The sequence below is a fragment of the Fulvia fulva genome, chromosome 12 (assembly GCF_020509005.1).
Source record: "Fulvia fulva chromosome 12, complete sequence".
Classification (NCBI taxonomy): domain Eukaryota; kingdom Fungi; phylum Ascomycota; class Dothideomycetes; order Mycosphaerellales; family Mycosphaerellaceae; genus Fulvia; species Fulvia fulva.
The window spans coordinates 2,022,787-2,083,734 of NC_063023.1; the positions used below are offsets into that span (position 1 = coordinate 2,022,787).

Here is a 60,948-nt window from a genome sequence, read left to right on the forward strand (position 1 = left end):
TCTCCTGGTCTCTAGTCCAGCTAGCTTCTGTTCCAGGTCTTGTCTGATCTGTTCCCAGTTGGCTGCCTTCCAGGCCAGCTGAGGTTCTAGGTCTCCTTCCTGCTGTGTCTGTGTTTCAAACTCCACCTGAATTGGGAGGTGATCTGATGAGGACTCCAAGTCCTGGTTAACCCAGCATCTGGTGACCTTCTGCTGCAGGTCATGTGATGCAAAGCACAGGTCAATGGTGCTTGAGCTTGCTCTCTGTGGCCAGGTAGTTAGGCCCTTTGGGGTAACTAGGTGCATGTTGTTGCTTTGGGTAGTGGAGAGGAGTCTGTTAGCTAGGAAGTGATGGGCAGGTGCAAAGTCTGATCCCCATGTAGGATGGTGCAAGTTGAAGTCTCCCAGCACGATGTGTTGGGAGTCACTCTGCAGGATGTCTGGCAGCTGTTGTAGTGTGCCTAGCTGGGTGCTGCTTCTGGAGCTGGGGGGTGGGTTGTATACACTGTGGATGTGGATGCTGCCTTGGTTGGTGTTGAGTCTGACTGAGGTGATGTCTCCCCCTTCCTGTTGGATTTGTTCCCAGCTGTCTGTTGCCATCTCTTTGCTGATGTACATGCATGTTCTAGGGGTGCCTTGTTTGGCTAGGAGTGTGTGATACCTTGGGTCGTTAGCAGTAGATGGTCTGTTAGATTTGCTGTTGATCTAAGGTTCCTAGACTGCAATGACTAGGTGTTTCTTTGGGTCCAGTGCTTAGAGAAAGCTTCTCTAGACCTTGTGCTGGCTTTTGTTGACATTGTACTGGATAGTGGTAAGATTAGGTGTCTCAATCATGACTCATCTATGCTGGTCTCCTGCTGGTCTTCTCGTGCTTCCTGCTACTGGCTGCTATTTGGGATTGTGGTAAGGTTGAGCCTGCTTTGTGACGGGTCTCTTCCTACAACCACAATTGATTTTGGTCTACCCATAGCAGGGTGGCCTTGGGCCTGTGTGGTCTCTTCTGTTCTGCCTCTTTTTAGAGGGTTGTAGACAGTCCTTAGGGGTTCTTGGGTGATTGTCCCTGTCTGGAATCTGATAGGGGTGTTGATCCTGGCTTCTCTTGCCCTCCTCTTTGCCTCAATCCTAGCTGTGCAGTCTTGGGACCAGGAAGGGTGTTTCTTTCCACAGCATGCACATCTGGCTTCACTCTTTGGGGCTGTGCAATTCTGTACTTTGTGGCTACCAGCACAGTGGGAACAAGTGTCCTTTTGGCTTGGGCATCTAGTAGAGATATGACCATACTGTTGGCACTTGAAGCATTGCAGTAGTCTGTGGGTGCTTCTATGGATTTCTGTGTCCATTCTTTCGCATTCCCAGAAGATGCCCTTGTCAAGCACGGTGTTTGCCTGTTCTACAGTGCCTATCCAGAGCACTAGAGAAGACTCTCTCTTTGTGTCCTTTGTCTTTCTGTTGACCCATGCTGCTTTTGTGATCTGTAGCCCTGGGCATACAGCCTGGTTCTGGTCCTGCAGCCTCTTAAGGTCTCCTTCAATGTCAAACTTTGTGGTCATCCCATGGGCAATAACCATATTTTGTTGGTGTGAGACCTTAGCCGTCTTGCCTAGTTTGACTGTCCACTCCTTCTGTGTCTCTAGCCTCTTCCTGTCTTGCTCCTGTGCTGTGAACAGCTTAAGGACACCTCCCTTCTCTTTCCTGGCTCCAATGATGCCTTGTATCCCAATCTTCTGTATGATCTCCTTGCCTGACAGCAAGGAAGGAATCGTATTTAGCAAGCTAGCTACGAGATAAGGTGACAAGTCTTAACCGCGCTTTCCCACTCATCTAGCACCACCGTGTAGCCTCGTTTCGAGAGGTTAGCCCGGAGCAAAAGCTTCCCTCTACGCCCTCCCTCCCTGTTTGCTCCTTAAGCCAATATCCACCTCTATAGGCCTAAGCCCTTTAATGCTCTCTATTGACCGACATGCGCATCCGTCCTCTCGGGCTGTACAGACAGTGTTAGCCGTCGCTGCCAGTGTACACCACGCCCTAGGTTTTGACGCCCGTCGCGTTACCGCAGCCTATCTCTAGAAAGCGGCCGTCTATGCCTCGCAGGTTTGCTCGGGGCACACACCACGCCGGGCAGCGTACTCCTTGCGTTTCCACCTACTAACCAATATGAAGTTCCTTATCACCCTGCCCTCGATCCTCCCCGATCACAGAACTAATCCACTTGCATTGTACGTCTTTTCCCCGTCCTAATAGCCGTCTTTTCCTTGCTCAAGCTATCGTCTTTTCCTCGTCGCAATCTTCCATGTCAGACTAGGTGCGTTGTGTAGCGGGACAGGCAGTGCCTTAGGCAAAACCCTCGTTCCTATACCGGGTGTTCAATAGGCCCTTATAGGCATCGTCGCGTGTCCACCTACCCACCGCATTGCCCGCTAGCAAACACCAGATTGTTTCGTAGTCCGCTCGACGCCGTCGTATAGTCCGCTCAGTTGTTGTTCTGTAGTCCGCTCGTCTAATGTTCGTCGCTTAGCCCGCTCGGTTTACGGTCTCCGGAGGTGAAAATTCTACACTTATACCAGAGGTGTCCTGTCGAGCGTATAGGCCACGGTTCCGCGCCCTTCTTACACGTAGAAAGAAGAGGGACTCGCTCCCGACACGAGTACACGCTCGTCGGATAGTTTTCATACCCGTTTTGCTAGTAGTCCTCTGTTCGCCGCGGCTTCGCCTACGTTACGCGCCCGTCGCGCCTACGACGCTCTAGCGTAAGAATACTTGGCTCTCTCGTAGCTAGACGAGAGGTTCGTAGCCGACACCACGTATAGGTGATTCTCGTCGTCGACCAATAGGTATATATACTAGATAGATAATAACTAGCTATTTACCCTCATATAGTATTACCCGTAATGATATAATATAAAAAGGCTCGCGGCCTTATAGATTTTACCTCTTCCTCTCTCTTTCTTAATTAGAAATTTATACGTAAATATATAACCCCCTTAATCCCTTTAACGAAGAATAGACGATTAATACTAGGAGATAGATCGGCTATAGCGCGTTAGATCATATATATAGCCCTTATAGACGTAGTTATTGGCGGTTATTACGAGTAAATACTATACTACGTTACCGACCTCGAATACGATATCGTCTTTAGACTACCGTAGCTCTCCGTGTATAACCTAAGCATCTTCTAGGAAACTAGCGAGGTAGCGTTTAGATCTAACTACTACTTCGGTCACTATCTATATAATAAGATATCGATAATAGTATAATCTCTAAACTATAATAGTAGAACCTAGTAAACGAAATATAGACTAAAGCCCTTTACTAGCGAATTAGTAGGATTTATAGCCGGAGGGGCGGAGCTGAATGTGTCCGCTCTAGAGGTAGATAAAGAGGTAGATTACTAGGAAGTCTCGTAGCGCGTATAGGAGATGTACGCGTACCGGCCTCGGGCCGAGTACTTCTATATTATACCTACGGGGCGCGAGGATAACGATAATAACGGTAATAGCCTCAAACTAAGCGCGATAGTAGCTAATGATCTAGATCAGTTCTTAAATAAGTAGTTTAACTACAATCCTAAAGAGAAGCTCCCGCCTATATACTACGATATTATAGATACTTTCTTAGTAAAGGACTACGAGGGACTCCTACCTTACCGACTAGGTATTAACTACGAGATTTATATCAAACCCGGTAGACCTTAAGAACCGCTATATCGAAAGCTATACGGACTAGCCGAGAAGGAGAATAAAGTTGTTAAGAAATAGTTACTTAAATAGACTTTAGAAGGTAAGGTACGTAAGGCCGGTTAGAAAATAAGCTAGTTACCGGCACCAGTATTAGTAGTAAGAAAGCCTAGAGGAGGGCTACGAGTATATATTAACTACCGTAGGCTAAACGCTATTACTATTAAGAATCGCTATCCTATTCTATTAATATAGGAAACGCTTAACCGTATATACGGAAAGAAGTACTTTACAAAACTAGATATTATAGTAGTCTTTAATAAGTTATATATCGCGGAAGGGTACGAGTAGCTAATAGCTTTCGTAATACGCTACGGTATATACAAATGCCTCGTATTGCCGTTCGGCCTCTATAACGGACCCGTAACCTTTTAGTTATATATTAATAGGGTTCTATAGAAACATCTAGATAACTTTGTATTAGTATATCTAGTTGACGTCCTTATCTTTAGCGACACTCTAGAGGAACACGTCGAATACGTACGAAAGGTATTAATTAAGCTACGAGATACCGGGCTTACTATTAATATCGATAAGTCCGAGTTTCACTAGGAACGTATAAAATATCTAGGCCTTATTATTACACCCTAGGGCATCGAGATAGACCCGGAGAAATCGGAATGTATATAGACCTAGGAAGCACTAACTAATTATAAGGATATCTAAGCCTTCCTAGGATTCGCGAACTTCTACCGTAGGTTTATCGAGGCCTTCTCTCGTATTACATCCCTATTAACTAACCTAACGAAGTTAGATAGGCCTAGTAATCACAAGAACCGTAGAATTAACTAGACTAATAATTGCTAGAGGGCATTCGAGGCGTTAAAAGTAGCGTTTAGTAAGGCGGGTATACTAGTATACTATATATCGGGTAGGTAGACCGTCGTCGAGACTAACTCCTTAGACTTTATTAATATAGGTGTGCTCTTATAATATGACCAGTAGGGAGTATTATATCCTATAGCTTATTCAAAGAAGCTAAGCCCCTAGGAGTATAATTACGAGATCTATAATAAGAAACTCCTCGCGATTATTAAAGCATTCGAAGAGTAGCGCCCGGAGCTTACTTACGAAGTAGACAAGGACGGCGATCTAGTCAAAGTGTTTATAGACTATAAGAACCTCGAATATTTTATAACTACGAAGTAGCTAAATCGCCGATAAGCGCGAGAGGTAGAATTTCTATTGTTGAGAACATACAGGCCGCAGGACAAGCATGTAGGTGTGGGTGTGTCATGTGATTAGATCACGTGACTAGGGTTTGCCAGCCTATAGGCTGGCCAACATCCGGACACCTAGCATCTACCTACACCAACACCGGCGATACTGTATGTAGATACACGCTATCCCATTGGGTCCTTCTTCGTCTTTCGTGTGATCCGCCGTCTTCCACTGCTGCGCAACTCGTACCTGTTTAACAGGTTATGAGCCCGGGTTAGCAACTCGGTGTTTCACCCTCGACAAAGTCGTATTGGAGTTATTCCTCTTCAGAACAAAAGGAAGGCAGACTGGAGGCCGCACCCGCATTGCACAGGAAGCTACAGCCGCGCTGTAGGTGCATATAAGACGTGAAAGAGCCTAGTGAGGCACTGTCAGACTCCGAGTCAGGGAGCCTGTGCCAATACCTCAGACAAGTGGGCGAGCTTACTGAGAAGAGTCGCTCTCCGGACATCGCGTTCGCATCGACTAACTGTTCCATCTGAGAGAGCCGCAGTGTCTCAGAAACCCCCTCTGCTGAGAGAGTTACGCTACAGTGTCTCAGCACCAACACGATCCTTACCGACCGACTTTCCTCCTCTTCCCGGCGGATAGCCATCCTCTCCGCTATCAACCTCGCGTTCGGTTTATCCCATTTCGATCCGATCGCGTACGACCGAATACATCCTTTTACCTAAGGGCAGCCAACCTGTCCCTCAACTTACAAAAAAATGGAGAACGAGACTGGGTTCATAAGAAAGAGAGCAGCACCTCTTCTGACAAGAGAGAACCACGAAACATGGTTCAAGCTGATGAGAATACACCTGGTATCAAAGCAGGTTGACTGGGTCCTCGAAGACATCATCACGGACATTCCCGCTGCAACCCCATCTATAGCGACACCCTCTGCATCATCGGAGTCATCCCTTCCTTTGGATCAAGCGATAAGGAAGGCATCGTACAGACGGCACAATGCAACGGCCCTGTATGAGATGTACATCTGTCTGTCGACAGATGACCAAGAGATGACATACGAGATCCGGCATGCGAAGGAGTTGTGGGAATGGGCTGAAGCTAAATATAAGAGAAGACTTCTCGCTACTGGAAGAAGTTTGCTTCAGCAATACACCAATTTCGTGATGACAGAAGACCAGTCTATAGATGACGCCTGGCAGGAGCTTAGCTCAATTGCAAGGAGGGCTGTTTCAATCTCGCCTCAGTTCCAAGACATCAAGACTGAGGACAGAAAGATCCAGCAACTCTTAGCAGCTCTGCCAGACTCATTTGGCTCAATTCGCGATGCAATTGATGCCCAGGTGAATCTCTCACCACAAGACATTCTTGCAATTCTTGGGGAGAAGCAAGAATCAATGATTCATCAAGGGACAGCCATGTTCGCTAAGAAGGGTTTCCAGGGCAAGCTCACGTGCCATCTCTGCGGTGGTGACCATTTTATGAGCAAGTGCCCACACCTTTCTGCAGCTCAGCAGGCTGTTAGGAACAAGGACAAACTAGCTAGGGTTACCTACCCTGCTAAGAGACAACCGTCACCACCTCGTAGGAGGTCATCATCACCAAACCTTCGTGATGTCCTCAAGGTGATGACGGACCTTGCAAAGCAGATGAAGGAGAGCCGCAAGCCAAAGGCCTCCTCTAGTAAGCCTGCAAGGGCCCATGCGACCCAGGAAGACGCATCAGACCCTGAGATACCATCAGAAGATGATGATGTTGATGAGGTTGCCCATTCCACTGTGGAAGCCAAAGGCAAGTACCCCTCGTCCGAGTGGTTGCTTGACTCTTGTGCATCATCACATATGACTGACCAAGATTCACTATTCAGGACACTGAAGCCTCTTCAAAAGAGGAAGTGGATCAAGGTTGGGGGTGGCTATCTACAAGCTACACATATGGGAAGTGCAGTAATGGGTGGTCCTTCTGGAAAGCAAATTGTCTTAGAAAATGTCCTGTTTGTTCCTGGCCTTGGAGTTAGTCTTGTTTCGTGGAATCAGTTCAGCCAACAGTTTGCTGTCCAACCACCCAGTTTCACCCTAAAATCCTTGTCTGGTAAACCCGTTGTCCAGACCAAACTTCGAGGAGGAGTACCGTTTATCCACTCGATCTCGGAAATTCTTGAGCCACAGCATGCTGGCATACTCTCTCAAGAACGTGACGGTACCGCTATGGCTAACACTGAGTCCGAAGATCAGTGGGAGCTATGGCATAGAAGATGTGCACACCTTGGCAAGGGACTGCTAAGAAACCTGCATAGGGTCACTGACAAGAAAGATCCCATTCCTGTTCCTTCTGAACACCAGAATTGCAAGGTCTGCTCCCTTGCAAACATGAGGAAGTTCAAAGGACCTGCCACAGAGAGGAAAGGGGAGAGGCTGGCCCTCATCTCCATTGACATCTGTGGGCCTTTTCAGGGCGCAGTCTCTAGGCTAGGATACAAATATTGGCTTGAGATTGTAGACAACTTCTCTAGGAAGAAGTGGGTAATCCCTTTGAAGGCCAGGAGCGACGCTCCTGCAGCCCTACGGGATTGGAAGGTCCAGGCAGAACGGCAGTCAAGGTGCTTTCTGTCTGCGATCCGCAGTGATGGTGCAAAGGAAATTCTCGCCTTGCTAAAAGAGTGGGAGAAGGAGTTTGGCACTCAGATGGACACAACTGATGCCTACAACTCTCTTCAAAATGGACCTGTGGAAAGGTCAATTCAAGCCTCTGAGAACACAGTCCGGGCTATGCTTGAAGACTCTGGCATGCCAGTTGAGTTCTGGCCAGAAGCTTTGCAAGCACAGACTGTGATCAGAAACAGACTGCCTAATGGTCCGATCATTGATGGTATTGCTCTTTCACCAGAAGAAGCCTTTACTGGCCAAGTACCGTCAGTCGACCATTTCCGCGTCTGGGGATGCAAAGCTGTGGTCTATGTAGACCCAAGAGCCCAACCTCAAGGCTTGAGGAGAGACAAGTTGATGAACCGAGGAAAAGAAGCCGTGTTTGTGGGCTACTCAGAAAACACCACAAAACAATGGCTGTTCTGGGATCCCGACATGAAAGCAATAAAAGCGCATAGTCACGTCGACTGGTTTGAGAATGAGAAGGGGGGAGATATGGATCTTGGTATCACCTTCACTAACCAGCCGAGTCGAGCGCCACAGCGCAATCCTGTTGGGAGGAAGCCCTTTGGGGCGAAATTTTCCGATAGGGGATTATCAGAGACACCGTTACGAAGGCCAGGAGAAAATATTGAGGCGGTTTCAACACTGTCGAAGGCCGATAACGGTGGATCTGTACAGAACCTACCCAAGTCATCAACACCACAGCAACCGCTGTTTGTGCAACTTCCCCCTCCCCCAAAGGACATTGGGGAATACCAGAAGTTTGGAGATCAGGGTACTCCAATGAAAGAAAAAGAAGATGTCGTTCAGTTCGACCCATCCGAACACCTAGCGCCACCTCAGGTTGCAGGCAACAAGAGGTCAAGGGGGGACGGAGATGATAACTCTGAAGAGCATGAGGCTAAACACCATAAGGCTCTTATCGCCCAGATGTTCCATCTAGACCCTACAATGAGCTGGGTAGAGGAGATTCTGAACGACGTGGAAGAACATGCATTTGCTGCTGTTGGGCAGGCCATAGCCTATCAGCAGGAAGTGCCAATCCCAAAGTCCTATAAGGCAGCCGTAGGAGACCCCGAATGGGGACATATGTGGAGAGAGGCAATCGAGAACGAACTTATTGCCTTAGCAAGCAACAACACCTGGGAAGCAGTTGTACCGCCAAAGGGTGCGAATCTAATTACTTCTAGGTGGGTCTTTGATGTGAAAAGAATGATTAGTGGAGCCATTGAGAAGTTCAAGGCAAGACTAGTTGCAAGAGGGTTTTCACAGAAATATGGGGTTGACTTCGAAGAGACCTTTGCACCTACTGTTAGACATGATACTCTCCGAGTATTCATGGCAGTAGTATGTGAGAGAGATCTCGAGATGCACCTAGTGGATGTGAATAATGCTTTTACCCAAAGCAGCCTTCTTGAAGACATCTATATGATCCCACCCCCAGGAGTTGAAGCACCTCCAAACATGGTGTTCAAGGTCCTACGAAGCCTTTATGGGCTTAAGCAAGCAGCTAGAGACTGGAACAAGCTCTGTGTTGCGAAGCTAGAGAAGATTGGATTTACCCAGTCCCAGGTAGATCCATGCCTACTTATCCATACGGATAGAGACCTTATGGTCCTTACCCATGTGGATGACATACCCATTGCAGCTCCGAAGCTGTCAGATGTTCAGTGGTTTAAGGCTGAGCTTGGAAAAGTGTTTAAGATTAAAGATCTTGGTGAACCTACGAAGATCCTTGGAATGAGGATTACAAGAGACAGGTCCCAAGGCACTTTGAAGCTTGATCAAGGACACTATGTCCACGCTAACTTAGCCAAGATGAACATGGCTAGAGAGAAGGCTACGCCAACCCACTCACCTATGGAGAGCTACGAGCATTTAGTGCCTACGGCACCTATGGATGAGAGGTGCAACAAACAGGATTACCAGAGCCACAATGGTACCTGGATGTGGCCAATGACAATGACAAGGCCAGACTTAGCATTCCCCCTTGGAAGAATTAGCTCATTTGTTGCTGATCCCTCGCAGCAGCATATGAAGGCTTTGAAGAAGCTCTCCCGATACCTGCGGTCGTACCCAGACCTAGGTCTTATGTATAGAAAGGGAGGGGGCAATCTCCAGGGATACTCGGACTCTGACTACGCTATGGACAAAGTGGATAGAGTCTCAATTCTGGGATACGTGTGGTTCCTTTGTGGATCACCTGTGTCCTGGATGAGTAGGAAGCAGAAGTCTGTTGCAACATCAACAATGGAAGCTGAGTTCATGGCTATGAACGCAGCCGCAAAGCAGTCACAATTTCTTGCTGCTGTCCTCAGGGAAATGGGGTGCCCAGAACTGGTGGGAAAGAGCTCTTTCCAGCCGAGTGTAAGGGCAAGCAAGGGCACTGTTGACGAGCTAAGGCCAGTCAAGCTCATGGGTGACAACCAAGCCGCTTTGACACTTGTCAAAGATGCCCATGTGCATGAAAGGTCAAAGCATATTGATGTTGCATATAACTATGTCAGACATCTCTGGTGGCAGAAGAAGATTGCAGTGGACTACTGCCATACAAAGGACATGGCTGCTGATGGGTTAACAAAGCCCCTCAATGGCCAGCAGTTCCAAAACTTTGTAAGGCAGCTCCAGCTTGCGTAAAGGGATTGTAGGAGACCATGTGGCCTGAGTGGGAGTGTTGAGAACATACAGGCCGCAGGACAAGCATGTAGGTGTGGGTGTGTCATGTGATTAGATCACGTGACTAGGGTTTGCCAGCCTATAGGCTGGCCAACATCCGGACACCTAGCATCTACCTACACCAACACCGGCGATACTGTATGTAGATACACGCTATCCCATTGGGTCCTTCTTCGTCTTTCGTGTGATCCGCCGTCTTCCACTGCTGCGCAACTCGTACCTGTTTAACATCTATTATAATTCAACTTCTAGATTATATACTGCCTAGGTGTATAAGGAACGAAGCTAGATAGTCTAACGAGACGTAGCTAGGACCTTCCGTAGGGGGTAGACGATCCGAGAAATTAGTACTAGTATTAGACATTACTTCCGCTAGAGCGATTCCTTAAGATCGACTCTATATAAGCTACTATCGAAGATACGCTAGAAGAAGAAGAGACGACTCCCCTAAATCCTAAAGCAATCGAGTTTATTCTAGAATTAGAATAGGTACTATAAACATAGCTAGTACTAGCTTAGGAAGTATAGACTACGAATAAAGCCGAAGTCGAAGCTAAACTCGAGTACCGTATAACGACTACTTACGCCCTAGACTAAGAACTTAAGGCGGCAATTAAGATACTACGGAAAGATAGTACTATCTCTCTACTCTTATAGAAGGCGAAGATATACCCTACGCACTATAAGGTAGATAGTAACATGTTATATATACAAAACTAGTACGATAGTTAGAGCCTATAGGTACCCGATAACTAGGCCCTACGGACTCGGCTTATTAGAATAAATGATGATGCTCTAGTAGTAGGATATCTAGGACGAGCTCGAACCTATAAACTCGTAGCACGAGAATTCTATTGGCCTAGCTTAGTAAGATTAGTACGTAGATATACCGCGAATTACCGTATATACCGTACGACGAAATCTCTATACTCCTAGCTACCTAGATTATTATACCTACCTTTAGTACCGGACCGACCTTAGAGGTATATCGCGGTAGACTTCGTAGTCGGACTTCCTAATAGTACCCTCGATAGTATGACCTAGAATAACATTATGACCGTAATAGATAGGCTAACGAAGGAAGTCGAGCTAATTCTAATCGGAGCAATAACTATATAGAATACGGTAAGACTTTTCCTTAAGTATATATTCTCCCGACGCGGATTTCCTAACACTATTACTTTAGACCGCGGTAAGTAATAGGTTACTACCTTCTAGAAGAAACTTTATAAGATACTTCGTATAAGTCGTAAGCTAAGTTCTTTATACTACCTAGAAACTAATAGATAGTCGGAACGTACTAACTAAGTAATAGAATAGTATCTCTATATATTTACTAACGAGGTATAAGATAACTAGGCAGAATAGCTTTGTCTAGCTTAGTTCGCGATTAATAACCACCTTTCTAAAACTACTAGTATGTCGCTATTCTACGCTACTTTAGGCTATAACCCTAAGTTTATAGAGCGCGTAGACCTAAGCGCTAGGAAAGAGGGGGGACTGACTACTCTCTAACGACTAGATACGCGATCGGCTAAAGCCTTTATACGCCGGATTTACGACCTTTATAAGCACCTTTAAGAAAATATACGGATGTTATAAGCTCTCTAAGCTAAAGTAGTAAACCGCTACCGAAGCATCCCGCTAGACTATAAAGTAGGCGACTAGGTATACCTAAGTACTAAGAATATCCGTACGACTCAACTATCTAAGAAGCTCGATAGAAGATACGCTAGCCCGTACTAGATTATAGAAGTTATATTAGCTAAGCTCTTATATAAACTGAGATTATCGGACGCTATAGTAGGACTCGACAACTACTTTTATACCTCGTTACTTTAGCAAGCCGATCATCTCGACTTCCTACTACTCGAAGGCTAGTATCTAGTACTACTACCGCCGATAACTATCGAGCCCGATACTACCGAAGCCGATATAGTCGCTAATATAGTCGTAACACCTATATATATATATATAAGGTAGAGAAGATCTTAGATATATATACGCGTAAGCGAGTAGGTAAAGTAAAGAAGGGGTAGAAGCGTAAAGTAGACACTTAGTATAAGGTGAAATGGCTTAGATATTAGAATAAGGAGGATAGTAAGACCTAGTAACTAGCTAAGAATATATTTAAACACGCGGCCGCCGCTATTATAGACTTTTACTATAACCGGCCAGAGTTATCTACGCCTATAGGCTTCGTAGCTCTATCTAATTAGGTCCTCCTAAGTAATAAGGTGCTTAGGCTTAATACAATTAGGGTTAATAGTAATACCGTTACAAATAAGTTGTCTTGAGCTATACCTCTAATAGAGTCTACTTAGTATATATTTACTACGTACCGCTATACTAGCTAGGTTACGGGAAAGCCTACTATCTTAACTAAGGACTCCGGTATTACCTACTACCCTTAGCTCTACGATAGTACCGGTAGTTATACCAATACTCGAGTAAAACCTATAGAGCCTATAATAATACCTAACCTTAGCTATAAGGATTATACGCGAGTACTAGCCGAAGATAGACTTAGGTCTAGGGTAAGCTAGCTAACTAGGTAGTATATTTCTCGAAGGGAGCCGGCCGCGGATAGGCTAGTTATAAATAGATAGGATATAGATATATTACTAGACGATAATAAGGTATTAGAGGATAATTAGACTTTCGTACGGTTATAGAGTAGTACGGGTAAGTAGCTATATAAGATAGATAACGCTTAGAGGACTAAGACGCGTTTTAAGAGGGGGGGTACTATTACGGGTAGCCCGCGACCCCTTACTATAGCTACGTTAGTCCGGGTGAACCGCGGACCTTCCGTATCGGGTTAGCGCGGCTTAGCTTTACTCTATAACTTCGCCGCGCCTCGCGCTCCTCTTTCGTAGCTTTATAGAATAATAACTCTCTTATTCGGACCCTATAGTACGCGCGCTCTTATACTTAGAACGGTAGCTTTATACGTATTGCGTAGATCTAGAGCGGCCGCTATAGTAGCTAAAGACAATCGCCGCTAGCCTAGTTTATACGGTATACGGTCTAAAAGTAATAGACTACCTTAGAATACCGCCCTTAGGGACCTCTTCGAAGACGTTGAAGTCGGAGTCTAACGCGGCTACTAGCTTTAGAACGCCGCTAAACTAGAAGCGGCTATAGCGCGAAGGAAGTATATAAATTATCTTAAAGAATCTAGACCCTCCGTTAATCCTTAGATACTAGCGCGCGATACGGGCTAACTATAGCGCGATCTAATCGTCTAGCTTAATAACGTCGCGAGAGAACTAGACTTTAAACTAGAAGGCGTAGAGCCGAGTCTACTAACCGGCTAACTATCCGGTAGGTATATCCGGAAGGCGCGTCTTAGTACGAACGGGGAGCCGCGGGAAGTTATTAGATACGGCCGAAGTATAGGTAACGGTAAGGGCGTCTATCTAAGCTATTAACTCCTCGCCCTAAGGAGAGCGCGGGATAGGAGCTATAGTAAGCTATAAGGAAGAAAGGAGTCTAATATACGTTAGTATTACTATATTAACGCCTATACTACGGCGCGGCTTATATACCTTAATCTAATTAAGAATAAGTTAGCTAAGGCTAAAGAAAGTTAAGGAAGAAGCTACCGAAGGGTAAAGAGGTTATTAAGGACTTAGTAAGCTTAAAGGTTAATGTTCGTAGTTAGATTAATTTAGAATAAGAGCGTACTTTTATACTTACGTTCTATACTATTACGGCGGTACTAAGGGTAGTCTATTATCTAAAGTAAGCCTAGATAAGGCTCTGCTAGTATAAAGCTTACGAGCTTTACGACCTCGTCTTTTACCTATTTAGGTAAGCCGGTAGCGCGGGTCTAAGCGGGCCGCTTACGTAGCTATAATATATACGAGCTACCTAATACTACGAGCTTCTAACGATACGGGAAGGCGTAGATACGCGTAAGAAGCTTGCGGCGAGGTTATCTAATAGGGTTAGTAAGCTCGTAGTAAGCTTAGGTAGTAGAGTTAAGCCGCGTAAGGCAGTTATATATACGGAGTAAAGTAAGCTAAAGGGTCGTAGGCTAGGAAGCTACGACAAAGGAAGCTAAAGCTTTAGGATCTCTTTTATTATCAATTCAAGTATATAGGCGATCAGGCTGGCCGCCTCAGGCTGACACAGGTGTGTCAGGGTCTAGTAGGGGAGGATGTGACGTTCTTATCCGAACACACCGCCGGCTTGGCGCTCAGCCTTGTATTTAGAGTTTTCTCAGGTAGCTTTTCTGTATCTCAGATTCACACTCGCCAAGGTTCTCACACTCGCGAGTGATGCGACCACACTGTGGCTATAGCTGCAGTGATGGCGTCCACTTACCCATCACGACATGGTTGTGAAAGTGCTTGTCCGTCCTCTCAGGCTGTGACTGCTCACCTGGAGTCTGCGCAAAGCACTCACATCGGGATCTGCACTCGCAAACTTTGACATGACGTGCTCAGGTGTGTGAATGGTGTGTTGCAACGGTCGGGCCAAAGCAGCGTTCTGTTGCTTCGCCGTTTGGGAGAATTCGGTCCGCACACTGTCGCTTCCAACTGACAGGCGGTAGAAGAGATGTTTGCGATCAAGTCTCGGAAGGTCAATCTGCACACCATCATGTGCATGACGGAGAGGCGATGCATTTGGGTGGGCGTCAATCGTGAAGAGGGCTTCAGGTCAGGCTTGCTTAATGGCCGAACTGCATGCGAAATGCTTGAGTGCTGCCTGGTTCGTTATGAGATGTTGAGATGTTGAACATGTCTTGACTTCTTGCAGCGTCTTGGTGTACTTTTTCTCAAAGGTTGTCCCGGTATGTTCCGTCGCGGTGATGAAGCGCACACGTGATTTAGGACAAATACAGTAGCATCGGAGAAGCGTCCGGCCACGATCTCGGTAGTTGAAAGCTGAGAGTTGGGAAGCTGCAGGTATATGCCGCTGCCGCCGCGAGCGCGGGGGCATCAAGGCATCAGAAATGCTGCTGCTGCATCGAAGGTCCGGCGATCAAGACATGCCGATTGCCTGAGCGCACGAATGGTCATGTCGCGGTGATGTCCCTTTCACATTGTAGACTGGATGGAGATGTTTCGTCGTCAGGTCCGGATGAAGGCATGCATCTGGAGCTGTGGAGCCTTCACCTCGGGCGGACGGGTGGTCCATACTCCATAATATGGCCGTCGCGACTTCGGCCAGACTCTGCGCTGGTCTTCACATGTCGCTCCGAAGCCATCACAGCCATCACTTGATGTTTCCAGCGCAAGATGGCGAAGGTGACACTGATACAAGATCGCGGCGATGACGACGAGCTGTTGTTATGTATAAGGAGTACGTATATCGAGGGCGCATCCAGGCTACAGCATGTTCCTTGATGAGTGATCGATGCTGGATGTGACACTGCTGCGTGCAAGGTTCTGCTCCCTCGGCGAACCAATAATCCCGGTCGGCAGCGTGGCCTGCGTGCCCACTGCCCAGCAGCAGGTGGATCGCCTTTGCCTTTGCCTTTGTCGACTCGCCCGTCCTTTCCCGCCTGCTTAGAAATTGGACAGGCCCACGAGGCCTTGAACCTCACCCACGCACCCGCGCACCGACAGTCCGACCCCTCTTCGCTCTTCGCAGACTTCGCTACCTCCACCACGCACTACACCTGTCGCAGGGCTCCCACCACCTACGACCACATCGCCGACCGATACACATCACAGCACAGTCGCGGAAGACTGTTGCGCGGAAACACACATTGCTTGGCGTGACTCGAGGCATCGGCCGACCGAAACGCCACGGCCGCGGCACACAAAGGACTGTCGTCAAAGACGACGAGTATAATACTACCGACCACCGTTCGTACCACCTGCGCGACTCTCAGCGTGCGAATTCTCCGAAATAGCCGATATGTCGAACTACAACGCGCGGCGTGCGCCCAACGTGTCGCAATACCTCGCCAACCTGAACCAGATCCCGAGCCAGCAAGAGATCTCGCCTACCGATCTCACTCTCGGTGACGACTTGGACTTCCTCGCCAACGCTGAGTTCTTCGACTTCGACCAGAATGTACCGCAGCCGAACTTTGCTCAGTTCGGAGACGCGAACCAGCACTCGGCCGACGGTAAGAATGGTATGTATATCGTCATCGATGTGATGCAATATCGATAAGGGTATACCTTCATACTAACATGTTACCCAGGCCCACAATTCCAGTTTGCCGAGTTCCAGACCTTCCCAGGCACCAATGTAAACTCTCCAACCACCAGCATGCCGAGCCCGACCGGCCTGCAAGGCGCATATCCACCACAGCCAAGCCGCTTCTCTCCCACCACGGGCGACAAGCGCAAGGCATCTGTTGCCATGCAATCTGCTGCTGACCTCGAGGAGCAATCACGTATGGCCGCTGAGGAGGACAAGCGTCGACGAAACACCGCAGCCTCAGCACGTTTCCGTGTGAAGAAGAAGCAAAGGGAACAGGCACTGGAGAAGGCAGCCAAGGACATGTCCGACAAGGTCTCTGCCCTCGAAGGCAAGGTTCAACAGCTTGAGATGGAGAACAAGTGGTTGAAGGAGCTCATCACAGAGAAGAGTGACGTCAAGACTGTCGAGGCTGCGCTTGCGAAAAAGAGCGAGAAGGATGCTGAGGACCGGATAGGTGGCAGCCGCACCGATGGTGTCGGCACAGTTCAGGGCACTGGTGCTGAGGTGGAGGCTTAGTCGTCGCAAGTCGCGATGTCTGGTCTTGTACTTTGCCGCTTCGTGTTTCCGTACATGTCCCTCGGGATGAAAGTTATACATAGAGATTGGGTGCGACCTAATTAGGCTGGCTATCTGCTATGGTCCTGATTCGATCGATCAGTGATACCAATTCGACGCTTTTGATATGCACATCTGAATGCAATGTCGTTCCAAGTGCTATGCCGCCTGCTGATGTCGTGCAGATGCTATCGGGCATTATCGATCTCATCTTGAGTCATCGAGTGAATCGCCGCAGAAGTGCGATATGACGGAAATCCATTGGCATGTCCTGGACACTTGGGGCATTGTGGAGGGGCGCGAGGTGTGGTCGCATGATGTCTGCGGAGCTTTCTGTCTTTGGCTGATGACGGACAGATCTTGGAAGGGTTATGGGAGCAGATGCAACAGGAGCCGAGCGCGGAAGAGAAGCTTCTTCATGAGCTTGGTACGTTACTGAAGGGTATCAGGCATCGGCAGTGGCTTCGACCATGGTGGAGCGTGCGAGACATGCGTTGTACGACGCGCTCTACACTGCCACGTGGTCATCGAGTATGGCTAACACCTTTCTGCCTGTAGGTCAGACTCTACAATATGAGGGCCGAAAGGCGACGTTCACTTGCGGCGGGCACATACCAATCGTCATGAATCCGAACGTTGATGAGTCTGGCAATTTGACACCGAGGACTGGTGAGTCAGTTTCAGGCAGTACATGCAGTTGTGGCGGAGCTAGCAGTGTCTCGAGGCTGCTTGGTCTTTTCGTACACACAACGATACGTACAACGGCAGAGTCCTACGGACTGTGCTGAGAGAGACTATTAGCTCTGCTGCGACTGGATCAGCCTTTCCTTTGGAACGATGCACTAACTCTCTGTTCTTGCAGGCCAGAAAGTACAGGAGCAGACAATCATGACCAAGCCTGTCACTGTGCGTTGGGGCCCCGATGGTTCTGGTAGATCGATTGCTCTTCCCCTCGACGACAACGCTGGTGAGCGGCAAGCACTTGAGGACCTCGTCGGCTCGTGTGTACCGGCCACCTTTGGCCGCAATCGGCAAGATGTATACGATGAGAATTATCGCCGCGCCGGGGCGATGGACACCACTCGTTTTATGACCGACTTCTGCCCGTATGAGCACGGTATCATCGACATCATCACTCAGCTACTTTCGCCACCCATCACTGGCGATTTGAAGACGGTGGAGCCAGTGACAGCCCAAATGTCTAAAGAAGAGGAATACCGACGAAGCCGCAGGATCATTGGAGTGGTACAGCGCTTCAGCATGAGGCGAATGGGCATGTCGGAGTCTATGATACATGCTGAGGACGTACCGAATTGTATGGCGCAGCTGGGAGTACCCATCATGGCGAACGATCCTTTGAGCCTGCGACTCCAGAATATGCTAATTGAGAGTGCTATGCCAACATCAAATGCTACGCCGAGCCTCTTCCCGGACTTCCTGCCCGAGAGTCAGGTCACGGAAATCGCCCGCGAAAGGATGATCGCAAAGATCAGAGCGGAACACGATCGAAGGGACACTGTAAGGAACGAGCAAAACACGCAGAAAAGTCTACGACAGCGCGGCATTAGAGCGGCGCTGTACAAGCTGAACGTGTACTCTGGTACGTTTCTGGAGGGTAGCAGGGATCGAGCAGTGGCTTGGACTATGGTGAATCGCGCGAGACATGCGCTGCACGACGCGTTCCACGTGCACCATGGTCAGAGAATGCCACGTGGTCCTCGAATATCGCTAACGCCCTTCTGTCTGTAGGTCCTAGTGGCATGTTCAAGGCCCATGTGGACACTCCACGTAGCGATGACCAAATCGGCAGTCTTGTGGCCGCTCTCCCTGTGGATTCTGAGGGTGCGTACTCCTACACGACTGGTCCACCAATGTCAACGACTCGCCATGCATTCAATGGGCAGCTTTCTACAGCGACTGCGAACACGAAGTACTGGAGTTGACTTCCGGACACCGCCTCACTCTCACATACAACCTTTTCGCGTCGGCTGGTACCGGGCTCCTGAATGATGCAGCTCTCAGCCTCAGCCCCGAGCGCCTTCCTCTGTATGGCCAGCTACGCTCAATGCTCGAGAACCCATGCTTTTTTACAAACGGCGGCTATCTTGGCGTACATCTGGCTCACAGCTATCCTCACACTAACAATCAACTACGTCGCTTCGTTCCCAACATGCTCAAAGGAGTCGATATGGCGATCTACGAGGCGTTTATTGCCCTGAGACTGACCTGTGTTCTCACTCCAAACTCTTTGGACTCAGCCGCAGAATGCCTCAGAGAATTGGACATGCTGCACAAGTTATCGTCAACCCCTCGAATGGACAAGTCGGCCAGATCAGGCCTGCTTATTAGCCTTCTCAGAGGCGTAGAAATTGTCCCAGGGCACGATGAGTTCGATAACGACACTGACGATGTCGGCACAGAAGACAATTTCGGTACCCAGGAGCACGATTCCGACAGCCTGGTCGAGCAGTATGATAATTATGGCACAAGTCTGAATGAGAGAGGCATTGAGATTCGGGAGGGTAAACAAGCCTCGAGGAAGGTATTATGGCTCGGCACGCCGGTGCACCAGGAGCTTAGCAAGGTTTACATGGCTGTAAGTGTTCCTGTATCAATGCTGACCGCTCGAGGGGGGATGACTGACTACTCTCCAGTATGGCAATCAGGCGGAGATGAAGGTCAGGTACTCAAGCGTGGCACTCGTGGTCAAGATACCGTCTTGGGCAGAGAGGAGTGGAGCTGGTGGCACAGCTGCAGAGCCTATCGAGGTCGATGACGATTGAGACTGCATAGTAGGAGGGTGTGTTGCTTCGACAATATACACATTGTCCATCGTGCTCGGAGCACCCTACGTAGGTCATGATCGCTATGAATGTTCGAGCACGCCGGCCACGTCTTCTGTCAGAAGTCCTTGAAGGGTTTGCCGAAAACGGTCGTGCATGTGACGCGCTAATCCCTGCAGCAATTTTGCGTCCCTCATCTCACGCGCGTCAAATCAAAACCAACATCACATCATCACAGTGCAGCATATCACAACAATCAAAATGTCGAACTCGGCGGAGGTCGCACCTCCAGCGCAGATATACCAAGATGTCGCCAAAGCAGATGCCATCAACAATTACTGGAAGCTGGACACCGTCGACCCAGAGGAGGCTGTCAAACAGCTCACCTCACTTGACAACACTCGCTTCATTTTTGAGCTCACACCAGAACGCGCGCAGTACCTTCACCAGCGCGTGCAGCGGGATATGGTGTTGTACGAGAGATGCACCGTTGAGGAGCTCAGAAAGTTCTGTGCGGACAGACGCATTATGTCTTGCGGTATTGGCAAAGAGACTGCTGAGGTCCTCATCCAGGTCAGTATTGGAATGGGATAATCTCATCAGCTATGGACCGCCACTGACGCAGCCTAGACTCTCGAGCACGCAGACGAATTCGCCACCTTCCCGAAATTCCCCAACCTCCCCGCCGAGCTCCGCGAGCATGTCTATCATCACTACATGGTAGACCTCAAGAGTGCTCAGACTTTTCCTTCTCAGCCGCCACTCCTCAGAGCCTCAAGTCAAGTCCGCCATGAGGCTTACGCGCTCTTCTATCGAGACCGCGTCTTCTCCATCTCACTCCCGATTGGCCATAACATGACAGATCTCGAACGAGCTGAAGCCCAAAAGCGCTACACCAGCTATCAGCGTGTCCTCGGCGTCAGGAGCTTGGCGGAGTTCCTGAGCAACATCGAGAAGCTGTACGTGTGCGGAGAGATGCAGTATCGCGGCAGCACTTCTTCGTGGGCATTCGAGCTGGGTCAGGGGAACAATGAAGGGGTGTGCTTCCTGGGCAGTCTATACTTCAAGGGTGACCAGTCGGTCGCCGTGTTCTTGAAAGAGTTGATCGAGGGTAGAGTGAAGTGTTTGAAAGCCAGGTTTGCTGCTAGGGAGGAGGGTCTCCTGCAGCCTGGAGATTATGGAGAGCTGTTGCAGGTGTTTGGAAGGTCGGCTGTGGGGTTCAAGGAGAGGAGAATGAGGGCATGACGTGTGGGCGAGAAATGCTGAGTTAGCAAGAAGTATTGGCGTTGCTTGTGTTCGAACTGAGAGCGAGGGTGATCAAGCGAAGGTGCGTCAGATGAGGGACATACTGATGTTGGGAGTTCTGGAGTTGAAGAAGATGTTCTTTGTACAGTCTAGTAGGCGTGGTAGAGTTCGTAGGCTGTTCCTCAATGACCGTGCCCGAGTGATTCCAGCATCAGCTTCCAATCATGGAAGTACTGTTTGCACAGCTCATGCCCTCCATAGCATCGACTCTGACCAACAGCAGCTCTCCAACACCGGCTATGGCATGTAGGAAATACTCGCATTCCCCTACCAAGAATCCTCAGCCCTCACCTTCCTCACTCGGGCGATCTCCTGGCCAAGAGCTTCCGAGTTCCGCAAGCGAGCGACATTCAGCTCCCTAATGCGACGCGAAGAATTAGAAACCCCCCAAAGAAAATGCGTAGGGCCCGAGCGTTCGAGGTACTCGATATCGCCAGTGATCTGCTCGTTCCGCTCCTGCTCCGTCTCGATCAAACGCCCTTCGTACGCATCGAGTGCCTCCTGGCGGACGAGTCTGCAAGTGTGAAGTAGAGCAGCCTGTATGTCTGAGTACGGAGTGACTCGAGTGGTGTCGAGCTCGAAGATGGCGAAGTAGTGCTCGTAGATGATGAGGCGCAGTTCTGCTGGTAGCTCGAGGAGGCGACATCTGGTGGCGGTTTTGGTCGCGTGGTTCTTCTCGTTGTCTTGTAGAGGGGCGGCGGCCATGTGGATGGCGCGGCCTGTGGTAGACATGCTGTGGTATCGTGTGGACCTTTCGCGGTGATGTTGTGTTCATTTGAAGGAGAGATGAGAGATTCTGACAAGAGTGCTTTATGAAAAGGCGAGAAGCTCTCACTGAACATGCCTCACGTGGGGTGGGGACCAAGGTCGCGTCCATTTTGACCCTCGCGATTCAGATCACGTCTTCTTTTGTACGGGCTAGACCTTCAGAGAAGTTTGTCTTGCTCGCGCAGGAGGTAAGACATGAAGCAATCTAGTATACCTCCTTCTGACATGACTCCTAAATGTGTCGACACCTGATACCGCTTGCCTCGATGGCCACCTGGATACATCCTCGAGTCGTTCACACTCGCAGATCCTACCTTCTCTGTCTTGCCTTCTCGATCTTCCTCATCTCGACCTGGTAGTCCCTCGGCATGGCCTTGCTGACTGGGACGTTTAGCATCCAGTCCGCCTCCCAGCTACGAAGATGACTCGGTGGATATTCTTTGCAGGGAGGCACAAGTTTTTGGAGCGCTCTGTAACCCTCGTAATTCTCGATGTGACGCCTGCCCTCATAGCCCTCGAGCCATCCGCCATATGCGTCCAAGGCTTCTTCGCGTATCAGCCTACAAACGTGCAGCAGGGCGGGCTGTAGATTCGGATTGCTGAGAATGAGGTGTCAGCCTTCCTCTATGTCGAGTGCGTACTTGATAGCTCGACATACCTTTCGATGATAGCGTGGTTGATCTTGAAGTCGGAGAAGTAGAAATCATATATGATGAGTCGGAGCTCTGGTGGTATATTGGGGAGGTAGCACTTCGTGTTGGTGCTGTTCATGGATTCGCATTCCCTGATTTGGTGGTGATCACTGGCCATATCGCATTTGTTCGAGACGTAGATTCGAGGAACGGCGATGTAGTAGCTACCTATAAGCTAGTAGAGGTGAGGCGTCAGATCATGCGCCCACCTAACCTCATCTCCTGCACAAGCATATGCACACGTGAACCCAACTTCTGCACTCACTCGAGCGAGACTCTACCTCATTTCGGAATCACCACACCTTTCATGTAGCTTACACTAGCCTTCCTCCGCGGCTGCTTGAACCAGCTCCCGAACTGCAGCCTATGCACCTTCGCATGCTCGAACTCGAGATCTGTACTGATATTGAACCGCTCGAGCTCTAGCTTCATGTGCGCCAACTGCAATGACAATCTCTCAGCCAAGCCTATCGACGGGCTGTCGAGACGGCGCTGCAGTGACGTGTTTGCTTGCTGTTGATTCGTGCGTTCTTCATCTTTGACCGCCATGATGCGTGCTTCGTATGGCTTCAAAGCCTCCTGGTGGATGATCTTGCATGTGTAGAGAATGCCGGGCTGGGGCTTGGAGCTGTCGAAGTGGAATGTTGAGAAGCATATCTCGTAGATGAGGAGGCGAAGTTCTGGTGGTATGGTGGTGAGGTTGTGCTTGGATTTTGTGGCGGCTTCATTTCTCGTGCTGTCGATGCTGCTGATCGGGTTGGGTGACTTTTCGTTTTCCATACTGTGCGGCTGTGCTCTCGGTCTGTTTGTTTTGTGTTAGTGTCGCAGCTGCAGAAGTTAAGAGAAGGAGCGGAGCTGAGGGGCGTGCTTGCCGCACAGACCCATCGCTTCTGACATTACATACATCACCGATCGCTGGACGATATCAAGGGCTGGTGACACAGTACGTTGCCGGCTTGGGTCTCGACTTTATTTCTTGAAATGCTGTTGAACGGGCATAGCCGCGAAAAACACGGCGCGCTACAAGCTCGACTGCATCAGTACGGCCTTGCTAATTAGCTGCACGCCAGCGTGTTTAAGCAATGGCCTTTGCTTCGTTAATCAGTCGAAGCGCCGGCGGCAACCAACTGTGTCACCCGGCCTCGTACCTTGATCCTCAGACGGCCCCATCAATACTTGCCACTGATCAATGCAGCCTGGTTCTCATACACCCCAATCGATCCTCAAACACTACTCCCCAATGCTCCAACCCATCTTCGCCTCATGCTTTCGCCCAGTAGTCTCCAACCACTCCGCCAACTCTGGGTCCACCTTTCCATCCTGCACCATCTGGATCCTAGCCAGCTCAACCATGTGAGCACGATTGGCCTTCATGGACGCCGTCATCTGCTTGACCACCCTATACGAGTAGGAAACGTGCTCCTCCTTGCTAGCAAAGATCTCACCGCGCGCATCGTAATCTGCATCTGCTCTCTGTCGCTCAATTTCCCGGGTCTCGCGAACCACGCCCTTGCTCTCCCTGATGCGCGCCTCGTATAGAGATAGCGCCTCTTCACGCATGAGCTTGCAGACGTTGAGAAGGGGTGGCTGCAAACTGGTGTAGATGTCGATAGTGCTGTAGTCGAGTTTGAAGGTGGCGAAGTGGTACTCGTAGATCATGAGACGCCCCTCGGGTGGTATCTTGTCGAGGAAGTAGCATATCTTAGCGGGAGTTGAGGCGGGTCGACGTGAGGTTCCAGGGCTATTCATCGCCGTGTCGAGTCCGGTCATGTTTGCTGGCGTAGCATGCGAGCCTGCGTGCTTGGAGAAGTTCTGGGTCGGCTGTTGCGGGGCGAGGGAAGTTTCATGAGCGGCAAGAAGCTCGCGTGCGTATATCAATGTCACATGCTCACTGACGAATTTGAGCTTCGTGTCCGTGTCGGGTGACTGGTGAACGGCCCATTTGTCTGCCTAACATGTCGAGGAGAAGCAAGACCCAGCCCTCAAACACTGTTCGTCGAGCTCATCGATGATCCAGACCTCCTAATCTGCGGCTTACAGCAATCGCAGGCAACGTTATAGCTCCTGACCTATCTCACATCAGCTCACAATCCTTCAAGCCGTCCCGCTGTCAGTTAACCCACATGATCATTGAACTCAGGACTTCGCTTCAGCAAGTTTGCATGTTCCTTAGCAAGTCGAGTAGACCAGCACACAGTACCAGTGACAGGATGTTGCTTCTCCTCGACGTCTTGGACCAGGTTTCGCAAATTTTGCTGGACAGCTTGGCGTTGTTCGTGGGAGAGGTTCTGTTTTGGATAGATGTCGTACTGTGCTTCTTCTCCTCTTGATGCACAGGACATGTTACAGTTGGCAGTATGCGTGACTGGTGTCACGGGGGTGTAGTCACTGTGACTGTGGTGGAAGTGCATGGTGGGCGTGTCGACGATATCTTGTTGTTGAGTTCAAGGTGATGACCGGCTTGCGAAGTGGAAGCCGGGGTAGACGACCTAACTATAAGGCCTGCAATTGCCCGTTAGGCATCGCTTTCACCGCTCAGCTTAGATCAGTGGAGCTGACGAGGCTCAATGTATCCATCGTACGAAAGTGTTTGTGGCTTACCAAATGAGACCCCTGTAAAGTGCGAATGTGGCTCATGCCGGTCTGTCGTATAGCTGCCCTATGGTGGCCATGCCGCTTAGCCGTATGGGTGCATCGTGGCCTGGATCGTCTCAGGTGAGCCACGACTGGTTTGTATCGGTTTGCAAATGCCTCGTTATGCAAATGCCTCGCTACTCTTTCATGTTGTGGTTCCTGAAGCTCAGGTTGTTCCTGTAATTTGCAAACGTCGAAAGGGTACCAGTATCTGTCATGGCTGTAGCATAAGCTTTCACGAATCTCCTGTCCGTATCTTGCGATGCATTGGCTTTCCTTCTATGGTGCTACCCAGCGCCTCTATTGTATATCGTGCTTCTAGATCGTGGTATCTGCCTTGTTCTGCCGTCGTCTTTCGTTTCCTCCATATACCATGCTCGATATCATTGCAACAGCCCCAAGTAGTCCCGTCACCATAAAGAAGTTGAAAAGTACAGAGCGGCCGCCGCCTCCACCACTCATCTCTGCGCTCTCATACTGAACAGTTCGCCTCCGCCTTACGCGTGCTCTTGCTGCCAGCTCTTCATGAGTTGCAGTATGCGCTTGGTTGTTGAAGTGTGGTACAGAACCGTCGAAGCCTCCTGCAAATCCACCAGGACCCATGCCAGGGCCTTTTGGTCCACTCGCTGATTCTCCAGATGTCTCGTTGGTGTTCGACGCCTTCGACGCGTGCTCTTCTCGCTTGGCAGAGTGTTCGCCCCAGCCACCACTACGATAGAATGATGGCGGAGGACCGCGAAACGTCGTTCGTCGTCGACTCAAACCACTAGGCGGGCGTCCACCAGGGCCTGTCTGCGCTGATGAATAGCTGCCGTGCGGAATGTTTCCACTGCTCGCGTGCCCAGAGGATTGTTGAGCTCGGAAGAAGTCACGATCATAGCGCTGCTTCTTGTCCGGAGAACCCAGTACTGCCCATGCTTCGCTAATCTTCACGAATCGTTTCGAGGCGTTCTCCTCGTCCGGGTGCAAGTCGGGGTGATTCGCTTTGGACAGCTTGTAGAATTGCCTGCCAGCAGGTCAGAGAGATTCCGGTGAGGACCGTGGCGCTGCATATGTGCATACTTCTTGATGTCCTTTGGTGAGGCATTAGATGCAACATCTAGTGTTGCATAGTGATCTGGCATGCTGTGATCATCTCTCCGAACAACAGTTTGGTGAAAGTGCCGCGCTTTCTCGCGACTTTGCTCGAGGCATGCTGTCCGCCGCCAAACGCATGACCGAATCATGCCTTGCTGCGGACATTTGAAGAGTATAGTAGTGGTAAACCAAAGGGTTGGCATGCACCACGATTGTTTGTGCTTGTGCCGGCGACGATATACGCACGTGATACGTCACCATTTTGCGTTCAAGTGGTGCCTGCAAAAGTCGTGGCAGCATCTCACATCTCATCGACTTTTAGCCATCTTCCGCGTAGATCGTGCTTGCCTCTAAGGAGGAGATGACCCGGATGGACCTTCTTGATGGCAAGCCACTTCCACCACACTTCGCGTCCATCATGCACCCAGAGCAAGCATTGCAGGTGGGCAAGCTCTCAAGCCCAATAGGTCATCTGGCTCTCGTGTAGGAGCTCTTACGGTACAGACTGAAATAGACCCCGATGTTGGAGCGACTTTCGCTGCACGCCTCGCAACGCCATACACGATCGATCGTCTCCAACGCTTCGCCCTGATCCTACACCCCCTCGCCTGGCCGGAAGCACGGTCGTAGGTACTGCAGAAACGGCAAGGATCGCACGAGCTCCAGCAACCTCTTCCGACGCTCTTGACTACCCGTTTCAGGTCGAGGTCAAGATGTACATGCCGTGTTCATTGGAGGCGTTCAGCAATACCAGGGTGAGCTAATGCTACATATAAGTATGCCAGAATACATCTTCCATGCGAAGCTGAAGAGGTGCAGACTCATTTGTTGCTTTGTTCCAGAACCTAGCTCCAGGAAAGATCATGGCATCCTTCGCCGGTAAAGTCGTAGCCATCACTGGCGGTGCCAGTGGTATGGGCCTTGCAATCGCCAGAACGCTTCATGACAGAGGCGCGAAGCTCAGCATTGCAGACTGCAATGCAGAGAATCTGGCTGCGGCTACAGCTGCCATCAGTTCTGACACCAGCAAGGTTATGACCTACGAGCTCGATGTCAGAAATCTAACACAAGTTCGAGACTGGCTCGTCCAAACCAAAGAGAAATTCGGACGTCTCGATGGTGCTGTGAACTTTGCCGGCGTCATCAGTCACACTATGGGATCGCTGGTGGAGGATCAGGACGAGGAAGACTGGGAGAGGATCATCGGGGTAGACTTGACTGTAAGCATTGTGCATTATAGCGATCTCCTGCCGCATGCTGACAGCTGAGCCAAGGGAATGATGCATTGCATCAAAGAAGAGGTGAAGTTGATGGAGAAAGGGGGATCCATCGTTAATGCTGCGAGCCTTGCTGGCATCAAAGCATTGCCTGGATCCGGAGCTGTAAGTGCTGTCGTTCCTCACGCGACTGTAACGAGCACGTGCTCACTCACTTTCATGCAGTATGGCGTATCGAAACATGGCGTGGTCGGCTTGACCAGGGTTGTGGCGACTGACTACGGACCGAAAGGCATTCGTTGCAACGCAGTCGCCCCAGGCTGCATCGACACACCAATGTTCCGTGTCGTGAACGAGGGTAAGGGAGAGCAACTCGCAAAGCGCATTGCTGCTTTACCGATCGCCCGCAAAGCAGAAGCTGAAGAAGTCGGGGAAGTCGTCCTCTTCTTGCTTAGTGATGCGGCGAGCTACATCACTGGACAAACAATCAGTGTCGACGGAGGCTGGAACGTGTAGGTACCACGGTCACTGCAGTTCTCGTAGGGATGATGCGTGTAGTACCGTTGACCAAGCTATCATGTGGGCTGTAAAATTCCTGATGGCGCGTGAAGGCGCATGTACATCTTCAGAAGTAGGCACCCCATCCAGCAGCTCAGAAGCGGTCGCCGACTGAAAGACCATCAGACTATGCCGCGGCATCTCCCTTCTTCCGCGGCCAACCTTGACTTCACCTCCTGCTTTCACTTCACCTCACCCGCCCGGAAGCCATCATCAACAGACCCTTCGAACAGCGCAGCGCCACCTCAGCCCGATTGCATATCGAACAAAGCTCCAGCCGAACCCAAAGGGAACTCGCTTCACCTCACGCTCTTCGCATATGTATCGCCCTTGATGCTCGATGGGGCTGATACCGCCTCTCATCAGACTTCGGCATCAAGCCTTCATTTTGGCTGCCAGTCGTGGTTTGCATCTCCATGTGAACGCTCGACTTCAACAACCTCAGGCTCCTCTGCAATCTGCCAGGCTGATAGATCAGAAACAATACAACCACAGCCAGCATGAACAGCGCTTCGAAGATATAAGCGAAGGCTTCGTGGGTACTGATGTAGCTACCAGCTCCCTGCGCATGCTCTATGCCCCTGACCAGATTCCTCAACACAATGAGCGCACAGGCGGCCAGGAGAGCCACAATATAGCGTTTCCACGGAACCATGTCTGTCCGGTCTTGCAGCCTGCATCTGCATAGGAACTTCCACACCATCGCCACGAACAGTGCGAACACCAAGATCTGAAATATCAGGCCAACGACCGTGACGATGCCACCGATATGCTGTGTGTCGGTGCTCGTGGTGACTTGCATTCCGGTTCCGGCCACCTGGATGATGAAGCAGATGATATCGCCCAGTACGAACAGCTTCGACATCAGACTGGGTCTGATTGGCGACAGTTCGTCCGCTTCTAGCGCTTCGATGATTCGGCGGATCGACATGTACATGGTGGCGGCCAGGAAGACTGGAGCTGGCAGGATGAGCAGAAGCTGCATGACATAGGCGCCATAGTCTTGGGGTGACTGCGAGCACCAAAACCGTCCGTAGTACCCAAAGGTCTCAACTGGTCGCAAAAGTCAGCATCACAATGGAGATGGTCTAGTCGACACGCTTACGAAGGCAGCCGATGATGAAAGGTATGAAGTACCAGGTTCTCAGCCAACACATCTGGACGAAGTGTCCAATAGTACACAGGCCGAAGCCAGCGATGAATATGCAAGCTGCCACTGGGTTCGGATCATATTGGAACAGAACTGGAGGAGTGCCGTCGCTCGACGTTGGAAGAGACATTCTGAGCGCGGAAAGAAAGACTGTAGCGACTGGAAAAGTGTGTTGCGATTGAGCCAAAAGACGTTCTTGAGCAAGAAGTCTCTCGAGACCCCGAGCCTGCGAGCCAACTTATCTGCTTGCCGATGCAAGGCCATGGCGTGGTTTTACCACACTCCAGGCCGTCACTGTCGGCTTCGTACTCGCAACTGTCCATGAGGTGCGTCATTGTTTGCCTCTTTCAGAATACCACGCTCTTGGCAATCGAACACGGCTCCAGCGATCTGGGCCACAGAATCATTTTGTCGAGCGAGTTGAAGCGCAGAGATCCAATCAGCATCATATCCGCTTTCCTGAGACTCACAATCCTCACGAACATTACAGAACGGAAGAAAGACCCACGAGGATTGAGGACAAGCTAGTCATAACGATTGGTCAGGAAGCTTCCTCAACGGGGGTTCCGAACAGCCGGATACGATTGCACTTCGCATTTCATCCTTCCCTTCCTCAGCTTGACTCAAGGTCCGAGAACATCACACAGGACCTATGGATCAACAACATCAGAGCGAAAGTGTGGCAACCGCTCACAACGAAGCTTACCTAGCTCGGAAGACACACCGGAAATCGAGACTAGGATGTGTTGAATGTAAAAGACGCCGTGTCAAGGTCAGTCGCTCTCGAGATTTTTGCGACACCTTCTAGCGCTGCAACCATATCCGGCGGCTCAGAGTGCAATATTCTGTTCGAAGCACGATGGATTTGCCAAAAACGACAAGGCGAATACTGACTCTACTCACGCTACAGTGCGACGAAGCCAAGCCAGCATGCACGATGTGCCGCCGACGGTCCACACCTTGCGACTATAGCCCTTCCACTTCGACTCGGTACAGAACGCCGACACAACCAGACGATGGATTGCCAGCATCTCCATACTATGCAAACGGGTCGGATCCTGCTGTTAGCATAGCAACCTCTTCGGGCTACGGAAGCACACCCGCGTTCGCTCCAGCACCTCTGCCGTATGCTTACCATGCGCCCGCCAAATTCGCCTTCGACCTATTCGACATGGAGCTATGGCACCACTGGTTGACTGTAGCTTGTCATAGCTTCGCGCACGACGACTTGGGAGCGGTCATGTGGCGGAATAACATTTCGAAATATGCGTTCACGCATGAGTACGTCGCACAGTTGCTTTTGGCTCTTTCCGCACTTCATCTCGGTCGCACCTACTCCGACAGAGCAGCGGACTGTATAAGAAGATCCGCAGCACTTCAGTCAATTGCTATCAACGGGATGATGGCTGCATTAGCGGACCCACATCGAAGTGCGACTGCGCTATGGATTGCCTCCATGATGCTTGCTTTCTGCAGCTTCGGTCGCGGGCCACAGCCAGGTACGTGGTCAGAGCAGAAGAGACATGGGAGCAGTCAATGTGCGGAGCGCACTTCACTGCTCCCCGCTGCGTGCTGCTGACTGGCGCACTGAGGCAAGCTTTTGCAGCACAGCTAACACACCATATCTTGTAGGCCAGTACCTCATCTACAGCGACGATCACGAGCCAGAATGGCTAGGCTTACTCCAAGGCGTCAAATCTATCATAGAGCAATCACGCGATGCCCTCGATATCATTGCACCGGCACCGACAGCAGAAGGAGTCACGAAGGAGCCCGTCAACCCGGAGACGCAGATACCGGGCGTGGAGAAGGCTCTACAGGTGAGAATCTCCAACCGCGCCATGACTTTCGCTGACAGTGATAGAATCTACGCAACTCAATCGACGCCCTGAGGGCTGAAGATGCAACGTGTGAGAAATACATACGACCACTCGATGATCTTCAAACCTGCTTCTCAGGAGTATACGTCAAGCACAGCGACTCAAACGACATCAAACTAGCCTCTGAAAACATCTTCGCATGGCTATACAGACTGGACGGCGAGTACGTCGCATTAATACAAAGCAGACGACCGATGGCACTAGTGATATTGGCCCACTTTTTGGTGCTCATGGCGCAGAACAAGCAGGCTTGGTACCTGGACGGGTGGGGTCCTCACATCATGGAAGCTATACAGCAGCAGCTTCACCCGGCGTATCTTCAGTGGCTGCAGTGGCCACTCAGTTCCTTAGAAAGACGTCCGAATGGCGAGACAGTAGCAGCGACGGAGTCTAGCACTAGTACTGGTACTAGTACTTGAGCGAAGGGCTCGTGTCAACAGGAAGTAGAACGGATAAATCACGCTGGGCAATGAAACAGCACTCATGTGCGTCATTGTGATATGTTCCCATATTTCATTGTGATATGTTCCCATATTACATTAGCATCTACCTCTATCTCACATCCATGTTCATTGCACCTGGTATCCAGCCCATATGCTTTTACATTCCCGCCAATAACGCCATAAAACCCAGCATAAGTACAATCTGGCATCGCCAGTCTGATATATTCAACATTGACACCACCGCACCAGTCGACGTGGTACTCGTAGGTCTATCTTCCGTACTCGTCGTCTGGCTGTTGCTCATCTTCGTAGTCGAGTGCGACGACCTTGCCGATGTGAGCGTCACAGCGCTATCTGGCTTCAGAGTCTTGCCGTCGATCAGTGTTGTACCGTCGATGACACTGTATGCAAGTGTGGAGCCTGCAGCGGTGATGTAGCCTGTTCGGTCCCCGCCACTGATAGAAGCGGTCCCGGTCGGCTTCAGTTCGACAGTAGTTTGACCGCTGCTAGAGCCAACCACGACGTGTGAGCCGTCGGAGCCAACCACGACGTGTGAACCGTCGGAGCCGAGGGTCACTGTCTGCCCGCCGACGACAGCACTTCCACCTGGGTTGATGGTTTGCCCATCGATGATCACTTGCGAACCTTGCTTGATGAAGGTCCTTGGTTGACCTGCTATTGTGATGACTCCCACTTCAGCAGATTCCGACGATCCTCCAGATCCCGTCCTACCAGGTGAATGTGCATCAAGTGTGGTTGTGGCGCCATTGATGACCAGCCCTTGGCCACCAGGCGCGACAGCAATCGTCACATCGCCGTTGTTCTGTCCTCCATCATTCGGGCCGCCACTGTTCTGCCCACCGTTGTTGGGGATCGTCAAGCCGAGGCCTGTTGCGATATACCCTCCGACGTTCAGCTTGGTCGCAGTCTGCTCAAGCCTCCCACCTCCAGGTGGCGGGGTCGGTTGAACAGGCGGTGTATATCCACCCGGCGTTGCAGGATTCTGCGGAGGAGTCGGCTTGTTCGGCTGGCCTGTCTCGGCTGGTAGCGTCGTGTAAGTATCCGCTGCAGTAGGCTGAGCAGGGTTGTCGGCAGGCAACGTCGGCTTTACGACAGATTGCGCCTCTGTCAACGCGATTGGAGGGTCGAAGAGAACGGCGTCCTCGTCAAAGACGAATTGGCAGATGCTGTCTTGTCCTAGGAAGTCCACGTATCCAGCTGGTCTGATCGTCTTGAAGGCCTCTGGTATTGACAGCACTGGTGAATAGTCGTCCCAAATCGTCGAGCAGAGATTGGTGGGTGCTATGCTCAGATATGTCGTTCCCGTGCCGGTCATTATCGATGTCATGTTGGGATATGTATACGTTTGCGCAGCAGTATAAGGCACTGGTGGGTAAGGCGGCGGACTCCTATAGCAGCTTGGCTGGCATCGATAGACATCCGCAGGCACGGGCGAGTTGAAGTTGGCATAGTTGACTTTCTGAGGCGGTCCATAGCCACCGCCTGGCTTGCCGCAGAGGCTAGACACTGCGTGGGCACTTTGCGGAATCACAAGCTGAGCTGGCTCGGTATAATCCTTTCCATCGCTCGTAAAAGACCAGGATCCTTCGAAGGCAATGTACACCGTCGGGCTGGTCAAAGTGATGTTGTGCCACACGGCAGTGTTTACTTTCCCAGACACAGACGGTGCTGGAGTAGTGGTCGGGCAGTCGCTCCTGTGGCACGAGTCACACGATGATGGTACTGTTACTGGCCAGTAGAGCAACTGTACTGATGCTTTATTCATCACACACACTCCATCGTCCACAGCTGACGAGAAAGAGGTCAAGGTAGCAGGACCACAGATCGGAGATGTCGCGCTAGGCGGAGCGGTGTAAGCAGCTGGGCTTGCAGAAATAAAGCTAGAGTACCGCGCGTTTTCCGTTTCGTACGCCTGCTTCAGCTGAGCACAGTCACTGCTGTTGATCGTACAGTTTGGAGCTGGAAGTGTCGAGAAGACCGAAGTTGTTTCGAGTGTCGTTGAAGTGACCGTATATGGCACGTAGGATGATGTGACTGTTCTGCTGCCATTGATGCGTGGGTAGCCGTCGCAGAGAGTGTATGGAGTTGCCGCTGTTGCGTTGTTGCTCAGATACGTCAAAGTCGTGTAGACTGTACTTGACGCCCGTATCTCGTAGGTGCTGTTGAACGTCGTCTCCGACACGAAAGAGCTTCCCGACGCCTTGACCCAGCTCTGTTTGGCGGCATTGCATTTGCTCGCATAGACACTTCCGTTTCCAATGAGTGGGATATCATGCTTCTCTTGGCCTTTGGCTTCTACCGTGAAGTCTTGTAGCGAAAGGAGGCAACATAAGAGAATGCTCCAAAGTCTCGTATCCGGCATATCGCGGTCTTAGCCACCGCCACAGCATGAATGTCATGTATCGTGAGCAGACTATGGTGTGCGTCGGCGATCCTCGTATTCCATAGTACCTGGCGCCCGGGTCTGGCAGTGTGTGGTAGTGTTGTTGTAGCTCCCACCAGACGGTTGTCGCTGTGAAGTTCCAGCAACAGTCTTCGTCATCGTCTGGAACTCAAACTATTAATGCCGAGAACCTGGGCGCTGCTTTGCAAGGAGGTCGTATAGACTTCACGCTACACACAAGCGATGCGGTAGCTCTATTCTCATCCGGTGCACGGGGTGTGTCCCCCGTGTCCCCGTCAAGACTTCATGGCCTCCCCCACTGACTTTTTCATGGACTCTGTTGATCTGTTTCCGCAAGCACACTTCGTCATCCCGGTCAAAGATCGTCTTGGGCTCTGCTCAACTCCGGTTCGTCGTGAGACCGTGGCACCATCTCGATGGCCGGCATGCTAAAGTGTACAAATGCTTGTCAAAGACCGTAGGCCGCGTACGGTCTCAGTGTGGCGAAAGACGGAGTAATGCTAGAGGAAAGACGACGAACAAGAGACGATGTGATGTCGGAACATGGTCAGATCTGGTGCAACCAAGGCTAAAGCAGAACTGGCTAGGGCAGGTAGAGGCGAATGCTAAGGCAGTCGCGTGCCTGATGGCAGCATGTCTTGGCCACCGAGGGTTTGCATGGAATCATACACCTGCAAAGTATACAGAGTATATCGAAATTACGACTACCTCGCTTCATGAATGCATCCATGCTACTATCTTAGGGTATCATATCTCACTAATACAGAACCACAAAAAATGCAAGGATCCAACGTTTGCATTAATGCTCCCAGTTACAAAAGAGCATGCCATGCCCGTCAAACTCCTCGCGATGCTTCAGCAAAAGATCAAACGCTTCAATGCTCAGTCTTGACCCATTTCCATCTAGGAATCGGTGGTGGTAGACCAGCTCGGGGTAAATCGCAACAACCGTCCTATTGTTGATTCGATGCCCTTCTTCCAGCCTCTGCCAGACTTTGTACCGTTGTGGCTCGTTCTTCGTAGAGTCTTCGTAGGTCGTCCACGCTCGCTTTCTTTAGGTTGAGCTTCTTCGGCTCAAGACTATGCGTGGATTTATTAGACTCCATACTCTCCATGCGCTTCAGCAGGCCGGGTGATGGTGTTCGTGGTTTGGGCACGTGAGGTGCGCTCAGCGAACCGCGACCATCTCTGCTGCCGTCGTGGTTGGCAATCATAGGTATTGTGTTAGACTTCCGTGTAGGGAGGGCAGGTCGTGCGAGGGATTGAATATTGGAGGGTTGTCGACTGGCGGATGCTGGCCATGAGGGTTTGCGAAAGACGCCATCGCCTTCTGATACAGCTGACTTGGCCGAAGTGTCGGTGGACGTGGATACCATGTTGCTCGTGTCGATGGCGATTGGTATAGGTTTCGTGCTTTCATTGTTGGTCTTCATAGCCATGCTATCCGCAGCCTGCTGCGCTGCCATGCGAGCCAACATGGCGTTAGTGCCTGACGAGCTGCTGCGAGATACGCTCGGTGAAGGGTCCGCACTTGCATTCGGCGAAGTCTTGTGGGACGAAACTGGCTTTCTGTGTGGTACCGCGACATGAATGTCCTGCGGCTCGATCCTTGGCTCGGGAGCGGACGATCTCTTGATCTCATCTCGGCCTTTCTGGAAGCTGAACTCTGCTCTTCTCAGTGGACCAAAACCATCGACAGGCACATAGCTTGCTGGAAAGTCTGCGACTTGGAAATCTCTACCCTGAGCGTCAAACATTGACGAGTATCGAGGCGGAGGTACAGTCACCGTCTCAGAAGTATCGACCAGAGGCGCATCTTCCCTATATGGCGAAGGCGGTTCTGCATGGTGTGGCGCGGGCTTTCTCTTCGGAAGTGATGGGAACTCCATCTTGGGCTTCGGGATCTGTATGGACGGCATATTTGACAAGTCGATGTCTCGAATGTTCGCAGCCAGTGCTTTTCCCAGGGACGCCGCTCGTGACCGTCGCCGAGGAGGCAAAGCCGGCTTCTCACCTTCAGGAGATAGCGAACGAGAGCTGTCGGAGTCTTCCAACAGTATCCTATGTCCTTTCTCGTTTTCTCCATCATCGGCTTCTGAGATTCTCTTCGGCTTTGCAGATTCAAGCGGGTCCTCGTATTCTCTGCTGTCAGCAGGTGGTTGCAGGTCAACCGTAAAGCGCTTCGAGTCAATGTTCATGCCTGTCCGTAGCTGCGGCCACAACTCGATTGCAGCTTGTAGTATCCTCTTGACGATCGATGACACCTGAGCATCATTCAACTGATCAGAACCACAAATGAGGCACATTGAGAAGCATATTGCCAGATTCTCAGCACTCATCTTGTTGTCTGCCTCATGCAATGCTACCGCCGACAGCAACGGCAGAAGATGTCGGATCATGATCTCGCGGGCAGTCACAGTCAGCGGCGATGCTATCGAGGTCGGTATAATGAAGTCAACCAGATCTTCAGGCGTGACTTCTGTCGTGGGATCGTGATACTTTTCTCTCAGTACAGTGTAGCTCGACTCTGGCACAATGGGCTCTTTCAAGTCTCTGTACCATTGCTTGATTAGTGATGCGGCAAGATGTACTCCATAAGCATCTTCTAGCTTGACCTCATCAACAAGTGCTGGTGGCATGTCGGGCTGTACGAATGTGGCGTCGCGTTCTTTCCAGACAATGAACTGCTGACCACGATCGTATGCCTCCTTCAGGATGCCCAGCAAGGTACTGTGCGGCGGTATGCGGAAGATGCCTTCGGTCTTGATGTTTGGTGGCATCAGCAGAAAGCTGGTCGTCTCACGTAAGACCCGTGGTAGACGTGTTTCACCCGAATCGATGTTCTTCGGCAGAGGATGTCGCACGCCGAACGCTCGCTTGCCAGTCATGAAGGGCGCGTAGACATCCGGACTAACCTTTCTGTCCTGCAGGTAGGCAGTAGGCGGTATTACCAGCTTCTCCACTGGAACATGCAGTGCCAGCTGAGATAAGCACGTAACATGCACAATCTTCCTCCTGAATTTGGGTGATACGATGGTTCCAAAGACACTGATCAAGACGCGCACCCACGTTCGTGGATGTACAATATACAGCTTTTGCAACTTCTTTCTCGTCGCGCGACTAAGGACATGGTAGGCTTGCAGGTACCACCCTGTCGCCGGCCCTGACTTCTTCTCTGCAGTCGCGTTATCCGGTGTGCCGCCAGCAAAGAAGACAATCTCATACTCGGCGCCTTGAATCAACTCTTCTTCTCCGGGTAGACGTGCCAGCACGTATGCCAATAAGCTGTCATAATCGACGTCGAATGCATCGGGAAATGCTGCAGCATTGAGGATGTATATCGGTCGTCCTTCGAGAGATGGTAGTGGTGATTTGTATAGAATAGATGCTGCTACCGCGGCCAACTCAGGTATGTAGTCATCGTCGGTTTCTGCTGGGGCCACTGTCGAAAGCGAGCCGCTTCTTGCACGGTTCCGTTGCGTGGCTGCAGCAAAGGCCGCCCGCATACCCGCGGGCATGGTCGTTGCAAATGTCGATGATGATGAGAGCCTGTGCGAAATGCTCCGAGCGACTTCGACCGCGACTTCGACCGGTGAGAGAGTTAGAGGGAGGCACGCTCCTACGCTCCTGCGTTACGAACAGTCGCTTCCTCCTCACGAAGCGTCGCTGCACCGCGGCAGCACTGTCGCAGCCAACAAGGAATGACTCTGTGGTGTCGATGTCGAGGGCCTTTGGTGCTCTCGGAGTCGTCTACTCGGTTGCGATGTGGACGTGGGCAGTGTCGGTCACGCTCATGCTCGGAGGGCTTACACGCGTCCTGTGGCTTCCTTTGTTGATGTGTAAATACTGCAGCCTCCTTGGCCAAGACCACAAGAATCAGTAAGAATGCGATGTGTTGATTACGATTATCGGTGTCTGGTGGTAGAGTTGGCAGACGTCAGTCGGAAGTCCATGTGAGCCGTTTCATCTGCCTTGCCCGAAAGGCACGGCCAACATGGTATCCTCGTAACCTACTACTAGTAACACCAGATGCCGTGCATGGATCTCTTGCATAACCTCCGCATCGACTTATCTTATCAGATCGCCGAGTTTCGGCGTCAAATTAAGTTGTCACGATTGTGTCCGGCGGGGGGAGCCATTATTGAGTCAAACAACCTTCACACCTATCGTGTGACTGATACACTGACTGTCAATCCAGCAACACCACTTCGTCTGCTGTTCCAGCACATTCACTGCCTCCTTCACACCACACAGACAGACAGACAGCCGGCAAGATGTGTGGCATCTTTGCCTGCCACCAGTACAGCGCACGACCCACACATACCCGAGCGCGACTGACAGTCGTGTAGACATCCCGATGTACAAAAGTTTCGCCCAACCGCGATCCGTATGGGAAAGCAGGTGAAACACAGGGGCCCAGATTGGTACGTTCTGGAAAGAAATCAGCTATAATCTCCGACACTGCTACGTAGTTCTCGAGTATAGCTAACCTGTCCGAAGGTCTGGCAACAAGATCGCAAACAACACCATCCTCGTCCACGAGCGTCTCTCCATCGTTGGCATTGACACCGGTAGCCAGCCCATCACCAACGAAGACGACACCATTGCGCTGGCCGTCAACGGCGAGATCTACAACCACAAGATCCTACGGAAGCAGTTCGCAAAGCCCTACCCATTCAAGACTCACTCCGATTGTGAGGTCATCATCCCACTATACCAAGAGCACGATGTCGACGCACCAAAGTATTTGGACGGCATGTTCAGTTGGGTGCTGCATGACAAGAAGCAGGATCGCCTGATCGCTGCAAGAGATCCAATTGGTATCACAACCTTCTACATTGGACGGTCTTCCCAGACACCCGGCGCAGTCTACTTCGCCAGTGAGCTGAAATGCTTGCACCCAGTCTGCGACAACATCGAGGCATTCCCACCTGGTCACATCTACGACAGCAAGACCGATAAGATGACTCGATACTACACACCAAAGTGGCTTATGGAGCCCACGAGCATTCCTACAACACCATTGGACTTGAAGTTGTTGCGCGAGACCTTCGAGCGTTCGGTGAGAAAGAGACTGATGGCCGAGGTACCTTATGGTGTTCTGCTTTCGGGCGGTCTGGACAGCTCTTTGGTCGCTGCTATTGCACAACGTGAGACGCACCGTCTGCAGAAGGAGTATGCCCGTCAGCAGGCTTTGGCTTCCGGCACCGCCAGCCCAAGCATGGACGGTGTTGCCAACGGTGTCGTTTCCCAGACCGAGAACGGCATCCATGAGGAGGACTTGGCCGGTATCGACGAGGACTACCACCTGACGTCGGTACCACTTTTGTCACAACTCAACAGCTTCTCAATTGGTCTCCCAGGCGCACCCGACACGAAGGCCGCCCAAGAAGTCGCAAGACATCTCGGCACCAGACACCACTCCTTCACCTTCACAATCCAAGAAGGTCTCGATGCACTCTACGATGTCATCTTCCACCTCGAGACCTACGACGTTACCACCATCCGAGCAAGCACACCCATGTTCCTCCTCTCCCGCAAGATCAAGGCGATGGGTGTGAAGATGGTGCTCTCAGGCGAAGGCTCCGACGAGATCTTCGGCGGCTACCTCTATTTCCACAACGCACCCGACAAGAACGCTTTCCACGAAGAGACCGTTCGCCGTGTCAAGAACCTCCACCTCGCAGACTGCCTTCGCGCCAACAAATCCACCTCCGCATGGGGCGTAGAAGCCCGCGTGCCTTTCCTCGACAAGGAGTTCCTCGAAGTCGCCATGAACATCGACCCAGCTGAAAAGATGATTGACAAGTCCCAAGGACGCATTGAGAAGTACATCATGCGCAAAGCATTCGACACCGAGGGCGAGCCAGGCGCGAAACCATACCTTCCCAAGCACATTTTGTACAGACAGAAAGAGCAGTTCTCAGACGGCGTTGGATACGGTTGGATCGATGGTCTCAAGGACGAGGCGAAGAAGCAGGTCACAGATGAGCAGATGGTCGAGGCCACGATCCGGAAAGACAAGCCACACTGGGGCGATGACATTCCTGATTCGAAGGAGGCGTATTGGTATAGGTGCATGTTCGACGAGCACTTCCCACCATACTGTGCCAGCACTGTTATGAGATGGACACCGACCTGGAGCAAGCAGACAGATCCTTCTGGTCGTGCGATTGAGTCGCATGAGCAGGCGTACAAACCTGGTGAGGGTAAGTAGGTGGCTTGCGTAGATAGAGAGTTCTATACCAGAAGGACCACATACCGAGTAGAGCGGTGATGGAATTGTACGAATAGACTTCACAGCTATCTCCCGACGAGTCTTGCCTCTTTTACATTCCAAATGTACCGCTTGTGGTCAAAGACTGGTGATGCGTGGATATACGATATTCTTCTCATTGCACCATTGCAGCCATCTCATCATGTGCTAACTCTACATCCACATCCCGAACCACGAATCCCAAATCATCATCCCACCGAGTCGCGGCCCCATCGCGCTGACTCCCCTATACTAACGCCATGCTCCCATCGCTAATATTCAGACTTAAAACTTATCCCCTCCAATGTCCCAACCCGACGCGAAAGCATCATATACACCCAGCGACTACCTCCTACCTCAATCTCGGCGTATCCCACCCAAGCGGCTCCCGCGCGGTAGTAGCAGCGGAAGTACTACTACTGCTTTCCTCAACAGTCGCCATCGTCCTGCCCGCCTCTCCAGTCCCATCGCTCCGACTGCGCATTGATCGCATGCTTTCCTTATGCTTGATCGCCTCCCTCACGCTGTTGTTGCGACTCACGGCGCCATCGCTGGCGCTGCGCATACTCGCGCGATCGATATCGGCGTTGACGACTCGGAGCCTGGCTTTCGGGACTGTGAACATCACCTGGACGTCTCGCTTACTCACCGCGCCCTCGACGTCCCACTCTTCACCTGCTCGGCGATCGTCCTGGGAGGTTCTGCGAGCAAGACTTTCGCCCCAGTCGCCGGCGTCTAGATGAGGGTTGTCGCGGTAGGGCGCGAAGCTTTTATCCTGCTCCCAGTCGTTCTCGCCTCGCTTTTGTTTTAGCCAGGCTCCGCCGTCGGAGACTGCTCTTCGTGGCGTGGCGGTTGTGCCGAGGACTGGTTTGCGGGATCGAGTTGGTGAGGAGGATGATGTTCGGGGCTCGTCTTCGTATTGCTTCTCTGCTGCGTTGCTGGTGAAGGAGAAGCTACGGTCGTTTGACATTGCAGTGAGGGCTCTCCGGAGTGATCCGATGAGGCCTTTTTGGCGTCTGGGTGGAGCTATGCTGAGGTCGTGGTCCATGGTTGAGGAGCGACGTGCTACGTCCGGACCTGTCGCTGCCATGGCGCGTTGGTAGGGATCATCACGGTCCATCAACGGACGTCCGCCGAGAAGAGCTTGGCCTTCGTCTTGAAGCTGTGCAAAGTTCGACTTGGCGGTCATGAAGGAGTCTGTAGACTTTTCTGCGTTCGAAGGGCCAGCCAGATGTCTTGCTCTCGACTCGACAGGAGACCTCGCCCCGGAAACGGGCTTTCTGGTAGGGCGGTAAAAGTAGTAGGGCGATTTGCGCCCAGTGCTTGAGGCTGTACCCATAGTACTTGTACGCTCGTCCACCGGTGATTGAGCACCAGAGTCATATTCGACCTCACCCCTGCTCTTAGATAATGCAGCAGCGAGAAGCGCGCCAGTCCGTGTCGACATGGTTCTTGTGATAGATGTGCTGGACGCATGAGACCGCTGCGATCTTTCACTCAGCGTCGAAGACGTCCGATCGTCAGTCCTCGTGGGGGAGGAACGGCCATTCGACGATGCACTGGATGGGTCTGAAGGGTCGAACGGGCCATCCTGCTGCTCGACGATCATCCAGTTCATTGAGCCGTCCATTTCTGTGCTCAAAGGCCGTCTGACCGGGGAGACATCTCGACCGGCGTGTGTCGGAACGCGTCGTAATGTCTCAGGACTGATGGGGGAGACCGGGTGACTTCCAAGTGGATTTGGATCGGGGTCTGCGAAGGGATCTCGAATGGGCGTGGATCCGGCCTGCAGAGCGCGCTGCAGTTCTCGTAAACTCCTTTCTGGTGTTCGAGCCCCAGGGTCGAGGGCGTGCTCAACTCGCCGTAGTCGTTGTACGGCATCTGACTCCATGACCATCTCTTCATCCCCTCGAATGGAGTCGTCCTCGTCCGGTCGCTCGAGGATGGGATGAATGTTGCCACTGCCGCGGCTCGCACGATTGTCATCATATCGAGGTGCTGCATGAAACATATATGGCCTGTCCTGCATCCCTTTGCGGAGACCACGAGTTGGGCTGGGTACATGGCTGAACAAGCCAGTCGATCCTGTCTGCTTCATCTGATCCGCCGAGTCATGCTCCATGGCGTACACATCGTCACCTCGTCCATCGACGCCGGCGTTGTCCATGTTGTACGGACGCTCCAGGGCCATGAAGGAGCCGTCGGAGGAGTGACACATGAGATCTCGTTCTCTGTCTTCCCGCTCCTTCTTCAACTTTCTCATGTACCAGAAGTATAGGCAGGTGACACCAGCTAACGCCAGTACACCGATTCCAAGCCCGACTCCCAATCCTGTCTGTTGAGACGTTGTACTGAGAGGTCCCGAAGTTGATGCTCGGTTGTCCTCGGCTACTTGCAGATTCGATGGAGGGTTGTATGAGTCCACCCAGGCGCCAGAAGTCGCATTATAAAGGTACGTGTTCTGCGACGCCGCTCGTTTGGGTTTGGCAGTGGAAGAAGCCGAAATGGAGTACCCGCCAAAGATCATCATAAGCCCACCCGGCAGCATCGCCGCACCATGTCCATAGATTCCTGTATCTTCGGAGAAGAAGTCGCTGGATTGATCGGGTATTGACCACGTCCAAGCCTCTGAGGCAGCACCGCCATACTCCGAGCCCAGATGCAAGATAGCCAATTGTGGTTGGGCGGGATTTGAGATGTCCCCAACCCATCCCCCAAGCACAATAATGCTTGTTCCATCTGCGGAGAGCACTGCAGTATGGCCAGATCTGGGCTCGATGATGGCAGATGATTGTCTTTTGGCAAGGTCCGTTCTTGCGCCTGATGGTTGCTCAACAGGCACGAAAGCCCAGCTTTCCTGAGGCAGAGAGAAGAGCGCAACATTGGACATGTTGATAAAAGCCTGCTGCGTATGCCCACCAATGAGAAGAAAGTCCTGTTGCTGGCTTTGAGGTTGCCCAGTAGCGTTCATCGAGTATGTGGGTGTCAGCCCAGTGATAGTGAAGCCTGCCTCGGGAATGGGAGGCCCCCGTGTCGCAACAGAGCTCACGTCGTAGTTTGTGCCGTGACTTGTTGACACATCGGGATTGAACGAAAGCATGTTTTGCGAATAGCCAGCATCGCTCGTCCAATTAGCAGTAGAGGCGTTCGCAAATGGACACATGCCGCCAAACATGTAATAGCCCATGTCCGCGGCATCCTGGCTCACGGATCCAGAAAATGCGATCGCGTTGGCCAAGTAGTTCGCTCCCGTCCATGTCGCAGTTGACGCCAACTCATCCCGAGAGGTTGTAAACTGTGCCCATGTCCCATCGCCCTCGCTACTCGCATGGCCTGGTGAGAACCTCCAAAGTTCGGTGCTGTCTGAGCCTTTTATACAATCCCCCGTGATGACCGTAATGTTGCCAGAAGGGTCCACTGTCGCAGAATATGGACTTGAGCCACCATCTTGTAAGAAAGAGGGTATGTTTGACACTGCGATTGTCGTAAGGCCGGTAGTCGCAAACCTCTTGCCCAGTGCGAATGTGCTCAAGACCGCCTGCCCAGCAGTCTCGGCCGATGCCTGAAACACATATCCACTGGATGCATTGGGTGCAATCAGTATGCGCGCGGGATTGTATGGCAGCGGGTCTGCGAGGACGGCCTCAACCAGAGCCAGCAGGCTCCAGGGAAGAAGCGAGATCGTCATAAGAATATGAATCGTCGAGGTCGTCGTGAAGGCGGGGTGGTGCGTGTCATGGGCCGATGGTAGTGTCGTCGGTCCTACACCATGGTCTCGCAGCGTCTCCGGCACAGCATAGTCGTCGCGATAGAGTGCACCACTTGCAGCAAGACTGTGCTTGGTCGGACAAACGTGGGCAGGTTAGAAGGCCTCGGGCCCGGCGTGGCAGAAGGGCATAGGTCGGTCGAGTATATGGAGAGGCAGGGCGTGTGCATCCGATGTGTCGCGGTAGCCACCGAGCGTTCGAGTATCAGAAGAGACAGCACGTCGGGAAGGCCATGCGTCTGCGACCCTTCCAAGGGTTTTCCGATGTCGCGTCACGCCGTCAACAAGCCAGCAGCGCAGCCACGGAGAGCCGCTTGCAACTGCCCTCTAGTCTTGCAGCGTCCAGTGGTTGCATACAAGTATTGCGCAAGCGAGCGGCGACGAGAACGAATGGCAGTGCGGGCTTCCAGCCTTTGCTGATTCCGTAGCGAGCCGCGTGGGTGTGAGCTCGAAGATGGCTGGCGTGCTGTTTCTGTTTCAGCGGGGCCTCGAAATCGAAATCTCGTCGCCAGAGCAACGTGGAGCACCCGTGATTGCGCCAGGAACGGCTGCGCAGCATGCAGCACGAGCGGTCCATTGCAGCGAATCACCACTCCCCGAATGCCCGCCAAGATCAAAGAACGCTGCGAACTCATGGAGCTCCCCTGCAAACACCTCGTCTGGACGCGTGCTCCCCCCCACTGCCGAAAGTGAGACCGAAAGTGAAACTGGGAAGCAGCCTTGCCGACTGGGATCAAACGCGATGGCGCGTCCACCTCCGGCACACTTTGCCTGACCTCTTGGGCCTTCATCCACATCTTCGCCACGATTCGACGACGTTGGCTCCGTCTGCGATAGCTGTTGCACGAGGTGAATGGTGTGTGAACCATGTGAGCTTTCCGTGGTCTGCTGCAACGGCCTGCCCAAACCATGTCGCCGCGGTGCAGTTTCTTCCTCGACAGCCTGATCGTTGTGCATAGTTGATGGCGAAATGTGAGCGAAATGTCTGGCTTGCTGCAACAGAATGAGAGGCCTTAGCTCGCTGACAATACGACAGTGCAGATACTTTGATGGGTGCATTTGCTTGGAATAATAGAGTGCAGATTGCGGCGAGAAGTCTCGGTCTGCGAGAAGAGGAAGCTGCTCTGAAGGCCTGATTCCGCTCCAACGTAAGACCAACCTCACCTCCTGCCACCAACGCAGCCCGCGATGCTCTGCTATTGCTGGTACCGATTGGCCGTGAGCCGCATGTCATACAACACAGACAAAGGGCGGCCGTTTGAACGTAACACTGCCGATGCGACAGCATACCATCAGCTCGCAGCTGCTCATCATCAACCATCTCACGAGCAACGAAGCTCGATGTTTAGCTAACAATCTACAGCTCGTGCATTGGACCACGTGCACACCTTGGAGCAAAGCTAAAAGCACCTCAGCAAAGCTGGTCAGCAGCGATCCCTTCCATGTCTGCACATTTCTCGCTTACTGACCCGCAAACCTCACACGCCAGTCGAGGCTACGCACCAAGCAACTCGTGTCCTGGACCCCACGTTCCTTTGCATGCCACGTGCATGCTTTGCTATCTTAGCTACTGCGCCTCTAAAGCTTTGCTAAGCTTATGTCTCAATGGAGTCAATGCTCCTGCCTGTTCAGGCACTGAGGCATTGGAACGATGTCACTGCAGAGGCCACTACCATTGTCGATCTCACGGTAGTGATCTCAGGGCTGTCTTTACAACACAGAGGAAGCGAGAAGTTGACGTCAAGGGCCTTCTGCTCACTGTACCACAGAGTGATTGGTTGGAATGTGACTGACAGACAGTATAAGTAACACAAGCATCGTGCCCATCATCATCATCCCACATCCCAACCAACAAGCACCTGCCAACCCTCTCCAAGAACTCCAACATGAAGCTTACCAACATCCTCCCCGCAACACTGGCGCTCAGCGCCTCTGCCGCCCCCCTCGAAGAGCGCGCCAGCTCCGTGCAAGGCTTCGACATCTCCCACTACCAAACCTCCGTCAACTTCGCCTCAGCCTACTCCGGCGGCCTCCGCTTCGTCATCATCAAAGCAACCGAAGGCACGACCTACAAAGACCCCAGTTTCTCCTCGCACTACAACGGCGCCACCAGCGCCGGCTTCATCCGCGCCGGCTACCACTACGCCTCCGGCACCGGCGACGGCAGCCAGGAAGCGAAGTTCTTCCTCGCCAACGGTGGAGGCTGGTCGAACGATGGGCGGACTCTGCCTGGAATGCTGGATCTTGAGGGACCCTGCAAGTCTGTCAGCTGGATTAGGACGTTTTCGAATACGTACCACACGGCCACGGGACGTTATCCACTTCTTTACTCGAGTCCTAGCTGGTGGCAGTCTTGCACGGGGAATTCGAACGCGTTCGTCCAGACTAATCCGCTGGTGATGGCGTGTTATAATGCACAGCCTTGCACGCCGCAGGGGTCGTGGCCGTATTATACTATTTGGCAGTATAAGGATGCCAATGCGTATGGAGGGGATAGTGATGTGTTTAATGGGGATATGACGCAGCTTAAGAAGCTTGCGACGGGTTGAAGGGTGGTTGGAGATTCAATGGGAGCTTCTATGGCGAGATGAAGTCAATGGTCATGGACGGAAATTTGGGCTGACCGATGCTAGCTGAATAGCTCAATGAAGCTATTGATCCTGATTAGTCCCATTGCAGACTTCGTATGCATACCATCATTCATTGATCTACTGATGTCTGCAACCTGTGACCTATCTCTTCATTGTGAGAATAGTGCTTAAGGCTAGCTGCCTGCGAGCCCCCGTGATGACGGTGAACTGACAGGCACTGTCTTCGATGCGAAGCCAGATCTTTGTAGCATGGAGGGACGTTTCCGCGTCTTTTGCGAAGAGCTGTCACTGCGAATAATGGCCTTTGTGAATCGAACTTCGGCATCGCCGGCATTAAGGTGGCTGATGTCGCCGTGTGGACGGCTATACGCGCATTGCAGGGGTGCTCACGACATTGACTGCGGTATCCTCGGTCGTGTCGATGGCTCAAACGTAGCGACTTCTACACAGCTAGCAGCCCAAGATTGCTGTCTCTCGTTTGGACTAAGGAATTGTTCACCAGTGATACATGATCCCAAGGCTCGAACGGGAACTGGACACTGCCCGGGATGAGACCTCGTCTCAAGTGCCAGACTGCAGCGCACCACTTCCTCCAAGTCTTTCAATCGAGTCCTATGCGCCCACTCTCTTCAAACCCCTCCCTCCCCTTCAACGCTCCACATTCTGCCTACAGATCCCCTCCTCCCCAGCTCGCAGCACCCTCGACATCCGAAAATGCAGCTCCTCAACCTCATCCCAGCTCTCCTGAGCCTCTTAGCGACCACAGCACTCGCAGCACCCAAGGAACAAGCCTGCAACCCCGAGCAGCCGAATAATCCGTATTGTATGCCCGAGAAGAATGACGAGCCGAAAGTGGTGAGTCGGATTTATAGGTCTGTTTTAGGTGGATCTGTGGACGCAAGGGACTTTGTGGGCCGGTTCGGGGACTGATGAGTGGCGTGCGTAGAAGTGTGACCGGTATAATCGGGATCCGAGGTGTGGGTAGGAGGGGTGGAAGAGGGCGGTAGGGTGGGTGAGGGTGAGGAGGCTAGGGATTGAGAAAGGGTTTGGGGACTGTACAGAAAACAACCTTCAGCGTCATTGGCCGCTGCATGGACCGGTAAAATGGTGGTGCTCACGCCGTCTCTATACCTCCAACGCCACGCTATGCCCATCTCACGAGCGATACCTCTTTCAACGCCGCAAGCAGAACTCCATCAGTAGCAAATGGTCCAAAACACCACAATCATCCTCCAAGGAACCCCCACTACTCCGTCCTCTTGAACCTGATCCTCGCACCCTCATCCGTCTTGAACGGCACACCCAACTCAAACAGCTTGACCACCACATCCGAAAAGTCCTGGAAGAATTTCTCCTGGTCCTCTGCGTACTGCTTAGCATACTTGCTCATACTCTCATCCTTGATAATCGCCATATCCGTCGGCAACATCATCAGCGTCTTCGTGCCGGCATCTTCATACTGCTTTGGTCCACCCCATTTCTTCCATTGCCACTTCTCCTCGAAGAGCAACTTGTAATAGTCGTTTGTCAAAGTGATCGGTGAGAATGTCCAAGGCCCATCAAAGCCAGAGCGATCAGTATGACAACGGCCGAGAGCGTGTGCGCCTGACAAGGCGACAATCTCTTGATCGTTGAAGCCCATGCGACCAAAGATAGCGCGGAGATGATTCTGTTCCTTCGAGCCATCGGGAAGGCGGCCGTCAGGTGTACAGAATGCTACATCACGGTCGGAGCGGCCTGGGCGCCATGGAATGTCTGGGCCGCCCATCTCTTGCACTGCACAAGCGGCCGCGAGGGTCCAGAGGTCCGAGTATGTGATCCAGGGGAACTGTTCGTGGATAGGCTCGAGGAAGTTCTGTGCTACTGTGAGGCCTGCGTTTGCGCCATGGTCTTTCTCGGGGGCGAAGCGCATTGTTGCGCCGTTGGAGCCGCCGGTCTTGGTTCGTGCATCGTAGGTACCGGAGGCGTGCCAGCCGAGGCGGAGGAGGATGGGGCCGTAGGAGCCGTCGTCGTAGTCGTCTTCTTCGATGAGTTTGGCTGCGATGGCGTTATAGACTTCTTGGTAGTCTTTGGTGGTGGGAGTGAATTTGCTGGGTTCTTCGGCGAGAGCGTGACGCTGTTCGATGAGGGTGTAGTAGCTTGCAACACCGAGTGTTAAGCTTGCTGCTGCGCTGGACCAGATGTAGGTGCCGTGGTTGGTAGAGTGCGATCCTGAGCTGGAGTAGCCACGTCGTGCTTGTTGCTGGAAGCTACGAGCTATCGATTGCCGAGTTGCAGAAGTTCTGAAGGCTTGGGTTGCTGGCGTCGAACGTATTGCTCGCGTGAGGGTTCTGCTTGCTGAAGCCATGTCGGTGTTCGTAGGGTGATGTGCGAGAGGAAGGCTTTGCTTGAACTGAGTTATTTATAAGAAAGACACGCAGTGGCAAGACTGGTTCCCCAGGAGGTTTATGATCCAAGAGAATGTCTTCAGGTGTGATGGTAGGACACAACGAGGATGTGGTAAGCAGAAAGTCGACGCAACTTTGCTGGAACAAACAGTGTCGTACACCCATGCCTCGCTGTCCTGCACAGGCCATGTCCGAGGTGCGAGCAGCCGTAAAGACAATACCGATGTTATGGCGGACATATCAGAAACGTTTGCTTTGTCGTTCGGGGCCCACTCGAATGGCTATCGATACTGGGATGCCTTATCGCTGCTCACTTGGAGCGTCATGCAGCGACATGACAGTCACGCCATGATATCTCGATTTTACAGCAAGTGTAATATCGCTCAATGACTGATCTCTGCAGGGCGTGTCATCGTATGTCATCAAATAGCCAGCAGATCATCCGTACCTGCGTTTGCTGCGGGACATCACGCTAGAACGCGTCTCGAAAAAGCTCGGAAGTGCTACCCGAAGCGATCCTTGCACATGCGTCGCTCCAGAAGCTCCGTTTTGGGGAGCCTGTAGCGAGCTCGAAGCGTTGATGTTGTCCAAGACATTTTCTTTGCAAACTAGCACGTACGAGTGCACTTCTCCAGCTGCACACAGCGGCGTCTATGTGTCCTTGATGATCAAAAGGTCTTCGATGCCGCCTGCAAACATGTGCTTGTCCAGTGCGTCAGCGGTATCCGAGCTCGGATACCATCGCAGCATTCGAGCATCTGCCCAGAGAGACGTATTGCAGATCTGGTTCAGCATCCGATTTCGCTGGATCATGTCACAGCTGCGAATACCGTGGGATGTGCACCGCCTCTAGCGGTAGGCCGCGCGACGAAGACGGTCGCCCTTCCAGCTTGCCTTGCGCCGATACCATAGTAGATCTTGCCATCAGTATCGTTCCAGGAGTTTGCATCCTCACTTTGCGACCATCGTGTGGCTTGACTCGAAGTGCCTGGTATGCAAGGTCTCGGCGTGGTATCGTTACGCAGACAATCAGCTCTCAGAATGTTGAATCCGTCGCCAGCCAACGGGTGGATCTTGCGCAGCTGGACTACTTCAGGTATGGTCCAGTCCCGCTTTGTTTCGCTGAATCGTTCATGGCCTGTAGGTCGCCGGGACCAAACCTGTGCTGTATGAATCATGACACGAGGTACTTCGGAAAGATTGGCCTGATCGCGATCCGCCATCTGAGCGGCTTGTTCAATGGCCAGGATAGCTCGATCCTCAATGTGTTTAGAGTCGTGAGGGTAGTATAGCACTTTTGCACGACAACCACGAAATAGACGCGCCTCCACCATGTCCCAAACCATGGCCAAGGTCACTGGCTTGTTGCTCAAGTCTTGGTGGCCCCAACCTTTCGAAACGTTGAAAGGATCAGCATAAGTATCCTCATTCTCCTCGCTCGGGACGGGTGAAGTCTTCCACTGATGCCACCAGCCCAGCCTATTGATGGGTGGTTGGCAGACCAGCATACGTCTCCACAATGCATCCTTCCGGGCGAAAGCTTGTCGTGTTGGGATTTGGAGATCTGTACCGCCGCTAGCCCATGGAGTTCGCTGCAGGTCTGAAGAGCTACTCATACGGTCAGGGGTAGCAGTATTGACAGACAATATAGATCCAAAGCATTCTTCAATGAACGGGTTGAGCTCTGATTCGTCCAGGTGCGTGTCTGGTGTTGAGAACAAGTTCTGCTGAAGAGTTTCTGAATCGCAAATGATGATATTCCACACTTTGCACACTCGTTGACCATTCAAGAGCACGCGAGGGCTTGCGTTCTCCAGGAAGATGGTGACCAGCTCGTTGATTGCGAAGAAGCGATGGCAGGCATCGAAGCGTGGTGGCGTTGCCATGGCTAGAGGCTCTCAAGTCGAGCGGTAGTTGTGTCTGGCACGTGATTGTGGTAGTCTCATGACAGGAAGTGAAGTATGTTCTGAGCCCTACAGGGATTACTGCTGGTGGGGCCTGGCAGTGTGCGAGTCGTGTCAGCGATATAGCTCGGTACCTCTGACGTGTATGGAGTCATAAGGCGAAATTGCTGTGCATGGGATGAGCAGGCCGATGAAGTGAATGACTTGATAATTGATGTCGGCAGGTGAGAGGAATGCTCAGACCCTCACGATGCTCACACGGGGGTCTGAATCTCGTCAACTGCGTCATCGAGGGGACGGCAATGATACATGTATTTGCATGTGCTTTCATGTTGCTTCCGCAATCACGGGTTTGACCTGCCCAAGGGATCTCCAATTCGTAGATTGACCAGAGGCACAACACTCGTATGCCTTCTTCCAATCTGAAGACACCACCAACAGCAATTCGAGCTCAAACACGATCGTAATGTCCTCTCGCGCTCTGCGCAAGGCGCAACGCGAGAAGGAAGAACAAGATCGTCTAAAGCAACTCGAGCAGGAAGCAGAAGCTTTACAGGAAGAAGACTCGGACCATGAGGTCCCCGCTGCACAACCGAAGAAGAGTGCATTCGCCGTGCTACTCGAGGACGACGATGACCAAGTTGAAGAGGCAGACGATGGCATAGAAGAGGACGATACGACCCCAGAGGTACGTCTCTGAAGGAGATCAGTGGCTGAGAGCATGGTGGACCGCGCGAGATATGCGCTGCGCGACGCACTCCACGTACACCATGGTCTTCTTCGAGTATGGCTAACACTGCTGTTTGTAAGGTGCCTGCGACAGCGTCCATACCAAAGACAACATTGAAAAAGAAGAAAAAGAAGAAGAAAGCCAAGACTACTGGAGGTACAGCAACACCAGAAGTTAGCAAAGAGCAGGAGCTAGATGAGATCGACGCGGCACTGAAAGAGTTGTCCACGAACAAGAATGGCTCACAAGCCACTACTACAGCTGGCATCGACCAAACAGTCAATGAAGCCAGCAAGCTACTTGCGATCGACTCGAACCACCTCCATGCGCAAAACGAGATGCGAAGACTGTTTGGACGTGCTGCACTGCAGCAAGATGAGGACGAACAGCCAGCAGCCGAAGCCGTGGGTGGCAACAGAAGGCAGCAAAGACGAGTACAACAGGTCGGACTTGCACAAGCTCTGCGAGGGCAACAGCAGGGCGGTCGCTCCGGCCTTTCAGCTATTGCACTAAGACGAAACATCTTCATCCAGGGCAAGGAGGAGTGGCCAATGGCAACAAGCGGTGGTCTCAGCATGGACGTTGAAGAGAAGCGAGCAGATGGCACAGTACTGTATCGATTTGTGCACAACACGGCCTACCAGGATGTCCAGTCACAGTTTGAGACATGTGTGGAATCTATGGACCCAAACCGACTTGTTGCTCTTTTGCGACTCAACCCATACCACATATCGACACTGCTTCAGGTATCAGAGATCGCCAAGCAGGATCGAGACCACGCTACCTCTGGAGATCTTCTCGAACGTGCTCTTTTCTCCTTCGGACGAGCTGTTCACAGCACATTTGCCAAAAACTTGGCCGAGGGTAAAGCACGACTCGACTTCAGAAGGGCAGAGAATCGCGAGTTTTGGCTTGCGAGCTGGCGATATATGCAGAACCTGACAATGCGAGCTACATGGAGAACAGTCTACGAGTGGGCAAAGCTACTGCTCTCACTATCGCCAGAAGACGACCCATATGCACTTTGGCTTGTGCTTGATCAGTATGCGCTAAGGTCGCGTCAGGATCTTGACTACCTCAACATTAGTCGCAACAGCACTTTCAGAGCCGTTCACCACGATATGCCTAATGTCCAGCTAAGTCAAGGCTTGGCAGAGTTTCGAGCTGGTAACCAAGGTAAGGGCAAGCAAGCATTGTTCACTGCGATGGGCCAATACCCTTGGCTCGTCGCGAGATTGTGTCAAGAACTCAACATTGACCCTCCACCTGGTGTTTGGGGCAAAGAAGCAAGGACAGAACGAGAAAAGCTACATGCAGAGCTTTACGCGACTCGAGCAAAGGATCTCTGGAATACTCCGGAGACTATTGCTCTACTGAACGAAATTGCTAGTGCGCTACCTCCCGACACACCATCGGCAGCAGTAGACGCAGACGACATCACACGGGAAGAAGCACGCCACGTACTCCTGTCTGACGTGCCTGCCCTCATTGCCCTGATTCCTCGAAGCTACACTGCGCAACTCGAGAGCTCGTCGGATCCACTACCACCGGACGACTCGTACATGTCATACCTGTCCCGAGTCAGTGGTCGGTCGAGAGGCGGTGGCGGCCATATGGGCCTCGATCAGATCGAGAACAGCGTCCGCGAGATCCAGAACCTCCATCAGTTCTTCGCGAGGCTATTTCCATGGTTCAGACGTGGCGGTGAAGCGAACGAAGACGCTGAGCATGACAACGATGGTGCTGCTGATGCTGACGAAGGTCATGTTATCGACGAGGAGGCTATGCCTCCCGACCAGGAGACTCTTATGCGCCAAGTCGAAGAAGCTGGCTACACGCGGGCAGAGTTCGCAGAGCGAGCGCAACGACTTATTACTCTTCAAGGCCAATTGTTCGGCGGCGGTACTGGAGTCGGACCTGAAGTCATGGCTCGGATCGCGACGGAGCATGTCAACAATGCTGCTATGCGCCATGAGGATGAGGAAGGCGAAGGCGTGCCAAGTCAATTCCATCAACCACGAGTGGAAGACGAGACGGACGAAGGTTGAGCTGCCCTTATCTCGGCCTTTCTCGAACCTGCTACGCTACCACGAAGTGTTGATGGTACAGCTCGCTCACACTGACCTCAAGAGTGCTCAATGTGCCGCTACTGCTACTCGTGGCAGCTCAGACCGAATGAACCCACTTTGATCGCACGATGTGCGCCTGGGCAGCCATCTACCAGCATCGCCGTGGGGGGAGACAAGAAGTACTTACCCCCTCAACCGCTACGTCTTGGTGCGTTGCACAGCAGCAACCCCGCTGGAGTAGTATGGCGAGCAGATCGCCTATGCACTGCCCCTCGCTTGACGGGTTATGAAGTACTCGCCCAGTATACGAACACCGATGCCTGTAAGCAGTGCTCATGCTTCTCAATTGTCTCCTTGTCACATTTACTTGATTCCACGTCCCACTTCTTCTCACGCTGTCCTCATCAAGAAAGCAAAGTGACACAGTTTGGTGGCCTCGATCACCGTCTCTAGACAACACCGCATACCATGAATCTTCACCATGACGTTCACTTCAATTAAAAGCTTCGACCCAAGGACTATCAGTTCAGGGGATCCGCTTGTGAATATCGCCGTTCTCCAGCAGCGAGGGAAGTTCGATGTGGTTATGATCAATGGGAGGACACATCAAGTGATCCATGAAGATTCTGTTCCGCCTGAACGGTCTGCGATAGCTAGATAACCTCAAATGACGATCTTGACGTCTGATAGAATGGCTAGTTGCCGATGTTATAGGCGATGGCATTTCCTTTAAGGCAGCTCCACAATCGAGAGTATCACGACCAACCTCCGAGGCTCGTTCCGAATCTCCAGCCTCATCGACCTAAGCGCCAAGCACCCACGCCCACAGACTTTTGGGATGGTGATTGTCGTTGGACCTTGCGTCAAGCATCAGGTGCCACAAAGAAAGCAGGTAGAGCTTCAGACTAGGGTAAAGTCTTGTAGTCTTGCACCCCGAGCTTCCAAAGCATCGACATCACAGCGCGGATCTTCTGACTTGCTCCGTCGGATCTCGCCTGTGTCTTTGTGCTGGTAGTAAATGTGATCAGGCTCGTGCGGAACTGTGATATCTTCCCACTCCTCGGGCAAAGGAGGCAGACGCGGATCATGGTATGACACCTCTCCGGTCTCAACGTTCCTGAACCTGTGGTCGTGATATCCGTCCTCCTGAGTCCAGACAAGCTCCCACGGATGAGGTCAATTGCCAAGGACTGCTTCGCCAGCCATCACACCCTCTACGTACGCCTCACCCAGGACTTGGAACGTTGCGTCATGCAGAGGCCGCAGTACGAGTGGGAGTTCGCATCCTAGGAGCACGGCTACCACATCTCCCTTTTGAACAAGGCGCACCCAATCCTAGCTTATTGCCGTCCATGATGAAGATACAGCGCCCTGCGGCACATAAAGTCATCTGCTGGACAAAGTATCGCTCCGAGGACTCCAAGACTGAGTCCGGACGTTCGATGATGTGGGAGAGTGTGCTCACAAGCTCTGACGCAACTCCCAGCCGTGCATAGGAGGGCACCATGCAATCGTTGACTTCACCAGCGCAAAGCACCGTGGCTAGAGTTTTCAGGGTGGCTAAGCCCGCGATCTGAAGCGTTTTGACTGCGAGCCGCGACAAACACATGGCACGCTCAGTGAAATCCGTCATGCCGAGAGTAACATTCGATGGCACAGAGGTCGAAACAGTGCCTACATACAAGCCCGTGAGCGTTGGTCGTCTATCGTCAATATTTATAACCGCACTCTTGGCTCCGCCACTTGCAATTCCTGTCATGTATCTGGCGCCAGTTTGCCGTCTCCTAGACCAATCTGGATCCCACGAGGGTAGCGTGGTGCGCGAGTCAAGTGGTGCGAGATGGAGTAGAAGACTCAAGTCATTGCGCTGGAGTATGTACTTTGTAGCCCACTCAGCAAGACTTCCTGACATGACTTTGTGTAGTCTGGCTTCAGAGGTATTGTGTGAGGAGATATTGTGGCCAAGGCTTGAGAAGTGTATAGTCGGTCGCTGGGGCGTTGGCAGTCGGACCATCGCATGTTTTTGAGCTGATCAAGCTGCTTCTGGGCAGCGCGGTCGCAGAGCGAAAGGGTAGCTCGTAGCCTAGAAATGAACGCCAATCGATCTCGGCCCCTGATAAATTTATCCTCGCAAGCGAACACGAACGTCCGGAACTGATGCCATGTTATTTCATAGGGACCGCAGATCAGAGAGGACTTTGCATCTCCTATGTGTACTTCTTGCCATATCCAAAACCTTGAGAACCACAAACAACGGAGTAGGTTGGCCAGCGCTGACACATGGTTTTCTGGTAGAGGCGCTACACCTCCGAAGTCCAGCCAAAGTCGCGCTTCCTTTCCGCCATTGAAAGCCTCGATATTGTTCAACTGCTTATCGTAGGCGACGTGGGTACTGATCTCGCGGATCCGAGCCATGGCCAGATCGCTGTCCTGAGAACGAGGTCCAAGCCAGCATAGAACTCTTGCAGCTCTTCGATATATCGCAGTCATCAGCTGCACTTGATGTGCTCGCTCCTGCAGGTTACCCTGATCGATACAAATTGCCTCCACCCACAGGTACCGCGTCTTTTTCCTGTATCGAAGGTGCCTCAGGGCCAGCGCGCAGTTGCGCGTCACCTTCAGCGTCCAAGAGTGCCGTCGATCGCTGATATTGATTGTCGCCGGATCAGATTCGGAGCCCCAGACATATGACAGAGCTTCGTATTGCCTTCTACGCAAGTGCTTGCATCTGTGAATCGATAACTTGACGCGAAGCGGAGATCGCCAATTTCCGGGCGATAGGTGCAAGATTCTTATTTCGTCTTTCCCGTAGTCTTCTCGCAGTGCAGAATAGGAGTATGGCTGTCGTCGTTGAATTGGTGTCGAAAGTAATGTGGTTTGTAGCCATATCGGGATTGGCTCATCCGGGCATGTCCAAGCTCTCCAGGTATCTTCTATACATCTCTTTTCAGAGCCAATCTGTCAAGAAGTGGCCGAGTCGGAGGAGCGGCCTACATCTCAAAATTCTGAGCCCAAAGAGAGGCGATCAAAGCTGCAAAGGGACGTACCGGTAAGCAGCTCAGCCCTCTCATGCAGCCATGCCCACCCTGCGCCACCACGAATCTTGAGGCCGCACCTCTGTCCGATGATCAAGAACTGGGTACGGACACAAGCTCGGAAGGCGGCGTGAGCAAAAGGCGCGGTATTGACGGGCGAGGCGGGATGAAGTGAAATGCAAAGCTTCGACGACTCCTGCCCAAACATGGTCATGGCAACATGCTGACACACGCAACCGACGACATGCTGAGCAGCAAGAACAATCGAGCTCACTGTAGCGATACGTAGTCTTCTACTGAACGCCGTCCTATGCATTTCATGATCCATGCCTCCCAGTCATACCTCGTTCCTTGCCACAGCCTAGTAGTCCTCGCCACGACTCACGACCTCCTTCACATTCGGCCTGAGGAGAATCGTGTGCTCATATTGCGCAGTATAGCTTCCCTTGATATCACAAAGCGGCGGGTAATCCTGCACAATACCGCTCTGGACCAAGTTGTTCAAGCCCAGTAGGTACTTCTCATGTCCCAAGCGATCCAAGTATCTCCGGCAGAAAGGTAACGTGCCAAAGTTTTTGTCAATCGACTTGAGTAATGTCTTCGCACTCGCCACGCGTAGCGCGACCTTTGGTGCGTCTGGCATGCGGGCGTAATGTGATGTCTCCATGTCATCGCGAACAACACCCTTGCCTGTCGACCCGAAAGTCTCGATGGCGTAGGTCTCGCCTTCCTCCATCTTCTCGTTCGAGCCGCCCTTTACGATCGGCACGCTCTTGCCCGCACTGCCGCCGTGGATGCTGAAGTGGCCGATGGTGTGTCCATTGAGGTTTCTTATGGCCTTGACCGGGTACGTCTGTCCGTTGATCTCGACCTCGTAGCTCTCCATAGCTTCCTGAATGCCTTCTCCGATCTCACTCATCCGTGCATCGATACCTGCTAGCCTAATGCCGGTGTTTGTGGCATCTTTGACTGATGCAAGGAGGTTGTCGTATTGTGGTTCGAAAGCCATTGTGAATGCACTGTCTACGATTCGCCCGTTGACGTGTACACCGAAGTCGACCTTCATCACGTCGGCTTGCTGCAGGACCATCTTGTTGCCGGCATTTGGTGTGTAATGTGCTGCACAGTGGTTGAGTGAAAGTCCTGTGGGAAATGCCACGCCTGCAATCAGGTTGTCGCCCTCCTCGAGTCCAGCGTGTCCAGTCAAGCTCCGTGTACCATTCTCGATTGTCTCGGCAATTTCTGTAAGAGTCATGCCAGGCTTGATGACCTTCTGTGCATACTTTCGCACTTCTCTATGCACCTCTGCGGCTTGCCGGTAGTCTGTGAGGAAGTCCGAGTTCATGCGGTCAAGATGTCGCTTCTCCTCGTTTGTCGTACGGTATGCATTGTCGTTCTTGTAATCGACCTCCTCGCCAATAGGGTAGCTGTTGTCTGGGAAGAGGTCTGACACTTTCCTCGTGGGAGGAGCAGTCTGTGCCTTTGCGCCGCCGCCTGATGCGCCTGTACCGGCCTTCTTCTTCTTGCGTGGCTTTCTCTTCTTCTTTTTCTTTCCTGCGCCCTCTCCTGCCCCTTCACCTCCCTCCTGTTGTTCGTCGGCCTCATCGTCATCGGAGTCGCCCGCTTCTAGGTCGCCATTTCCGTTCGCTGTGGATGTGCCGTTCTTCTCCTCAGTGAGCTTGAGGGCATCTAGGCCCGGCTCGGGAGTGACAGCAGACATTGTGGGTGGTATTTGTTGCTGCTAGGCAGTGTAGAGCATGGAAGAAATGGTCTCCAGAGGAATGAACATATCTCGACCCCACTTCGATAAGGCGTGAAAATTTGATGACTACTTTACGGAGCAAAACGTGTGTTTAGAGCCTCGATTTTTTGTTGCATTCATCAAAGTCATGATCGATTCATTTATGAGATCCGACTATCTACCGCCTATGCTGCATCAATTAACTCTACTCAGATCCATCAATAATGCCCGCCGATGTGCCTTGAAGCAATGCAGTCTCAAATGCCACTTGCCGCGAACAACTCATTCCTCACAGGCATGGCAGGCAGGCGATTGATTGATTGATTGTTCCATTAACGTGCTATTTGAGTCCTAGACTATGTAACACGGGTCGTATCCACGACCGAGTTTGTTAAACAGGTACGAGTTGCGCAGCAGTGGAAGACGGCGGATTACACGAAAGACGAAGAAGGACCCAATAGGATAGCGTGTATCTACATACAGTATCGCCGGTGTTGGTGTAGGTAGATACTAGGTGTCCGGATGTTTGCTAGCCTATGGGCTGGCAAACCCTAGTCACGTGATCTAGTCACATGACACACCCACACCCACATGCTTGTCCTGCGGCCTGTATGTTCTCAACAGAGTTCAAAATTTAAAGAGAAAAGCCCCGCGTACCCGGACGTAAAAACTCTTCGAAAGATCGCGAGCTCGCGCTCGGTATTTGTAACAAAGGTCGACTAATATTGCTGCGGTAGTAGGCCGCATCCCGGTAGTAAAATTTGTCGCGGTCTTGTCGCCCGGGATAGACGGCAAATTGCGCCCGTGTTTCTTCGCTACGCCGCGCCGGGTAGGCCCGCCGTACGCACGCCGAAAACCGAGAATTTGAGAGAGAGAGAGAGGCTGTATCTCGAATGACCCGTCCCCTCCGAGAGTCTTCGACCGCCTCCTTCGTACGATATCCCGAGATTTGGTGTCTCGCTCTAGATTCGTAGCGAGAGCGCTCGCTTTGTACGGCCGTCGTTGTCCGAAGAGAGAGTCCGCCGCCTTCTCTCTTCTTTCGAGCAGTTCCGAGTGTCTTCGTTAATAGATATCCGGGCGTATCCTCTCTTCCCCTCTCTTCTCTTCCCTTCTTCTTCGTACCGTACCCTAGGTTACCCGTCGCGTTATAGGTTTCGAATAGGCGTCGCTTTTCGTGTTTACGGCTAAGCCGCGATTCGAGAGGGGGGTTCGAGTTCGAGAGGGAGAGTCTTAGTTTCTCTTCGTCGTAGCGAAGGTACTTACGTCGTCCGCCGCGTGAAGGCGCTCTCCGTAGGACGACTGGCAGGCAGGCGAGATGGGCGTACGCCCAAGCCTGCTATCCGTGGAAGCGCGTTGCTGGAGGTTGTCTACTTGCAGATATCCTCCATACTTGAACCGGATAGCATGACCTAGCCCATCTGGCCCGTGGAAGCACAACGCTTCAGCCCTTCTGCATCGATCGATCGGCACCTGCAATGAACACATGCCAACCTCTTTCAACCACTGGCAGGCATCGACTGCGTCAAAGGACGCTGTCATGAAATATCGAAGCAGCCTGTTCGGGTTCCGCCGCTCATCATACTCCACGATCAGAACTGCCTGATGCCCTCCCCACCGATCACCATATCCTGCCCCTTTTCACTGATCTCCTTACTAGGCTGCACCCACACTTTACTCGCATCCTCCCTCCGCTCGGTTCCAAACTTGTCCATACAAAATTTCAAGACACCCTCGACCTCCCTCCTACTCTCACTTTCCAACTCCTCCCTGCTGCCCGCGCCCTTCTTGATCAGCCCTTCCACCCCGTCAAGGAAGTCCCGCGCCTTGCTTTGTGGCGGTACTTTCTTCTCCACATCACTAACCTCCCCCTTCTCGTCCTCACTTGCCTCACCCCATATCCTCGCAAAAACCTCACTCTCACTCACATCGCTATACCAGGCTCGAGCATTATCCATATCCCCTTCGATGCGGTGCAGGATACCGTGGAGGTACATTGCGGTGTGCTCCGGCGAGGACTGCATGTGGCGGACGAGAAAGTGGGAGGAGGGGAGGTCGAGGTTCAGAATGTGGAGTAGGGCTTCGAGGGCAGGATGGAGGTAGAGGGTGGATATTTTGTCTGTTAAGGCGGGATCCCATGATTTGCCTGGCGGGAGGAGGGGAGCTGGGGCGGATTTGAGGGTGGTGAGGCGTGAGTCGAAGGAAATTTCGCTCCTGGCGGGAAAGATGGAGGTCATGGTGGATTGTGGAATGTTCAGTGTGGATCTTGGTGTCCTCGAAATTTCCTCTGGGGGGAGAAGGAAGGCATGGAGGGGACGAATGGTATGTATGGCAGTTGTTTAGGACCAATTCTTTGGGGGCATCATTGTGATGGCCCTATAGACGTCATTGATTGCCTCGACCGGCTGCTCATCAACCAATTAACAACGGCCATCAAATATTGACTGGAAACTTTGTGACTTATGTTCGAGATCAAAGGCAGTGCGATCGATTTCAAGAATGCCAAATTGAGAACATGTTGTTGCTGACGTGGTGGCATCGAGCTCAACAGATCATCGCACTGTGGAGCTGGTCGGGACTAAGAATAACGTTGGTAGCAAGCCAATG

General features: G+C 52.0%; 21 protein-coding genes across 21 annotated transcripts; 9 read left to right on the top strand and 12 right to left on the bottom strand.

The window, feature by feature from the left end:
- Positions 1–16,084: 16,084 nt before the first annotated feature.
- On the top strand, positions 16,085–16,894 carry CLAFUR5_13889 (Regulatory protein cys-3; the record flags this gene model as incomplete). Its single annotated transcript, XM_047913037.1, has 2 exons — positions 16,085–16,307; positions 16,377–16,894. 2 exons carry the CDS (start codon positions 16,085–16,087, stop codon positions 16,892–16,894), a joined length of 741 nt encoding a protein of 246 aa, XP_047768762.1.
- A 286-nt stretch (positions 16,895–17,180) lies between these two features.
- On the top strand, positions 17,181–19,716 carry CLAFUR5_13890 (uncharacterized protein; the record flags this gene model as incomplete). Its single annotated transcript, XM_047913038.1, has 7 exons — positions 17,181–17,237; positions 17,291–17,360; positions 17,492–17,602; positions 17,796–18,533; positions 18,683–18,775; positions 18,838–19,529; positions 19,588–19,716. The coding sequence occupies 7 exons, from the start codon at positions 17,181–17,183 to the stop codon at positions 19,714–19,716; spliced, it is 1,890 nt and encodes a 629-aa protein (XP_047769000.1).
- A 261-nt stretch (positions 19,717–19,977) lies between these two features.
- Positions 19,978–20,961, top strand: CLAFUR5_13891 (uncharacterized protein; the record flags this gene model as incomplete). The annotated part of the gene is made up of 2 exons (XM_047913039.1): positions 19,978–20,289; positions 20,347–20,961. The coding sequence occupies 2 exons, from the start codon at positions 19,978–19,980 to the stop codon at positions 20,959–20,961; spliced, it is 927 nt and encodes a 308-aa protein (XP_047768592.1).
- A 1,138-nt stretch (positions 20,962–22,099) lies between these two features.
- CLAFUR5_13892 (uncharacterized protein) lies at positions 22,100–23,261 on the bottom strand (the record flags this gene model as incomplete). Its single annotated transcript, XM_047913040.1, has 3 exons — positions 22,100–22,349; positions 22,448–22,649; positions 22,784–23,261. 3 exons carry the CDS (start codon positions 23,259–23,261, stop codon positions 22,100–22,102), a joined length of 930 nt encoding a protein of 309 aa, XP_047769001.1.
- Positions 23,262–23,711: 450 nt separating this feature from the next.
- CLAFUR5_13893 (uncharacterized protein) lies at positions 23,712–24,892 on the bottom strand (the record flags this gene model as incomplete). Its single annotated transcript, XM_047913041.1, has 2 exons — positions 23,712–24,407; positions 24,605–24,892. The coding sequence occupies 2 exons, from the start codon at positions 24,890–24,892 to the stop codon at positions 23,712–23,714; spliced, it is 984 nt and encodes a 327-aa protein (XP_047768593.1).
- A 541-nt stretch (positions 24,893–25,433) lies between these two features.
- On the bottom strand, positions 25,434–26,395 carry CLAFUR5_13894 (uncharacterized protein; the record flags this gene model as incomplete). The annotated part of the gene is made up of 2 exons (XM_047913042.1): positions 25,434–26,121; positions 26,178–26,395. 2 exons carry the CDS (start codon positions 26,393–26,395, stop codon positions 25,434–25,436), a joined length of 906 nt encoding a protein of 301 aa, XP_047768589.1.
- A 660-nt stretch (positions 26,396–27,055) lies between these two features.
- CLAFUR5_13895 (Short-chain dehydrogenase/reductase aba4) lies at positions 27,056–27,925 on the top strand (the record flags this gene model as incomplete). The annotated part of the gene is made up of 3 exons (XM_047913043.1): positions 27,056–27,412; positions 27,467–27,574; positions 27,635–27,925. The coding sequence occupies 3 exons, from the start codon at positions 27,056–27,058 to the stop codon at positions 27,923–27,925; spliced, it is 756 nt and encodes a 251-aa protein (XP_047768588.1).
- A 346-nt stretch (positions 27,926–28,271) lies between these two features.
- On the bottom strand, positions 28,272–29,247 carry CLAFUR5_13896 (uncharacterized protein; the record flags this gene model as incomplete). Its single annotated transcript, XM_047913044.1, has 2 exons — positions 28,272–29,020; positions 29,073–29,247. 2 exons carry the CDS (start codon positions 29,245–29,247, stop codon positions 28,272–28,274), a joined length of 924 nt encoding a protein of 307 aa, XP_047768591.1.
- Positions 29,248–29,769: 522 nt separating this feature from the next.
- CLAFUR5_13897 (uncharacterized protein) lies at positions 29,770–31,416 on the top strand (the record flags this gene model as incomplete). Its single annotated transcript, XM_047913045.1, has 4 exons — positions 29,770–29,889; positions 30,028–30,616; positions 30,750–30,937; positions 30,982–31,416. The coding sequence occupies 4 exons, from the start codon at positions 29,770–29,772 to the stop codon at positions 31,414–31,416; spliced, it is 1,332 nt and encodes a 443-aa protein (XP_047768590.1).
- A 181-nt stretch (positions 31,417–31,597) lies between these two features.
- CLAFUR5_13898 (uncharacterized protein) lies at positions 31,598–33,823 on the bottom strand (the record flags this gene model as incomplete). Its single annotated transcript, XM_047913046.1, has 1 exon — positions 31,598–33,823. The coding sequence occupies one exon, from the start codon at positions 33,821–33,823 to the stop codon at positions 31,598–31,600; it is 2,226 nt and encodes a 741-aa protein (XP_047769003.1).
- A 995-nt stretch (positions 33,824–34,818) lies between these two features.
- Positions 34,819–37,383, bottom strand: CLAFUR5_13899 (Rho GTPase-activating protein 8; the record flags this gene model as incomplete). Its single annotated transcript, XM_047913047.1, has 1 exon — positions 34,819–37,383. The coding sequence occupies one exon, from the start codon at positions 37,381–37,383 to the stop codon at positions 34,819–34,821; it is 2,565 nt and encodes an 854-aa protein (XP_047768594.1).
- Positions 37,384–38,139: 756 nt separating this feature from the next.
- CLAFUR5_13900 (Asparagine synthetase [glutamine-hydrolyzing] 2) lies at positions 38,140–40,082 on the top strand (the record flags this gene model as incomplete). Its single annotated transcript, XM_047913048.1, has 3 exons — positions 38,140–38,165; positions 38,215–38,289; positions 38,366–40,082. The coding sequence occupies 3 exons, from the start codon at positions 38,140–38,142 to the stop codon at positions 40,080–40,082; spliced, it is 1,818 nt and encodes a 605-aa protein (XP_047769112.1).
- Positions 40,083–40,473: 391 nt separating this feature from the next.
- CLAFUR5_13901 (uncharacterized protein) lies at positions 40,474–43,809 on the bottom strand (the record flags this gene model as incomplete). The annotated part of the gene is made up of 1 exon (XM_047913049.1): positions 40,474–43,809. The coding sequence occupies one exon, from the start codon at positions 43,807–43,809 to the stop codon at positions 40,474–40,476; it is 3,336 nt and encodes a 1,111-aa protein (XP_047769111.1).
- A 1,964-nt stretch (positions 43,810–45,773) lies between these two features.
- On the top strand, positions 45,774–46,436 carry CLAFUR5_13902 (N,O-diacetylmuramidase; the record flags this gene model as incomplete). The annotated part of the gene is made up of 1 exon (XM_047913050.1): positions 45,774–46,436. One exon carries the CDS (start codon positions 45,774–45,776, stop codon positions 46,434–46,436), a length of 663 nt encoding a protein of 220 aa, XP_047769110.1.
- Positions 46,437–47,192: 756 nt separating this feature from the next.
- CLAFUR5_20106 (uncharacterized protein) lies at positions 47,193–47,408 on the top strand (the record flags this gene model as incomplete). Its single annotated transcript, XM_059462946.1, has 1 exon — positions 47,193–47,408. One exon carries the CDS (start codon positions 47,193–47,195, stop codon positions 47,406–47,408), a length of 216 nt encoding a protein of 71 aa, XP_059319185.1.
- Positions 47,409–47,724: 316 nt separating this feature from the next.
- On the bottom strand, positions 47,725–48,825 carry CLAFUR5_13903 (Cytochrome c peroxidase, mitochondrial; the record flags this gene model as incomplete). The annotated part of the gene is made up of 1 exon (XM_047913051.1): positions 47,725–48,825. The coding sequence occupies one exon, from the start codon at positions 48,823–48,825 to the stop codon at positions 47,725–47,727; it is 1,101 nt and encodes a 366-aa protein (XP_047769109.1).
- An 849-nt stretch (positions 48,826–49,674) lies between these two features.
- CLAFUR5_13904 (uncharacterized protein) lies at positions 49,675–50,751 on the bottom strand (the record flags this gene model as incomplete). Its single annotated transcript, XM_047913052.1, has 1 exon — positions 49,675–50,751. One exon carries the CDS (start codon positions 50,749–50,751, stop codon positions 49,675–49,677), a length of 1,077 nt encoding a protein of 358 aa, XP_047769108.1.
- A 484-nt stretch (positions 50,752–51,235) lies between these two features.
- On the top strand, positions 51,236–53,547 carry CLAFUR5_13905 (Ribosome quality control complex subunit 1; the record flags this gene model as incomplete). Its single annotated transcript, XM_047913053.1, has 2 exons — positions 51,236–51,457; positions 51,580–53,547. The coding sequence occupies 2 exons, from the start codon at positions 51,236–51,238 to the stop codon at positions 53,545–53,547; spliced, it is 2,190 nt and encodes a 729-aa protein (XP_047769107.1).
- A 926-nt stretch (positions 53,548–54,473) lies between these two features.
- Positions 54,474–55,327, bottom strand: CLAFUR5_13906 (uncharacterized protein; the record flags this gene model as incomplete). The annotated part of the gene is given in 3 exon segments (XM_047913054.1): positions 54,474–54,758; positions 54,778–54,866; positions 54,898–55,327. 3 exon segments carry the CDS (start codon positions 55,325–55,327, stop codon positions 54,474–54,476), a joined length of 804 nt encoding a protein of 267 aa, XP_047769106.1.
- Positions 55,328–56,964: 1,637 nt separating this feature from the next.
- CLAFUR5_13907 (Methionine aminopeptidase 2) lies at positions 56,965–58,323 on the bottom strand (the record flags this gene model as incomplete). Its single annotated transcript, XM_047913055.1, has 1 exon — positions 56,965–58,323. One exon carries the CDS (start codon positions 58,321–58,323, stop codon positions 56,965–56,967), a length of 1,359 nt encoding a protein of 452 aa, XP_047769105.1.
- A 1,610-nt stretch (positions 58,324–59,933) lies between these two features.
- On the bottom strand, positions 59,934–60,578 carry CLAFUR5_13908 (uncharacterized protein; the record flags this gene model as incomplete). Its single annotated transcript, XM_047913056.1, has 1 exon — positions 59,934–60,578. One exon carries the CDS (start codon positions 60,576–60,578, stop codon positions 59,934–59,936), a length of 645 nt encoding a protein of 214 aa, XP_047769114.1.
- Positions 60,579–60,948: the final 370 nt, after the last annotated feature.